This window comes from Dasypus novemcinctus, chromosome 18 (genome assembly GCF_030445035.2).
Source record: "Dasypus novemcinctus isolate mDasNov1 chromosome 18, mDasNov1.1.hap2, whole genome shotgun sequence".
Lineage (NCBI taxonomy): Eukaryota > Metazoa > Chordata > Mammalia > Cingulata > Dasypodidae > Dasypus > Dasypus novemcinctus.
In genome coordinates, this window is record NC_080690.1 from 82,243,088 (window position 1) to 82,315,176 (window position 72,089).

The 72,089-nt window shown below is 45.0% G+C and overlaps 1 protein-coding gene and 1 non-coding gene across 3 annotated transcripts; both read right to left on the bottom strand.

Moving 5' to 3' along the window:
* Positions 1-15,777: 15,777 nt before the first annotated feature.
* Positions 15,778-15,884, bottom strand: LOC111764404 (U6 spliceosomal RNA). The gene has a single exon (XR_002797024.1). It is a non-coding gene; the product is annotated as a U6 spliceosomal RNA (small nuclear RNA).
* A 21,537-nt stretch (positions 15,885-37,421) lies between these two features.
* Positions 37,422-51,174, bottom strand: LOC101443992 (sulfotransferase 2A1-like). Of its 2 annotated transcripts, XM_071209469.1 has the most exons (4): positions 50,939-51,174; positions 49,628-49,845; positions 43,632-43,758; positions 37,422-37,736 (listed from the first exon to the last, which is right to left on the bottom strand). In XM_071209469.1, the coding sequence occupies exons 1-4, from the start codon at positions 51,066-51,068 to the stop codon at positions 37,645-37,647; spliced, it is 567 nt and encodes a 188-aa protein (XP_071065570.1). In that variant the 5' UTR covers positions 51,069-51,174; the 3' UTR covers positions 37,422-37,644. The 2 variants fall into 2 exon arrangements, 1 of the variants encoding a protein (XP_071065570.1); XR_009181685.2 differs by lacking the exons at positions 37,422-37,736; positions 43,632-43,758; positions 50,939-51,174 and adding an exon at positions 45,421-49,084 and having other exon boundaries at positions 49,628-49,763.
* Between the last annotated feature and the right edge of the window lie 20,915 nt (positions 51,175-72,089).

The window sequence follows — 72,089 nt, forward strand, 5'->3', positions numbered from 1 at the left end:
CAGCTATCCCGGAGATAATGTAATGCTGGATGATATTCTGTTAAATAAAATGCTTTGCTAATGATTTCTATATATATGTATATAAATTGATACAATGACTTAATTAAAGCTAGCATAAGAAAGCAATACACAGACATATATTCATTTTTTAAACATCTGTTAGTAATTGAGAGAATATGAAATATGCAAAGGATCATCTATAAACAGGGGCCCGACTGCCATATCATAATCCTTCATGATATACATACACATATTTATAAGCTCAACACACCAGGGAATGCACCAACTTACCTGACCCATATCTGACCAGAGTCCCAACTGGATGCAATGCAAATACATACGTGTGTGTGTGTGTGTGTGTAGTTTAATAAGTGTATACTGACAATTAGACTGAGAAACAAGAATAAAAATAACCAGTCAAAAGATGAAATCAATATTGAACAGAGTCAGAAAATTACAGAAAAAAAGAATAGTCTTTCACACAAACTCGCCAAACCAGGAGGCACACCACCATCTAGCTCATGCCTGGGAAGTCCTGAATCAGCAGCTGATACCAGAGTTTTGATTGGAAACATCTGGACAGATCACCCTCTCCTGGAGTGGGATTTCACCTGCCCTCACCGGGACTGTCCCTTTTACTGAGCTCATAATCAGTGAGCTCCATACTACAGATGCCAATTTGTGGACACCACATCAATTCCCGAGGAAGTGGCCAGCCTCCTTGGGAAGGAACACAACACGCCGTGGCAGCACATTCCAGTATTTTTGCATCAGTCTCTGAGAAAGTGGCCACCTTAAAAAGGGAGGAACATAATACTCCTAGGATGCACCATGTCTGTTAGTATTTGTTACAAAACATCCCCAATATGCCCACTGCTCTCGTTCTCATCATTCCTCCTGAAATATGAAAAGTGCTGACCAGTAAGTCATTGCTGATTCTCGAAGTTTCCTGCATGGTGTTTCACTTTTAGCTTTGAACATTACTCACTAATTTTTTCCCCAATACAGATACCCAGTCCCATAACCAGTTGGGAGAAGGAGTCACTAACTCCCCCAAAACCTTAGTCTCATACTCACCAGGATGCTTCAGCAAAGGAGGTTCTTGGATTTTAAACATTGTTGCTGCATCCCTGTCTTCCATCAGGTTCTCTTCCTAGTTCTGCTCAGGTCTCAGGTTTTCCATCTCACCCTTCCCAGGAATGATGTCTGGCAGGAGAATGCCATGTCCCTGAAAATGGACAACCAAATGTAATTACTGACATGTCTAGATTGGGGCATGGGAAGTTCTGTCTCAACTTTTCCCCATGCTAACCATCTCCATGTGATACAACTTTCTAAATACCAGTTTTGTGAATGTGTCCAGACTGCTCACACCCGATAAACATAATCACCTGATTTCCAAGTCTGTCATTAATTTGTACCCACCACATCTCTACATCAGGTTCACATCTTTCCATTTTTACCTTTTTAATTGTCTAAGTCTATTTCTCGCAACCATCACTTCTCCTGGCCCCTGATTCTGAAAGGAAAATGGCTTTAGGTCAGGGTTTCTCAACTTCAGTACTACTGTCATTTGGGGATCATTTTCTGTTGCAGAAGGGCTGTTTTGTGCGTAGTAGGATGTTTAACAGCATTAATGTCAATAGAGTCCCCCAATTTGAGGCAAACAAAACTGTCTCCAGGCATTACTAAATGTGCCCTGTTGGAAAAAATCACCCCAGTTGAGAACCACTGCTCTAGTCCCATCCTATTCTAAAGTTCTCATTACTGGAGCAGCTACACTCATTCACTGCCTCCCCAGGCTCCCTAGAGATCAGGACATCACACACTCACCTGCCCTCTTGATATTTCACTGTTCTCTGGCAATTCCTGAAGCTCTCCAAATACTTCCTTGCTGTTCTCCAGCTGTGTCCCACTCATAGGGGAGTAGGAATTCCCAGATAAGGAACTCACATCATCCACATCACTGGACTGAGATTCGGCCATTTAAACACCTGAATTTTGCAGAAGAAATTCCTGACCTTGCAATGAGACTATGGACTATGAAAACAAACAAACAAGATCACACCCCATAAGAAGCTGGATGTAGTTCTCTCATACACCCTGTATACTTGCTACCAAAACTTGACTCTAATTACTTGTTTAAAGTTTGTCTTTCTTGGTACAGAATTAGCTCAATGGAAACAGCAGTTCTTTTCAAATTGTTTTCCTCTCTAATCTCCCGTGCCTGCATAGAACTTGGAATATTTGAGATGCTATATAAATCTGTAATTATTTGAATGGACTGACCTCCAAACCCTAGAGAAAAATGTAGGCATATTTTGGGTAAATACAAACCAGTTTGCTGACGGCATCTCATGTTGGGCTGGGATTTGAGGAACTTCCTGTCAGGAGCTCTTTTCTCTATATTTGCCATTGGATTTGGTTGGACCAACCACTTACCTTCCCCCAGTGAAGACTTTTAGAGCCACTTCCAACTCACTCTACTGCCTCTTTCCCACATTCAAACAGGCATGATATTTTACCAGTATTTTCCCTTGATGTTGGCCTCACACATGCTGATGATCTCTCAATTCTCTTTGTCCACCCATCTCCTAGAACAGTTTCCCACCTCCACACTACTGAAGTTCAGGGCTGCATGACTTTGTGGTGGGATCTCCTGTGCATGGCAGGGCATGCAGCAGCATCCCTGGCCCCCACCCGGCACATGGCAGGAGCAGCCCCCTCCCCAGACCAGACAACCTACTGTCTCCAGACATGAACCAGCAACCCTGGCAGGCTGGAGGGAGGACAAAACCACCCTGCTACCTGTTAAAGAGCTGCTATTCTAGATCAAGTTTAAATTAATCACCTTTGAATTATCATGGAAATGTCTCTGACTTGAGTCTGGCCACTCCATCTACTCTGCCTGAATGCCTCTTCATTTTTTCCTGCCTCCTGAGTGGTTGAGTACTCCTCCAAATTTGTAATTCTACTGTATGCTTTTTTTTCTACTCTGCCCTAAAGGTGTGAGATGTGGCTCAATGAAAATCCAACACCTTGCTAAAGTGATGCCTCAAATGTTTGCAATATCCTCCTTATTCAGCAGGGTTTTAGCAATTCCTTTTGATCTCAGATTAACTATGGTTTTTAGTTCCCCAAAGAAAGTTCTGCTTTTGGTGAAAGGCTGGTGGCAACAAGACATAAATTTTCTTTATATCCATTCTGTCATCTGTAAACAAATTTACATGCATCTGCCATCATTTCCTCTCCTCCTGCTGTTTCCAAATACGAGGTTTTTTATGTCAGTTTGGACCAAAGGCAGGCTTTGATCCCACGTGCTCATTCTCTTTAATCGTCAGAAGATAGTAACCCTATCTACTGGATCTGTAACCATTTCTCTTTGATTGGTTGTGCTGGGTTAATGACATACATTGAAAATTCTCAATAAATAGCTCTTGAGCAATCTACTGGTGAAATGCGTTATAGTTGATGACTCAAGGGTGACTTTTCCTAATATATAGACTTAGAACAGGGTCTGCATTCTTGGCACTCTTAATGTTTGGGACTGGATAATTCTTTATTGTGGGGGACTGTGCCAGACATTGGGGAATGTTTAGCAGTATCCTTGGCTCCTTCCCACCAGAGGCCAGAAGCACCCCTCCTCCTGTCATTATAACCTGAAATGACTGCAGACATTGTCCCAAAGGGGTGTGGGAAAATCTCCCCAATTGAGAACCGCTGACCTAGAATAAACCCATATTCTTTCTAGTCCAAATCTACCTTGTGGCCTCCATCACATCTATTTTTCCTACACAAATCATGAGGCTCCTACTTACCCACATCTTAGGTGCCCTCTTAGTACTCAGCATAGTCTCCAAGTCTTTGCAACTCTTTTTTTTTTAAGATTTTTTAAAATTTATTTCTCTCCCCCCTACCCCCCTCCCTTTGTCTGCTCTCTGTGTCCATTTGCTGTGTCTTCTTTGTCCGCTTCTGTTGTTGTCAGCAGCATGGGAATATGTGTCTCCTTTTTGGTTGTTGTTGCTGCATCATCTTGTTATGTCAGCTCTCCATGTGTGTGACATCACTTCTGGGAAGGCTGTACCTTCTTTTGCACTGGGCTGCTCTCCTTATGGGGTGAACTCCCCACACGTGGGGCTCCCCCACACAGGGGACACCCCTGCGTGGCACGGCACTCCCTGAGTGCATCAGCACTGCACATGGGCCAGCTCTGCACAGGTCAAGGAGGCCCGGGGTTTGAACCGTGGATTTCCCATGTGGTAGACAGATACCCTAACCACTGGGCCAAGTCCACCACCTGCAACTCTTTACACCATTCTCCTTGACAGAAACCTTGAGTTACAGGGGTGTGCAGAGACATGAACAGTTCCATTACCAGCTTATCCAGAATCTGCTCCTTGGTGTGGTGGTCTGGCCTGAGCCAGAGATGGCAGAGCTCAGAGAGTCTCCTGACACTCTCTGAGACATGTGATGGGGTCCAGCTCATCCAGGCAGGAAAATCCACTAAAGCTGATGTGCCGAGTCTCAGGGTCACAGTCTTGCATTTCAAGATCATTTCCTTGGGATGATACAAATTGCTGTGGCTCTGACCCAGGGTTCTCACTGGATTTTCCCTTAGATGATGAAACTGTCATGTCTGTATCCATACTGAGTGGAGAAATTTCCAGTATGACTATGTGCAATCTCTTCAAGATGATGATATCTAATTGAGACCTATCTAAAGAGGTCTGCCTGGAAGTAAAAAAAGGATGGATCTGATCAGTTTGACTTGTTATGCCTCTTCCTTCCCACCCCTCCAATCCCTCAGCCCAGAGATATCTCACCCATTGGTGTATTTTTTACTTTGGAAATTAATCCACACTGTTATTCTCCCAATGTCCACCTTTTACTACACATACTGGTTTAAGTGTCTGAATGGCCCCTAGACCCTGAGCTATGAATGTGCAGAAGTAGGATCAGCTTTCCCTTCTGTAAACTGGGGGTAATATTGCTCTTTAGGTAAATTAAACCTGATGATGTATGTGAAGCTCCTAAAATCTGTTTGAAAAAGAATGTCAGTTTTTATACCTATCCATCAAGTTAAGATACAAGGCAAAGCTTTATTAGTTATAATCATTCAGAAAAGCAAAGAAAAATATTTATCACCTGAAAACACCATGTGACATAGCAATATTGGGAAATATTATGATTTCTCACCCCCACCACCCACAAAAAAAAAAAAAAAAATCATTGCCTTGTTCATCCCAGGATATTCATGTGCTCCCCAGAAGGGAGGGCATGCAAAATCTTGGAAGAATTAAACTCCTGAATGGCTATTTGAAATCTCATCCCAGAAAACTGCACATAAAATCCAATGATCTTTTAAATGTTCAGGAAACAGGAAATTAGGAGAAAGGTTTTAGGAGGTCCAAACCTTACCTTTGAAAAGCAGGAACCAATGAAACTCCCCAAACATCAATCTTCTTCCACATATAGTGGATGAGAAAAATGCAACCCTGCTTTCCTTTTAGTCATGTGGTGGCAGTGAAACTGAAGGTCTGGAGAGAGGGAAAGAATTGAGAAAGGAGGCCTTGGGCAAAAGTCATTGGGGATAGGGGAGAACTGCCACCCTAGAAGAGGTGGGGGGTTTCAGAGATTCCTGTTTCTAGGTGGGAAAACACTTGCAAAGCATAGAGATATGAGAAAAAGCATTTGGGAACACAAAGTGGGTTCATATCACTGGAAATCTGGGAGAAGACAGTGATTAGATAGATGGTTTTCAATCAGTTTGAGTTTCTTTCACATTAAAGCAAACAGTAGAACTACAGGAAAAATAAGAGCAGGCACACATTTCAGTATCAGATTCCAGGGAGATCCAACACACCAGTGAAGGATGCAGGGCCCCCAGGCAAAGAAACAGGATCAGATTCTAACCCTACCCATAGGTTGAAGATTTTTAATTGAAAGTTTTATTTTTGCCCTATGGGTCTAAAATGCCAGGGATGCTTTTTGTGAAGCATCCAAAAAGGATCAAAAGGATCTTCTTTTGAAAGATCCTCAGGGAAACTAAATGCTATGCAGAATCATTCAAAGAGAACACATTAGCCTAAAATTTATAATGGTCAAATTGTTCATAGTTCAGATCATTTGGAGAAGCTCCTTTCTGTTCAAGGTTATTATAATTTCATGTTTTAGCTCTAATTAGCTGGAATTTCTTGAGCAAATAATTGAGCTCTGCCAACCCTCAACATCCTTCTCTATGAAATGGGGCCAATAAAACCTACTTCTCAAATTGTTTGAGAATAAAATAATAGGGGGCTGATAATATGACCGGTACATTCTTATTGGTTAATAAGTTTTAGTGATTTTTGTTTAAAGCAGTAGTTTACAACCAAGGGGCAATCGTGTCCTGCAGGCAAAACTGGTTTAAAGTAAAAACCACATCATGAGTGCTAACATTATTTCCATTTTACATGTGAGAAACTTGGAGGACGAGGGTGGTCCATTGCTTTCACAGGTCTTAGAGATAATGCTTGGTGAGTTGAAACCCAAATCCACAGTAATTACCAAGCCCCCTTAGATGACTCCACCTATAACTCACCTCCTTCCAGCCTTGATTTCAAAGTCCCAGCACTGGGGTCAAATCTCAGGTCTGCTTTGAGCAGCAATGCCTCTCTTTTTATAGTGCTGGAGAAACTGCCAGCCCCAACGTCCTGTGACCTCATCAGCCCATGATCCGTTTAAATGGAACCTACTTTGGATGATCAGTGTTGATTGAATTTCCCATTGAAATGCCACCAAGAGAAAAGTAACTCATTAAAAATTACTACTTTGGACACAATATTGGTTTTCCCAGTCTGATGTCTTATTTATCATAAGTTTGAAATGTTTGAAGGAGACAGATTTTCAAGTTTAAATGTTTAGGTCACTGACCCTTTTATGAAAACAAAAGAAACCAATAAAGAATATAGAAAGTCCTCTGCAACCCACTCCAGCGGTTTTACAAAACACTGAATTTCTTTGTGAGTTCTGAAAAATCTTAATGATAGGTCTGAACTTTATTATATGGGTCATTGAAGCAATATTGAATTTTAAGTTAACTGTTTGGCAAGATTAGATGATAATTTTAGAAGCTCAATGTCAATCAAATTATACCCAAGTCCACTTGAATAGTGATGTATTTGTTTTAAAATTCAGGGCAAGTGTTTTTGTTTAACATGTAAGATGAATTGGAGAGCTGTTGGTTTTAGACTGATTCTGGTTTAAACTCATGCTTTCACATTAGTTAGCTGGGGAATCTTAAGCAAGGCACTTGGCCCTATAAACCTCAAATGTCTTGTGAATAGAATGAGGAAATTATTACCCACCTTTTGTGCTGTTTTGAAGATTAAATAAGAGTATATCATATTTAAATTACAGTAAAGTGCTGCACACAAGGTTGTTTTATAAAAAAGTTGAGATAATTATTTTCTGATGATTTTCTGTACAACTGAGATTATTGCAAAGTGGCAGAGTAATGGTGAGGCACAGAATTAACTGGAATCTGCCTAAAATCCACCATTCACCACCAAACTCCCAGAAACTCTTCCCTCTTGAAATTCATGTCTTTCTTGTTTCCCGCCTTCATTGGTTTGGTGTTAGATCTGCTCTAAATTTTCACCGACTCTAAAAATGTCTAACTTACATAAGTCTAAGAAGCTCTGAGATCCAACCTTCTATTAGCCACATACATCATTGCTCATTCTTTTCTTTTTTTTTTTTTTTAATGGTGGTACTGGGGCACTCAAACAACTGAGCTACACTTGCTCCCCTGATATCCACTCTGTTTCAACATGACTCATTCCCCCACTCTGTGCCTAAAGGTTAAATTTGGAAGACACCCAATTGTATGACCTTAGCATTATTTTAATTATATGACTGCAACCCCACCCAGATAAAATGCCTTCTTTAAATGCCTTGATAGCAAGCATATCCCTGGAGATATTGATCTGTTTGTGTTTCTTTCCCACCCAGAACCCCTATGAGGATTTTTCTCTGGTTAAATGAGGCAAGGAAATAAGGTCTGCTGTTTAGTTAATAGTACTGTACCATTACCAGCCTCCTGAGTTTGGTCATTTTAAGAGGGTTATGGAAAATGTAATCTCTAGGGAAGTTGGCTGAAGGAGAAACAGAACGTTCTGCACTAGTTTGCAATGTCTATGTGAGTACATTATTTCAAAATTAAATTTTGAAAGAAAATTAGAGGGTATATCCACTTTTTCCTGAGAAGAGAATTTATTCTAAAAGAATGAAATCCACAGAAAAACATGAAATGTGCCTTGGTATTGGTGGGGTTTTCCAAAAATGGTTCTTGACGTTTAAAAGGGAGGGCTTGAAGAAAAAAGTCATGCTGAGCCATAAATAAGCCTGCTGTATGGAAATCTCACCTAGATGTAGTCCACAGCAAGGGATCCCTTTTTTAATTATCCCATGGTGTTAGGATAGACATAATTTTCTTCATGACTCATACCTGGCACCCAGGAAAGACTGTGCCCTCAAAGGCAGCAGATCTAGAGATAATTTGATGAAGCAGCCAGCCATGGGATTGGTATGCAGACACGTCCTGCCTTCGAACCTGACATCTTAAATCTAAAGGATGAATTTCTAGTAACAGATCCCTTCACCTATGATTCACAAACTTACCATGCCAGAGATCAAGGACAAACACTATTATTAGCAAACTGTGTATGAGAAGATTTTCAATACAAAGACGGCCTGCTAGAATTATCTTGGATCGAAGAGTAATTCTGCGAGGTGTATTTTGCTTTAAGAACTTCATACAGACATAGCATCCTGGAGCCGTCCAGCAGGCAGAATCAGCTTTTACATAAACCTTCCTACTATTATCCAAGCTTTCAAGTCTGCTGTGCTTCTGAGCTCCCTGGATAATGGACAACTAAGGATAATGGAGTTATGTTGAAGATACTTGAGAAGACTAAATCTTGGTACTCGAGAAAAATGGGTCCTAGTGAAACCCATGAGGGACCATGGATCAGAATCTTGAAATAGCAACATCACTCCCAAAGCATGATCCATGATGACTCTAGCTTCATTGAACCATAGCTTTCACACCTGTGCAGGTTCTCTTTTTGGAACAGTTTTTTCGTTTCCCTTTCCAGATCTCAAGCAAGGAGATGTTTCTCTACAGGTAGGTGTCTTCGTGCTGACCTGCCCACCATGGCTGAACTGGGACTGACAAGGTGTGGAGACGAGTCAATGGGGTGTAGGGTGCATTCCCAGAGGGTCGAGTTCTGATACTTGGGTTTGATTAAGGAACAGTATGGATCAGCTGTCCCATTCCATGGAATTGGGTCCTTCAGTGGTCATCAGAGACCCATCTTTTACTTCCATCAGCTCCCATCACCCCTGACCTCCCAGCTCACACTTCCGGGAGTATGTGCATCCTCCCTGACATCCACAGACATCCCTCACCTTCAAGACCTCCATCTTCCCTCACATCTACAGACTCCAGTTCCTTCTTCAATCCTCCTTTCCCCACTCCAATCTCCAGCTCGAAAGCTCATGGAATTTTGAAGATCCCCCCTCAGCAGCACCACATTTAAATGGGAAACTTTCTTATTGTTGCAGACTCCCCAGCAAGCTGGAGTTTGTCCTCCTTGAATTCCTTCACTTCTTCCAGAGAGTGTTTTCCCAACTAATTTTAAAGGACCTCCTATCAACACCTCATTTACCCTCTTCTTTTCTCCAGGAAAATTGCCTCATTCACAGAAGAATTTGGCATCTAACTCACAGAATTACTCTGCTTTCCCAGACTCTGAAAACCTCCTTGTGAATTCAACATCCAGGTAAAAGGCATGTCTTCTCACTGCTGCTGAGATCAGTATCTTCCACATCCCAGTTAATGTTTTGACCATTCTGTCTCCCTTGCTTTCCTTCAGTGTCATGTTTTAAAACTTTTCATTTTTGGAATTAGCATAACCATCAAAATCTGAGAGTCAAACACCCCATTCTGACCACACCCTCTTCCCTACTCACTGACTTGCTTCCAGAAACAGTTTTCCCCAGATCCCTTTGTTTCACTGAAGTCCAAATCCATGAAGCCTAGCACTTTCTAAACCAGGCAACTCCTTCCTTGTGGAAAATAAAAACTGGGAAACTTGGAAAGTCACTCACTCAACAAGAGGTAGTTAGAGAAATGTCCCTGCCCTATCCTACTCTAAGAGAAGAACATGACTTTCTCTGCATGAGTAGAAAAATAAAACTCTCCCTAGAATGCATAGGCACAATCTTTCTCTCACATGGGTTTGGGATTTATTTTATTTTAAAGATTTATTCATTTATTTTTCTCCTCTCCCTCCCACTCCCCACTCCCATTGTTTTTGCTGTCTATGTCCATTTGCTGTGTGAGCCTCTGTATCTATTTCTTTTTGTGTCTTCTCTTCTCATCTTTCTCCTTTAGGATTCATTGGGATTTGATTCAGGGACCTCTGATGTGGAGCAAGGTTCCCAGTCAGCAGCACCACTGCATTTTCTGGTTTCTGCTGCAGTTCACCTTGACTCTCCCCTTTGTCTCTTTTATTGAGTCATCATCTTGCTGTGTGACACACTTGCGTGAGCATTGGCTCAGTACATGGACATTTGACTTGCCACATGGGCTCTCAGCTCACCATGTGGGCACTGGCTCACCGTGCAGGCATTTGGCTTACTATGAAGGCACTGGCTCACTGCGTAGGCCCTCATGTGGGCACTCAACTGATCATGTGGGCACTCAACTCACTGTGCGGGTACTCAGCTTGCGATGCATGCATTCATGCAGACACTTGGCTCACCATGCTTGCATTGGCTTGCCATGCAGGCATGTTTCTCATCTTCTTTGTTCACAAGGAGGCCCCAGGAATTGAACCCAGATTCTCCCATATGGTAGGCAGAAGCCCTATCACTTGAGCCACTTCTGCTTCCCTGGAATTTCTTGGTCTTTCTACTTGGACATCTAACAAGCCTTGCAGTCTCTGCACATCCCAAACTGGCCCCATTTCCCCCCACCATAACATCTTCTTCTGAATGACCATATCACTTATGGCAGCCTCACCTTCCCAGGTGCTCAGGCAAAAAGAATGTTTGGGTGTCATCTTACTCTTCTTTTTTTCGCCACATGCCACATTCAGTCTGTCCATAAATACCTTGTCTATATTTTCTACATATATCCAGAATAAATTTTGAGATATATATAAACCTGTGAAGCCATCACCATAATCAAGAGCATGAACATATCTGTTACTGAGCAAGGGCTTGCAGCCACTACCTCCAGTCACGCATGTGGTTTCAAGAGAGCCTGTCATATTCTAGCTGTTCCCCCTGGACTTGCTTGGGCTGATTGACAAGTATTGGGCATAGGGGTCACACTGAGATGGAGCCTTCTAGCACCATCTGAGGAGTAGCACACATTCCTTACAACAGCCCAAAGCCATGTTAGTTGAGCTCGGGATCCACTGCCTGATTTTTTCCCACATGTTTCTCTGTCAAATTGCCATCTTCTGGTGAATTTTGGGTAGAGGGTGGACAGGGGTAAATTTACACCTTAATAGATGTTACTGTTCAATTGAAGGCATTCAGATCTCCAGGGCCCTGGGCGCTGTCCTCAAGTCAACTTCCAACCTCTCACTTTTTCAGGTCTTCAGAGAATTTTTCATCTCTAATCCAATGAAATTTATCTTCATTATTTCCTCAAATATTTCTTCCTCTTTATTTTCACTTTCCCATCATCTGGCATTTGGGCTTCCTTTTCTTTGTTTCTTTTCTTTCTTTTTTTTTAAACAAACAGTTTATTGCAAAGTGAAAGCAGTGAAAGTACACACTTGAGACATGCCTGTGTGTCCTTTTACTAGCAAAGTGGTACCCCTGGTGCCTTGGGGCCCAGGTTTAAGTAGAGATGAAATGGGAGTGTCTTCTTGCCTGGTGGCTTCAGTTGGTAGGGTCTGGGTGAGGGCCAGTGTGTTCTGTCTTCTCTGGTTGGGAAGAATATGATGTTATCCCTTATTATCTGAGTTTCGTATGCAATAGCTCAGGTCTGGATGCCCACAATAGCTCTGGTCTAGCTGCTCACAGTGCTTTCTGTTGTCCCTGGGATGAAGTGCTTACTGCGCTCCCTTTTTCCTTCTCCAGTTCCCCATTCTGACCCGCCTCCATGCATTTTTTCTCCTTTTTTCACTGCTAAATAAATTTATTGATTTTTGCATTAAAAAATAGAAGAAGTTCATTTATACCCCACTCCCCACACCCCCACTCCTCCCACATCAACCACTTTTTTCATTAGTGTGGTATATTCATTGCATTTGATGAATAATACATTTTGGAGCACTACCACACAGCATGGATTATAGTTTACGTTAGAGTGTACACTCTCCCCCAGTCCATTCAGTGGGTTATGGCAGGATATATAATGTCCAGCATCTGTCCCTGCAATATCATTAAGAACAAAACCAAGTCCCAAAAATGCCCCCATATCACACCTCTTTTTCCCTCTCCCTGCCTTCAGCAATGCCCATGGTCACTGTCTCCACAAAAATGATATCATTTCTCCCATTGCTAGAGTCACAATAATTCTATAGCAGAATACCAGTAAGTCCACTCTAACCCATATTTTATTCCCCCTATCCAAGGACCCTGGGATGGTGATGTCCACTCCAGCTCTAAATTGAGAGGGGGCTTAGATCCCACATGGCTGATACATAAGATTCTCCTGCTTGCAGTTGTAGACTTTCTCGGTTCCTTGGTGTGGTGGTTGATCATCCTCACCTCCTTGTTTGCTGACCTGGGTAAGTGCAATGAACTGAACAGTAGGTTTTGCAACTCTGCTGAGGCTTGGGGCCCAGCTAGCACATGGACTGTCCAGGATTCAAGTGTCCTGGGCATACACCAACCCCCACTCCAACCACAGGTTCAGTAATAGTGACAGAAGAGGCATGTGTAGAGAAGTTACATACTGTGTACTCTGTCACACTCAGGAGTAAAACTCCAAAATAGGGCCCATTGGCAAGGCTCTAAACTCCAGAACCATCTGCCGTGACCATAGGACCTGGGTATCACTCCACAAATGAGTGCTTTGGTGAAGTTCATAAAGGGCTTTCCACTGCACTGCTCCTGGCAGGTTGACTTGAGTATTTTTTTTTTTTTTGGTCTTTATTTCTTTTTTAATGTTACATTTAAAAAAATTGGGTCACATATATCCCCCACCCCCCTTACCCCACTCCTCCCTCCATAACAACAACCTCCTCCATTATCATGAGACATTCATTGCACTTGGTGAATACATTTCTGAGCACCATTTTACCTAATGGTTAATGGTCCACAGCGTAGCACACACTTTCCCACAGTCCATCCAGTGGGCCATGGGAGGACATACAATGTCTGGTAACTGTCCCTGCAGCACCACCCAGGACAACTCCAACCCCCGAAAATGCCCCCACATCACATCTCCTCCTCCCACTCCCTACCCCTAGCAGCCATCATGGTCACTTTCTCCACACCAATGCCACATTTTCTTTGATTACTAATCACAATAGTTCATGAATAGAATATCAGCAAGTTCACTCTATTTTTAACAAGTCACCCATCGGTTTCTCTGGTGAACTACAGGGTAGCTCCCCTGGTTGTTTCATACTGAGTATACTGTGGAACTCCAAGTACTGGGTACAGGTGGTGAAATAAGGGATAGGAGGAAACTTGGGTTTGTGCTGCCACTTTTGTAACTGGGTAAGCACGAGTATTTCTTTTTGCTATAGCAGCATTTGTTTTCTGATGCCTTGGATAATGCATAACTGCTATTTCCCAAGGTAACAGTATAGCTTTTAGTAAATCTAGGATTTCTTAGCTGTGTTTAATATGTGACCCACTGTTAGTAAGCAACCCTTGTTCTCATTAAACAGCAAAGAGAGTATGAAGGATAAGGAAAGCATACATAGAGTCTGTATAGATATTAGCCAGTATTCTAGCTGCTGGCTTTAAATATTGGCTAAGAGCAAATTGCTCTCCTTTCTGGGCTGAAGTTCCAGGGGGAAGAACTTGGGCTTTATGGTTTCAAATTTAGAAACCACTCTATAGCCTGCCTTTTTAATCTTTCTTAATAAATCTGTTTCCATCTGTGAACCATTTGATATTTGCATTTGCAATAGGCTTATCCTTTAAATCTGGTCTGCTTGAGTAGTTTTGGTTAAGAGTTTCAAGGCAGGAGTGGAGAAGGGATCCCTCAGGATCTGACTTTGGGCCACTACAGGAGGTAGTGTGGTTGTGCAGAGAGTTTGACATACCCCTCTCTGCACATTGGGGTCTTTAGTAATTGATACTGGCTGCCCGTAAGCCACTGGTGGCCCCTGACCTCAAGCACATGGTGTGGGATGAAGACTGTGAGAGGGCACACCCAAACTTATTTAGTGGCTTTTTTAATTAAGAGGGCTGTTGGCCCCACTGTTCTCAGGCAAGGTGGCCATTCCTTTACCTTATAGACATGTTCATTAACTACTCAGAAAATGAAGTTGATGATTACTTTGAACATGCTGAATATCTTTCTGCACATGATTTACTAGAGGTATTACCATAATCATCAAACATATATTTAGAATAGGATATAGGTATAGTATTAAATACTATAAATATTACTGTACTACTCAAAGCATTACTTTCTCATTGAGCTGCAATTAATAACTGTAAGTTTCAGGTTTGCAGTGCCATACATGTTATCTCTCCATGGGAGCAAGCTATAGTGCCAATTGTGTTTAAGTTTTACTCCCAGTATTCTAGTATTCATTGTTCCACTTGGTATGTTCTTTACAGAAGCTTCAGCACCACTGACCCAAAAGAGAAACTAAGAAAGGAGTTTCCAGTATTCCACTGGTCTGGTGCATAGTGCTCTTTGCCATTATGAAACAGTGCCAGTCTGGAGGTGATATCCATTGTGCATTTGGAAATATTGAGCTGTTACTGGCTGTTGTAGGGTTTTGAAACTGTAACATAGTTTTCATTGACTTCAGGAGCACAACCAGTGTTGTAGTAGATAACTTTTATTGTTTTATGGGTCAGTGACAAACTTAGCCAATAATTCATATGGAGAGGCAACCTGCAGTGTATTCAAGGCTGGGTTTGAATGCCCAAGAGAGTTTGACAATGCTGGAGTTTATCTCTTGATTTTTATATATCTTTCAAACACTTTTAATGGAATGTGTTACATATAAAATGAATTTTTAGCACCCAGCTTTTTACTTCTTCACTTTTACTATGAAGACATTAATTACATAAGTATTTTACTTAGGCAGTAGAGAAAAACCTATTTTCCCAATTTTAAAATGAAACTGAAGTTTCACTATGGAATCAAGGTAACTTTTCACTACCACCCATTGAATATGCACATTGAGGAGACTTCCAGACAGGTTTTTTGCTATGAAGTTACTTTTAGTCATTAACATTAATTTAGTTTTCCAGTTAATAATGGCTTCTTAGACCTAGCCATTTAAATGTTTCAGTTTAAAAGATGGACTTATCTATTTAAAAGAGGGTGGTTCTACATTTTCTTCTTTAGTTTAATTTCATTAAACATGAACTTACAACTTTTTTCTTTTTAAAGATTTAATACATAGAATGTTAATTTATTAATTTGGCATTTAATAAACCAAAGAGATAACACCCAACCTAAATAAATTGAATCTGTTACAGTTTATACAAAGAATTTTTTTAAAAATTTCACAGTGGCTTAACCCCTTTTTAATACAATCTGAATCTTTTTTTTTTCTTTTTTTTTTTTTTTTTTAAAATATGGAACGCTTCACGAATTTGCGTGTCATCCTTGCGCAGGGGCCATGCTAATCTTCTCTGTATCGTTCCAATTTTAGTATATGTGCTGCCGAAGCGAGCACACAATCTGAATCTTAAATCCTTTTTGTTAGAAGAGTTTTAATGTTTTACACCTAGCCACTCCCTCAGAGCTCTCACACAGATAAGGCCCCAGGGGTTGGGTAGGTGAAAATGCTCAGGAAAATCCTTTTTCCTTCTCCAATAGTTGCTATATTTAGATTTTTGACTTTTTGTTTTAGTGTAATTAGTGTAATTTGGATTCTAGGAATATTTATCACATATAACTGACTACTTAATTTTTTAAAATTTTGAATAGGGATTTTTAAAGCATTTTTTGTTAATTTAATATTCTTATCTTGATATATGAAGATATATATTGAACAAAAAGGCAGACATGAATAGTTTGACATGGAAACACAACTTATTAACTTCAAATTTTCACTCATTTACAAAGCAAGTTTAACTCTAAAACAACATTTGAGGGACACGGACTTGGTCCAATGGATAGGGCATCAGCCTACCATGTGGGAAGTCCACATTTGAAACCCTGGGCCTCCTTGACCCCTGTGGAGCTGGCCCATGCACAGTACTGATGTGCACAAGGAGTGCCTGCCACGCAGGAGTGTCCCCCACGTAGGGAATCCCCACACGCAAGGAGTGCACCCCATAAGGAGAGCCCCCCAGTGTGAAAGAAAGTGCAGTCTGCCCAAGAATGGCACCACACACATGGAGACCTGACACAAGATGATGTAACAAAAAGAAACACAGATTCCTCGTGCTGCTGATAAGGATAGAAGTGGTCACAGAAGAACACACAGCGAATGGACACAGAGAGCTGGCAACTGTTGGGGGAGGGGCGGAAGGGGAGAGAAATAAATAAAAATAATAAATCTTTAAAAAAAAAGAAAACATTTGGAAGATCTTCCAGAAGGCTTTTTCTAGTTTGAATTATGACCATGCAGTTTTGCCCAAGAATTTGTTTTTTAATTAATGGTTTAAAACCAAAATGTTCCCAGTGTTTAACATAATTTTCTTTGCTTTTCAAAACTTTATATTTTACCTTGATTTCAGCAGACTCTGGATGAGCAAAACCAATTACATATATATTCACTGAGGCTATGAAAGCCTCAGGGCAACTGGTTTTCCTCATGAATTGCTACCTTTAGGAAGCCTGACAGTCAAGGCAGGAGGTTTCCTTTACTTTCCAGTCCTCAGGGAGAACAGGACTTCAGTGGTCCCTGGACTGGATGAGTGCACATCTAACTTCGATGGTTAAGAATTCCACCAGGCTGTAATTTAATTTATACTTGGAGCCACAAGAGGAAGCAGGCTTATTAAAACCATTGGAAAAGGGGACAGGGATGTTTTAAATTTGTTTTTCCTGAGCCAGAGGGGCAGAAGTAGTCCAGAAATAACCACATGCAGAGGCAAGGCGTGGAACCAGACTTGCAGTAACCCTAAACAAATGCAAACTGTTTACAATTACCCTAAAACAGCTGAAGTTTAAGTGTTAGGTGAGGCTAGTTATAAAATAACCATAACTAAAGGTAAGTTTAAGTTATAGTTACCATTACTATAGTAAGCACAAGATAGACTTGAAGTAGCCATTAAAAAATTAAATTACTTCAAGATTACCATTATAATAGGTAAAAATATAGGCTGTACTTACACCATTGTAATAATTTCAGTTTTTATTTTTCTCCTGTTTTATACATAAAGGCATTTATACAATGATTTTAACTCTTAGTTTCTAGAAAGTTTTCACTTAAAATAAATTTGGACAAATTCATTTATTAACTTAGCAATTAAAACAATTTCATTCAGAACAACTTTGTGCAGTTTTTGGGTTTTTTTCCAGCAATTAAATAAATTTCACTTGTGTTTTATGCATTAAATTTGCTAGCAAAAAGAGTATTGATATTTAAATTTTTATTTTTTAGGTTACCTTTCATTGTTATTCAATGCTTCATATGTAAACTCCAAATCTGATTTCTTAGCCATAATCAAACTGACAAAGTTAAATGCAGTTGTTAAAGTTTAACATAGAGTTGACCACAGATTAAAACAGAAGAGAAAATTCTATACCTTTAACATTTCTAGGAACTTTTGATTTTAATGGATGGCATATGAGTTCCTTTTATTTTGACCACTCTTTACACATTTATTGGCACAACTGAGTTTACACTAATGGAAATTTGAAGTTTATTTTCTCATTTTTTTTAAGGAGACACGATATGAGGTTTCTATGCTGGTTTAGGCTGGTTTAACTGAAATTCAGGGTTTTATACAGAGGCTACTCTGTGGCCATGTGGACCAGCAGTAGGCAGAATTTCCTGAGAAGAGACTCTGATGGGGAGTTTGCTGGTATGCCAGAAGCTGTGCTTATTATTTAGAAATCATGGAGAGACACCTTTTCAGTCGACTGAACTGGTGTCCCAGAGTTTCAGCCTAACCAACGTTTACAATTTTACCTAAATTAATACTACCATCCAGAGATATGAAAATATATTCTGGTACTGAAGAAACTGACAAACACCAAAAAGTTATGGCACACAGACAGAAATATAAAGTTCATTAATTTGACTCATAACACTTTTTTTGGTATGGATGTTTCCAAGCTTTCCATCATCTTACATTTCTTACTTTTATTGCTTTTAAGATTTTCACTGGTGCTAAGGAGACTCACATAGTATTAATTCACAACCTTTGGGGAAGTGTGTTTTCAAACATGTAAGCTATGGGAGGGGCTTCTGAGGGGAATCTCTAACTGGACTCTGCCTACACTTGCTGTTTACAAACAAGCTCAATTGCAGTCTAGCATTAAAATTCAAAGGTTTATTTCTGGCCAAACTTTTCTGTTGCTCAATTCATATTCAGACCAAGCTTTATCACAAAAGCCAATCCAATTTTCTGTAACTAAGATCTTCTATTGGAGATTTGGACCCGAAGGATATCAGGAATGAAAGAAAGAGAAAAGGGAGAAGGAAACAAAGAGAAAAAGAAAGAGAGAGAGCTGGGCTCAGGGGGTCTGTGAGTAATCATTCCTCAGACAACTTTATTTTCTACATGTGGCATTATATATACTCAAACTATCGAGATAACAAGCAGTGTAACTACACATTAACAAGACTTGTAAATTAAAGAACTTATCTCAAAGTACAAAGATTTAGTATTCCTTTCAAACTACAAAGTGTGTTTGCTTGTATTTCTCCCTGTCCCGGACAGCTCTATCCTGTGGACTCAAAAGGCTTAATTGCTGCATTCCTATGTTAAAAGCATAGCCATGGAAACAGCACATCTTCCTTTGTAAGACCACCATGCCTCAGTTTCCAACAATCTTCCAAATTTAGACCAATTCTTCAGGAGGCATTCCAGTAGGAAACACAGGGATACCAATGAGGGAGTGGGACTTTAACCCATGAAACCACTCTCACTACCACCAAACCTTTAAGTTACAGTTGACCAAAACCAAACAGCAGGTCAGTATAAACCTCGGACTCAGATGAAGGCAGCCCAGAGGGTGGCTTCACTGCCCATGACCAGAAGAGGTCATGACAAAACTGTGGATAGGACTCCATTCTTGCTCTGCTGGAGTATGTCTCTGCATTTTACTCACAGAGTCACATGTACACAGCTGATTGTTTTTCCAGAGTCACACACACACAGCCACCCACTTTTCTTTTCAGACCTGGAGAAGAGAACTTCACCCAGAATATTTGGGAGTACTACAGTCCTCTTGTGTGTTGATCAGGTCCCCCTTCTAATGTTTAAAGTTAGGCTTTTCTCACACTATGCCCTTAGGGGACTTCCCCATCTGGCCTGCGCAGCTTTCCTGTTCTCGTCTCAGGGTCTCCCTTTAAAACATTTGGTGCATGCAGTTTACTCCAGGAGGGCTCTGGCAGAGCCTACAAACTATTTCTGGACTAAACAGATCCAGAAGTGCCCTGGCCTGGGGTTCACCTGTACCCTACCAGCTTCCACAGAGGTGTGCGAGAGGGGCAACCAAAGGCTGCCATCTCTGGCCTTTGCAGTGATCCCAGACGAGCCCCCAGAAATGCAGTGGCAGCAGAAAGAAGTTGGTGACCACAAACTGAAGGCTAGGACATGGGATTTTGATGAGAAGGAAGATTTATTATGTCCAGCCAGGCCCAAGGGTCTTCTTTCCAATAAACTGAGCACAGAGTAGGGGCTTTAGGTTAGTTTTATACAAGAGACACCCGGGGTGGGGCCAGGAGAATTTTTGGCACCAAAAAGATATTTTTTTTTTTGTCAGTTTCTTTAGGGTTTGGGGGTTTGTTTGGATACAAGGTAATCTTGAATTAACATACCACCCACATTCCATGTGGATGTAAGCCTGAATACACATTCAGTCTACAACCTTCCTGAACACATAAAGCCTATAGAGTTTATCACTTAATTGGCTCTCCGGAAACTAGGCAAACTTGGATTCAGAATAATGTTGACTACACATATATACATGCAAAGCCTATATATTAATATGATGAAGCCATTTTAATAAGACACAGATACTTTGTACTTTATATATACATCGATTATCTCAAAAAGACTTTTATATCCTTCCACTTAAACAGAACAGCCATTTAAGAAACTGAGTTACTTTAATAAAGAGAAAGTACATCAATCCCTAAACAAATCCTCATTAGCATAGATTATTACAGACTGAGGAGGCATTTGACAGGGTTCTCTGTTGTAAAGTTATTTTTTGTTATTAACATCAACTCCTAGATTTCTACTTAATGGATTCCTGGAATCAGTCATTTACATTGTAATCATTCCATTTGGAAAATGCTTTTACAAACTTCCTCTAACTATCCATAACCATATAGACTAGCTACTTCATTTCAAGATGAATTTCGCCTTTATAAAAGGTTATTGAATTAGAGGCAGTGACAAGTGAAGTTCATCTTCACTAACTCATCTACAACTTTCCATATATATTCAAGTCTTGTCCCACACATTTCCACCCTGATTTTATGAGAACCAGCCATCTTATCTTTAGACAAAACACTCTGCCTTAAACATGCTTTCAGAAACCATCTCCTTCTTTCCTAGCCCTTTCTAAAATACACATACTGTTTTTAAAAAGATACTTAGGTTACATAAATGTTACACTAATTTTTGAATACTTTTTAATATTTTTTAAAGATATTTAGACTACATAAATTGTACATGAATCATATCCCTTTAAGTCCTGTCTTATATCCCTCATTCTGTTCTGTGAGGAACTAGTCATTTAAATTTTGGCAAAACAATTTTTTTAGGAGGTCCTGGGGATTGAAACTTGGACCTTGTACTTGCAAAGCAGGTGCTCAACCCCTGACCTACACCCACTCTGCAAAACAATTTTTAAAAAATGTTTGTACCAAAAACTTACAATTTTTATCATCTTAAAGATTTAACATACAGATGCTACATTAATTTATTAGTATCCATATAAACCTAGGAGATTGCCCCCAAGTAGAATAAAATTAAAATAACAATAGATGACATAAGAAATATTTCCTTTCTTCTTTGCCTCCGTAGGTTAAAACTTCTTTGTTTTCATAATACCTTAAATTTCTGAACAACATCAATCTCAGGCTCTAGAGAATGTATTATACTTGTTTTGTTTTAATCATAATTAATAAAAAAACCTTTTCATAAATTTTAAGGGTTTTTTCCTTTACATGCTGAAATTTGGCCATTGGATTATTACTTTAATCTCAAAGATGTTTAAATTTAATTGGGGGCTTACAGGACAGACTATAGAAAATCTGGTTATTTGGTAACCTTTTTTTTGTCCCCACCACTCCTAATTTCCAGGCCTCCTAGAGAGAGTCTTAAGATAAAATTACTTTCTCTTGCCCTGGGCAGGGGGAGAGGAAGGGTAAGTCAAGGAGCTTAGGAAAAACCTTTTTTTTCTAAAAAGATATTCAGTTTAAAAGTTACTAAACTTTATCAACACTTATTTTATTAATGTGGTTATCCAGGCTTAATTAGATTTAACATGGACACAGAACAGAGAATATTAATGTTGTTAATTTTTTTACTATTATTCCTTGTTTTTTTCTATATAATATAGCAAAACTGTACAAATGAAACTATGAAAACACATTTTGTACTAGCAGATTCGTTGAAATACTTAAAACACTTTAGTTAATATATTTTGAAACAGTAATATGCAATATTTTAAACAAGGATTAATGGCACATGTAGGTATGACTTTATTTCCAAGAAAAATAATGTAGTGCATATAATTTAATTCTATATGAATTCTGAAACTTATGATGGTATTTTGTCTTTATAATTTTGTTAAGTGCTTTGGAATTATGTATATATAGAAATTGTACAAAGCTTGGAAAGTAGTCTTTTCCTTAAATGAATTACTTTTATTAAAGAGGATATAAATAATATGCATTTTTAAATAAGATTTATTTATTCTCTCTCCTCCACCCATCATTTCTTGCACTTGCTCTCTGTTCTCAGTGTCTTCTGTATCTGCTTGTCTTCTCTTTTGGTGTACCTGGGAATGGATCCTGGGACGTTCTGGAGTGGGAGAGAGGTGCTCAATCTTCTGCACCACCTCAGCTCGCTGGTCTGCTGCACCTCTTATTGTCTGTCTTCCATGTCTCTTTTTGTTGCATCATCTTGCTGTGCCAGCTCTCCATGTGGGCCAGCACTTCTGCACGGACCAGCATTCTGCTTAGGCCAGCACTCCACATGGACCAGCTCACTGCATGGGCCATCTCTCTACCTAGGCCAGTTCATGGCACAGGCCAGCTTGCCTTTCACCAGGAGGCCCCAAGAATCAAACCTCCTATATTGTAGACTGGAATCCAATGGCTTAAGCCACATCCATTTCCCAATATTATGCATTTACAATGTTTATTTTAGAGGAGCGGATGTGGCTCAAGCAGTTGGGCACCTGCCTCCCACATGGGAGGTCCTGGGTTCGGTTCCTGGTGCCTCCTATAGAAGATAAGCAGACAATGAGCATTCACAAGAAGCAGAAGACTGTGTTGTCAGACAAGGAGAGGCAAGGAGAGACTCATTTTGTCTACCCTTTATAGAACAGACACAATAAGCAAATAGAGTGAGTGATGAGCAGAAACAACAAGCAGAGAGATGAGGGAGCCACCTTGAAGGGGGAATGTTATTTTAGGTTATACTCTATTTTTATTATAAGATTCTTAGATTGCAGCATATTGAAAAGCATCTTTGCTTTGCTTTTCTAAATAGTTCTGTTTAACTAAATTTCTGCATGCTGTCCTGTAAATTAATTGGCACAGGTTTGAGTATACCTGCTTATAAATCTAAGTGGTAAGATTGAATTCTTTACAAGGACCTCTGAATCTTCATTAGGAGTTGGAAAATCTTATTATTATAGAAGGGGAGTTAAACTAAGTTAGATCCTAGAAATTGAAGACAAGAGCACCAGAGTTAAACTAAGTTAGATCCTGGAAGTTGAAGAGAGGAGCACCAGAAGCTCAGATTCTCCAATTTCTGGGAATATAAGAGTATTAATTTATCTGTAAGCTATTTGAATTCAGCTGTCTTAAGAATTTTTATTTGTTAATATAGTAGTACCATGCAGAGGTAGGAAAATATATGTTAAACAAACAGACACAAATCACAGAAACACAGAAGCACAGATATAAAAAAACTTTCTTTTGTCCATGACAGTAGAGAAACAGTAAAGGAACAGAAACATAGAGTGTATGTAATGCAAATGGTTGAGTACCTGATGCCTGGTACCTCCTAAAAACAAGCACACAAAGAAAAAACAACTCTTTTTGGGGAGTGGATGTAGCTCAGTAGTTGAGCCCCTGCTTCCCATGTATGAGGTCCTGTGTTCTATCCCTGGTACCTCCTGAAAAAAAAAAATCAGAAGAGAATTCTCTTACCTGACAGCTGAAAATAGAGGGGGTGACAGAGGGCCCAACCAGCCTTGAGCTCAACAGATGGATTTTGACCTCATTTGAAACATGGATGGAGTTCAAAGATCTGAGAGGGGCAAGCCAGGTGTAGCAGTCTAATACTATTGATGAATTCCAAAAAAATAAATATTGAATTATATTGGTAAACTGATCTCTTCCTCTGGGTATATTAGATTATATTGGATTTATAGGTTTACTTGATTAAGTAATTATGTAAACCTCTTGTGCCAATAGGGCCTGAGTCCCAACCCTTTGATGAGTTGGGCCTCACAGATAAAAGGCATGGCAAAGCTGAGAGTTAAGGGTTTTTGATGTTGGAGTTTGATGCTGAAGCCTTAAGCTGGAGCCCTGGGAAGTAAGCTCTTAAAGGAAAGAGAAGCAAGACCCTGGAACGGAGGAACCCAGGAAGCCTAAACCATCGCAGATATCAGCAGCCAACTTGCTCCAACACATGAAAATGGACTTTGGTGAAGGAAGTTACTTATACTTTATGGCCTGGTATCTAAAACCTCCTACCACAAATAAATACCCTTTATAAAAACCAACCAATTTCTGGTATTTTGCACCAGCATCTCTTTGCCTGACTAACACAGAATTTGGTACCAGGACTGGGGTACTGTATTTGCAAATACTGAAATGCTAGAATGGTTTCATAAATGGGTAGTGGTATTTTTTTTAAGGAACTGTGAGGTATTTGATGGAAAAGGCCTGGATGGCTTTGAAAAGCCTGTTGATAACAACATGGATGCTAAAGAGTCTTTTTATGATGCCTGAAAGGTAAATGATGAAACTATTATTGGAAACTGGAGGAAAGGCAATCCATATTATAAAGTGACAGAGAATTTAGCAAGATCAACTCCTGGTGTCTTATGGAAGGCAGAATTTGAAAATGGTGAGCCTGGGCATTTAGCTGAAAAAAAAATCCAAAGTAAATCTGGAGAATGTGACTTGGATTCTGCTTACACCTTATAGCAAAATGCTAGACAAGTTTAACAAACTGAGGACTGAATTGTTGAGCACAAAGAAACCAGAATCTGATTCTGGAAATTCCAAACCTCTACAAAACAAATTCCAGATGAAAGTGCCCCATTGGAAGCCTTAACTTAACTTGGAACTTTTAAATCAGGATGGAAAATGCAACTATGTTGTAAAGACCTGTGGAAAGTCTTACTGTCTGATAGCTTGGACACCTGCTTCCTGCATGCTAAACCAACAGACTTTTTGAGAGAGCTGTATGAATAAAACCACTGTCAGCCTGGAATAAAAGGGACATGGAAAGGAGAGATTGAAGGAGAAATGACTTCAAGAGGAATGCCATGGAAGCTGACATTTGGAATTAGGATATCACTTTGGGCCAAGAGAAGAACCCTACCCAAGTGTACAGAGAGGGTGAGTTTGCCCCAGCAGTTTAAGAGGGTGTATGTTCCTGCCCAATGTTCTCAGAGAGTTTTGCCACCACAGCGATAGAGAGGATCAGCACATTCCCCAAGGTTTGTGGTGGTTAAGGTCAATACCCCACAGGTGTGAGACTGGTTGAGCTGCCCCCATGGATTAGGAAAGGCCTGCTGGTCAACTCATTGCTCTGAGTGGTTTGAACCTGCATGCCATAGGTTAGGGAAGGCCATATGGTCAACTCGTTGCTCTGAATGGGTTGAGCCTGTTTGCCTAAGGTTAGGGGGAATGTTGTCTTCACATCAATATACTAGGGGGGTTAAGGCTCTAACCCAAAGATTGGGTAAGGTGTGGCAATGACCCCAACACTTCTGGAGGGTGAGGTCTGGGCTTGGTTTACACCCAGAAGCTTAATCAGGGTGGAACCAAGAAATTGGTGTTTTGGCAAATATGTGGAAAGGGTGAGTTCCCTTAAAGCACCGAGGAGAAGAAATCATCATTTTAAGAATGATTCTCAAAGAGAAATCAAATGGAGGATGCCCTGCAGGTTTACTGAAAAGTAGAGGGCCCATGACTCATGTTCCCTCCCAATTTCTCCTTATTGTAATGAAAATGTTTATCCTTTGTCCATGTGTGTATTGGAAGCAGATAAATTGTTTAGTAAGTGTCAGAAGTCTATAGCAGACAGGACAATACCCCAACATAAACTGTATTTTGTAAATTGATTGTGATATAATTTTGTACTTGCATTGTTACTGATTTAAGATGTTTAAATATTGTAATGTCTTTTTGGAATTCGGAGCATGGAGTATAGCAGTTTGATATGGTTATAAATTCCAAAAATAGATATTGGATTATGTTTCTAATCTGGTCTGTATCTGGGCATGATTAAGCTATGATTAGGGCTTTGATTGGATCACAACATTAGCGCATTGAGTCCCCACCACTTGGTGGGTGGAGACTCACAGATAAAAGACATGGGAAGGGACAGAGCTGAGGGTTTTGATGTTGAAATTTTGATGTTGGAGTTGGATACTGAAGCCTTAAGCTGGAGCCCTGAGAAGTAAGCTCACAGAGGAAAGAGAAGCCAACCCCAGGAAGAGAGGAATCCTGAGCTAAAGAAGAAGCAAGCCTTGGGAAGAGAGGAACCCTCAACCCTGAGAGAATGAAGACCTTGGAAGAGAGGAAGTCAGGAAGGCTGACCCCTCGCAGATGTCAGCAGCCATCTTTCTCCAACATGTGAAAATAGACTTTGGTGAGGGAAGTAACCTATACTTATGGCCTGGTATCTGTCAGATCCTACCCTAAGTAAATACCCTGTATAAAAAAAAAACAAATTTCTGGTATTTTGCATCAGCACCCTTTTGGCTGACTAATACAGGGTAGAAGTTTAAAGTCACAAGGTCATGAAGTAAAAGTTACTTCCCTCAGCAAAGTCTGTTGCCACATGTGGGAGGAAAATGAATGACAGTGTCTGTCTCCACCTCCTATGGCTCCATGGTCCCTGCTCCTTTGGTTCTCAGCTGTAGGCTAGCATAAGGCTTGTCTCTCTTCCTGGGCTTGGCTGCTCTGGTCTCTTCATGAGGACAGCTGTAGACTATCAGGCTCTTCTTTCTTCTCAGGGCTGCAGAATCCTCTTTAATGAGCTGTCTCTCCTTCTCCGTTCTCTTCTCCATGTTTACTTTTGTGTGAGTGTCAGGCTATCAAGGGGTCAGGGACTCAATGTCCTCCTGACATGGTGGAATCAAAGCCCTAGTCTTAATGAAATGAAGTAAAAGTGAAACCTCTGAATCTAATACAATCTAATATGACCAGAGAATGAGACCAGTTTACAAACAAAATCCAATATCTATTTTTGGAATTCATAAATAATATCAAAATACCACAGAGACTATTGTCTTCACAGCTTGACACTATGGTAGGAAGTGTGAGATGGTAGGTGGGTAAATTAAAATGCCACATCATTCTCTTACTAAATTAAGCAGCTTCATTCTTCCCTAAGTGTTCCCTGGTTGTTGTATGTTTTTTATTGTATTCCAGAGATCAGAAAAAGTTGATTCTGACAGTTTTTGCCAGCTTAACCATTGCTTTAGTGGAGGGACATTGTTTTGGAATTATTCTAGTCTGCCATTTGAGGTCTGCACCTGGAATTTAGCTTTGTCTGCTCTCTGACCTCCAGTAAGAATATTTCTTTAAATGCCACCAAGATTCTCTTTCACTCTTTGCTTTAGATTGCTGATTAACAGATCAGAGCCTGTTGTTTTCTCTGCTCTATGTTTTAGTAGCACTTTTCAACAGGCACCTAATTCCATGGTCCTTATATTTACTGCTTCCCCTGTGTCTTTGAAATGACAGAGAGATTACAAATGATAGTTCATGTCATTTGAACTGTTTCTCACCTGGTTTTATGTAGGTGCACACCTTAGCATTTACACTTCTACACTATGCCAGGGGCTATCTATCCTCCAATACTGTAATCAACGGCTCTCAGCATAACCACAAATTTGTGCATTCATCACCATAATCCATTTTAGGACATTTTTATCACTCCAAAAAGAAAACTACCATACCCCTTACTCCCCTGCTTTTATTGATGCATTAGGACATGGAAAAAGGGTAGTATTTGAACCCTGAAATCTGTATGTATCATTTAAAATCTAAAAATTTAATGAGAGATTAGGTGTGTGGGAAAGGGGTTGGAACAAAAGATTGTGTGTCTCGATGGAGTTGAACTGTTGAGGGAAATTGAATGTTAATATGAATGATGTAGAATGTAGAAGCTGAATCTGAGAGTGGACTATGGGGCACTGATGACTGAAGAGAACAGACCTTAGGAAAAAAGGGGCTTAGAGTGTGTAGCTGGAACTGAGTGGCTTACAGGGAGCATAGTTCACAAATTACCTCTCAAGGTTAGTCGCTCTAAGTAAAATGTTCCTTGGCTTCTGGGTGCCTTGGGGAAGGGATACCTTTCTGGAAAGATGCCTTCTGTTTGGTTAAAATTGTCCAGGAACTTTAGACTATAGGAGATCTGGTTTTGATACATGGACAAGGCACACCAAAGCATCTGCTACAGAAATACACACTTTGAATTCAGAGTAATTATTAATAGTGGACAAAAGACAGAAAGAAATGGGATTGGTGATGGTTACAGAAAACATGGTACTGGTGCATACAGGGTTACAAGGTTTTGTTTCTTACTCTAATAAACATGTCACAAATATTGCAAAGTATTTCCTTTTATTTTTTACCTGGGTAAAATGTACACATATTTTAAAATATAATTTTCTTTGTTTTTCTCTATGTATGAATTAGTACATAAGGTTTTGAAGCGAGTATGCCACACAATTAATGAGGCACTTGGTTGTTTTCAATTATCAGATGCATAATTGCATTATATGATTAAAGTATCCTGAAAGCATTGATTGAGGTTGTGCTTCAACTGACCTGCCTGTGCACAGGGCAAGAAGGATGTCAGTAGTTGCATCACATTCAGGAACATGAGCTCCACCATTCCATGGGAAAGCCTCTCTTGGAAGCCCTGCCAACTTCTCCGCATATACTTTATCAAAAGTTTCACTCTGTGCCACTGTGAAGTGATTTTTCCAGTCCCCAGTAATTCCTGTTAAATACAAAGAATGAGTCTCCATCACATGTATAAATAGGATCTCAAGACAACATTCGCTGCCTGTGTGTGTCCCCGCTTGCCTTCTCTCCTGAACCCTGACCTGGAAATTGTAGGCAGTACAGCACAGTGGCTAAGAAATTCCTGTCTGAAATCAGCCAGCCATCATTTCTAGCCCCAGACTTCTGGTTGCATAATCTATTTGAACCCCAACTTTGCCAAATATTAAATAGGATTTTCCCTAATACTTGCCTCCCAGCAATACTGTGAGGATTGAAAAGTGATAAGGCAACAATAAAAATAATATCTGACATGCGTTAAGTAATTCTTATATGCAAGGTACTGTTGTAGGATTTTACATGTACACCTGATTAATATTCACGTCTCTGTAAGACAGCAGATATTTTATTCTCCCAAACTACACTTAGGCCTGACCATCTAGGTAGAAAGGGTATTCTTGCTACTCACTTCTCATTCCAGGCCACTTTTCTTCACTCCGTTTTTTTTTAAGATTTATTTTTATCTATTTCTCACCCTCCCGCCCCATTTCCCCTGTTGTCTACTCTTTGTGTCCATTCACTGTGTGTTCTTCTGTGTCTGCTTGTCTTCTCATTAGGTGACTCTGGGAACCAATCCTGGGAGCTTCCAGAGTGTGAGAGAGGTGATTACTCTCATGAGCCACCTCAGCTCCCCTTCTTCTACTGTATCTTCTTATTTTCTCTCCTCTGTGTCTTTTCTTGTGTCATCTTGCTGTGCCAGCTTGTCAGCCGGCATTCCTGGAAGGTGGCTTTTCCCGTGTGAGGCAGCATTCCCACACAGGGCAGCTCTCCTGCACAGGGCCCAATTACTGCATGGGCCAGCTCAATGTGTGGGACAGCTCGCCCTCACCAGGAGGCCCTGGGCATCAAACCCTGGACCTCCTATATGGTAGATGGGAGCCCAATTGGTTGAGCCACTTGTTTCCCTCATGCTCACTTTTCAATCTCATAGCAACCAGCTACACTACCCAGAGAATCTCTCCAATCTAGCTTTGTACCACCATCAGATCAATCCCTCATTCCATGAAGATTCAAGCTCAAGCACACTGGATTTCTGTAAAAATTATCATAGAAACCTTGTTTATTTCAATTTCCATATAATGGTCCTTCTAACAGTCTGGTTTGCTGTTCTTTGAACTTATATCTTTGAATCATCATGTCTTTCTCCTTGTAAGCCACTCAGCTCAAGGCCACTTTATTCCTAAGGTCTGTTGCTGCTCAGTCATCTCAGTGCCCCATAGCCCACTGTAACATCCAGCTTCTACATTCCACATCATTCACATTAGCATTCGATTTCCCCCAATAGTTCAACTCCATTGAGATACACAATCTGTTGTTCCTACCAACTTTTTCCACACACCTGATCATTCCTTAAATTTTTAGATTTCAGATGCCTCATGCCAATTTTAGGATTCAAATACTACCCTTTTTCCATGTCCTAATGTGTCAAGAAAAGCAGGGGAGTAAGGGGTAAGGCCATTTTCTTTTTGGAGTGATGACAATGTCTTAAAATGTATTGTGGTGATGAAATCACAATTTTGTGATTATACCAAGAACCTTTGATTTTATACTTTGGAGGGATTGTATGGAGTATGAATAGAGCTCACTAAAACTGCTTTTAAAAAGCAGGGGAATTCATTTCACATTCATTTCCTGATTTGTAATAAAGAAAAATTTCTCACCTTTTCTCATCAATTTTGCTTTGCTGTGATCCATTTTGGTGTCTGGTAATTGAGAGAAATTGCTCATTTTGTTATCCTTCATGACTTGGAAGGATACGTTTTTTAGGACTGAGTTCAGTTCTTCTGGGGTTAGTTTGCAGCCCAAGAACTGGCTGATGAGTTCCACAGTGCCTCTTCTGTTCTAGATTAGGAAACACAAGAATCAGAAAGTGGAAATAAAATTTAAGAGGAAAAAAACTGAAAAAAGAAGCAGAGGCACAGGGGAAGGAATACCAGAAGGAGATAAAAATGAGAAGTGGGAAGAGAATGACTAGGTTGTGCACATCTAGAAAATAATCAAAATGGGATAAGGGTAAGTTGGAGTAAAAAGAAAACCAAAGACAGTTGGAGGTGATGGAGAGATGGAAAGGAGATAACCAATGTTAAAAGACATCCAAATTGATATTTATAATCCTGCATCAGGCCACAAGCACGTGTATGCTTCTCATCCTCTCATTCAATAAAACTCCAATTTTGCTTCTGCTTGGGTAGTTTCCTGGTTTTCAGAGGTCTCCTGAAGTGCACCAATTGAACAAAACTGTTAAGCTCCACTTGAGTCACCCTCTTGGATAAAAGCCACCTGTTCCTATGAATATACTTGAATATTTACATATTTGTACATGCTAGAATCACACTTACATTCTCTTAATCTGGGATTATCTAAATATTTCTTGTACCAATCTTGACCTTGCCAAGTCCCATCTTTCTTTCCTGACATTGCTCATTGTTTCAAGATTGCATCAGATCTTTGGCCACAGAAATGTTGATGACACTTTTCATCATGTGTACATCCCATCAAGTAATTCCTCACTGCATGTCTTAGATGTTTTAAGAATAAATGGATAAGAAAAGTAAAGAAAAAACATGTCCTACCTATGTAGGACAATGGAGACAAGGTAGACAATAACTCAACTTGATCTCCTCACTGGGATAATCTCTAACTGAAAGGACAGAACAGAAACATTAAAAATGGAGGTAAGTTAGATACTATGGAGTGGGAAAGGGAATGAAAGTTTAGGAAGAATGGTCACCTGATGCACCTCTGCGGGTGGAAATCTCCCGGCATGGAGGGTCCGCGGAGTGGTGGAGCAGGAGCTGAGGACGCACAGCAACGCGAAGGACGACCGCGGAGAGCAAGGCGGATGGTGCAAGTCCCATTTATTCAGGGTTACAAGAGCTTATATAGGCTAAGGTGATAGCTGGTACAGGGTTTTACCATATAAGGCAGTGAACGGGAGGAAGGTTGCTGATTGGTTATGGGGGACCAGGGGGAGGTCGGGGGTTGTGCGTGTGAGCTGAAGGGGGAGGGGGTCTGGTGCTGCGCGCGAGAGCGAGCCGTGGGAGGAGGGGAACCGAAACCTCTGTGGCCTTGCAGAACAGGGGAAGTGAGAAGGGAGGCAGCCGTGAGAGGCGGGAGCGACAGGGGGGCGAAAGACTACCCGCTCCATGTACTCACTCAGTGTGAGACGAGACATCTCAAAGCACAGAGTTTGCCAATTGTTTTAACCAAACGGCCGCGTGCCCTGCCTCATCTCCCTCTTGTTTTTTATTTAAGGCAAGGGTGGCAGTGGCCATGAGAGCTTGTTTGTGGTGCAGGTCGAATAATGAATGTGCCCGAGTGGTTGTTGTGGGCTGAATCTCGCAGGGGGTAAAAGTTGTCTTGCGGGGAGGGGGTGATTATGAGGGTATTTGGGAAGGAGGGTAAGCAGGGTAAGGCAAGTGAGCAGTTGGAGACGTACATGTGGGGATAGGTAGGGCTCTCAGGGGTGAGGTAGAGGAAGCCTGGGGGGTGGCGAATAGCCCCCCACACTTCGGCGGAGTGCGCGGTGGTGGCTAGGGTGAGCATGGCGAGGAGCATAGCAGTAGTAGATGGAAAAGCATTGGGATGGTCGCGTTTTGCGGAGCGGTATAGGCGTAGCAGGTTCTGTATTTCCTCAGGATTGTCCTCGGTCAGGGAGAGTTGGCTCATCTGATGCCGCAGGGCTCTCAAGCGGCGGCGCTCTCTCCGCGTCATCCTCGGTTGTCCCGGTGGCTGGCCTGATCTTCCGGCCTGGGATCCAGATGGGCCGGGGGGCATCATCTGGAAAGACACAAGCAAATCCTCTCCCTTGGGTTAAGAGGGGGGAGGGCCCCTTCCATTGATTGTTTTCAGGATCTTTCCAGTATACTAGGGGCGCAGGTGTGGGCCCTGGGGAAGGCCCCCAGTGTCTGTGAATGGGCGAGAGGCCGTCCTTGTCAAAGGCGAGGATGTTGAGATGAATGAGGCAGGAGGTGATGACATCACCAGGGGTGCTCGAGGGGCAGAGGGCCCGCTCCTTTTGCACCCAAACCTTTAGGCGGCGGTGCAGGCTCTCGACCATGCTTTGGCCCTGAGGATTATATGGGATGCCAAATAAAAGCGAAGAAATTGGCTGAAGGAGGCGCTGCGATAGGCCGGCCCGTTATCGGTTTTTAGGTCCCACAGGACCCCCATGAAGAGGATGGCCTGTCGCAGCGCCTTGATGCAATGCTTGGCGGTCTCTCCGGCGAGAGGGACAGCGTAGCAGAGACTGGAAAATGTGTCTGCAAAGACATGCACATACTTTAAACGACCAAAGGAAGAGATGTGCGTGATATCGGCCTGCCATCTGGAGTTGGGCTTGAGCCCGCGGGGGTTAACCCCCTGGGGTTGGAGCGGGCCCAGGGGCAGGAACTGCGTGCAAGTCTTACAGGCGCGTACTAGGTGCTTGCAGGTCTCAATGGGAAGATCAGGCAGCAGGTGCTTGAGCGAGGCTGCTGAGAAGTGAAACCTGGAATGGAGTGATTTGGCCTGATTAATAATGTCCCCCGAGATGGTTAAGGCATGAGCAGAGACTGCCTGATCGGCGCGAGCGTTGCCCATGGCAAGGGGCCCGGGCAGTGCCGTATGGCTGCGGATGTGTGTAATGTACCACGGGGCATCCCGGCCCTCCAGCAGTTTTTTGAGGGCACTTAGCGCCTGATCGAGGGGCATCTCCCGGGAGAAAAATGTGGCATGAGCTAGGACAGCGCATACCTGTAGGGTATAGTGGCTGTCAGTGAAGATGTTAATGGGCTCATCCGGGAAAGCTTGTATGGCAGTGTAGACTGCCAGGAGCTCCCCCGTCTGGACGGAGTATGGGTTGATGTGAGTGACTGTAAGAGGCTGCTTGCAACCTGGCTGGTAGGCTACATACGCGAACTTCCTCTTGGACGCATCCGTGAAGATGGTGGTGCAGTTAGGGAACGGGGTGGAGTTTGGGAAGGGGTGGTGCTGGCTGGCAAGGGGGAGCCGGATGAGGCCCTGAAGCAGTGCGTGGGAAGGATAGTGGTTATCAAAGGACCCGTGAACGCGTTCCAGGAGAACTTGCATGGAGTTCTCCTGTATGAGGAGGCTGGTGTCCTTGGCGGGGAGCGGCCAGACAATAACCTCGGGCGAGGTGTTGTATGTGTGCAGGCTCAGGGTGAGTAAATCTGAGGCCAGCTGGATCCATAAGTGTATGGCGGGGCAGATCTTTGGGAGCCTGCTTTTGGAGGGGTGTAGCCATTGGAGTGGCCCTCCTTGCCAGAGCACCCCGGTAGAAGTGCCTGGCATGGCCAGGACAAGAGCCTGGATGGGTTGAGCTGGGTCGTGGCGCTGCAGAGAACACTTTTTAAGATAGTCATTAACAGTTTTGATGGCAGCCTGCGCCTGAGGTGTAATAGTGACGGTGCTGGTGACTGCGGCGGCAGGGCCATCCGGCATTTGGAGCAAGGTAAAGAGTGGTTGGAGCTGTGCGGTGGTGATAGGGATGGCTGACCTTATCCAATTAATGTTGCCGCAGAGCTGTTGAAGCTCGGTGAGCGTGAGGCGCTTAGGAACCTGCAGCTGTGGGGTGATCGGATGTACATGGGATGTAATACGGAAGCCGAGGAAGGTAAAGGGGGGGACGTGTTGCACCTTTTCTGGTTTGGCGTGCAGCCCAATATGCAGCAAGTTTTGTTTAAGGAGGATGAATACATCCTCAAGTTTGCAGATATTCTCATGTGCTATGAGGATATCGTCCATGTAATGAATGATGAAGGCCAGGTGTCTAAGGGGTTGAATGGCAACATTAACATAGTTTTGGCAGAGGGTGGGGCTGTTCTTCATTCCCTGTGGGAGGACCTTCCACTGGTAGCGGGAGTTAGCCCTCTGGTGGTTCCCGAGGGGAACTGTAAAGGCAAACCGGTGGCGGTCCTTGGGGTGGAGGGGAATGGAGAAGAAACAATCCTTAACGTCCACGACAATAATGTGACGATGGCTAGGAATTGCCATGGGGTGTGGCAACCCTGGTTGGGCAGACCCCATGGGGAGGATGTGCTTATTGATTTCCCGGAGGTCATGAAGGAACCGGTAGGTGTTAGTGGCCTTCTTCTGGATAACAAATACAGGAGAGTTGTAAGGGCTGGTGGATGGCTCCATATGCCCTGCCTCAAGCTGCTCCTGGATGAGCGCTTGGAGGGCAGCAAGCTTGTGGGATGGCAGGGGCCACTCCTCCACCCAGATAGGCTCCTCGGTGTCCCATTGCAGAGGAGTGGGCGCGGGGGGTGTAATGCAAGCAGTGGCATAATCTATTGGGGGGGCCCGTAGTAATGGAGGCTCCACTCTGTGCAAGGATGTCTCGCACCCAAAGGATGGTGGTGAGGGACGGTATAAAGAGAGGCCAGAAGGAGCCCGAGCATCCGTCCTCATCTTGCCATGAAAGCGGGCGGCATGCCTGGTGCGAAGACGCCTCCCCGGTGGCCCCCTGGACAGGCGGCCCATTGCAGACTTCCCAGTTCTTTGCATAGCAAATGGGGAAGCAAGACAGCTCTGCCCCAGAGTCAACTATGTGACCGTCGACTCTTAGGGCGAGGGAGGGCTTACCTCAGGTTATGGGGAGGGACCACATCAAGGCTTTGGGTGGCCCCGGGTAGCTTCTTGGGCACGGGGCTGAGGCTTGCCCCTGGAGGAGTTTAAAGGCTTCCCGGTTTTGTCGGAGTGTGCGCAACAATCCCTGGCCCAATGATAGCCATGCCCACACCTGGGGCAAGGCGTGGCGGGTCTATCTGGTTTGCGACCTCCACTAGAGGGCGGAGGGTTCTGGGTGCAGTCATGGGCAAAATGTCCCGACTCGCCGCACTTAAAGCAGCCGCTGTTAAGGGCAAGGGCTTGCGCCAAAGAGGTGGCCAGGGCCTGGGCAGAGGGGTTTAAGTCCTTACAGGCTAGTATCCAATCATGGAGGTCTTTGTCTCGGATGGGCAGCAGGGCCTGTTTGCAGGCAGAGCTTGCCCCCTCGAGGATGAGCTCTCTTGCTAGGGTGCGATGGGCCTGGCTATCCTCGACCTTGCGCTCGCAAGCCTCTTGGACCCGCGCGACAAAGGAGGCGAAGTCCTCATCCCCCTTCTGAATAAGTTTGGCAAGGCTGTCGGCCTTGCTGGCGGAACAATTTTGGAAAGCTCGCAGGGCGACCGTGCGGATTTGGTCCCAGAATTGAGCAGGTGAGCGGATGTAAACCGCAGGGTTGGAAAAAGGGCCGGTGCCCAAGAAAGCCTCGAGGGGAAAGGGGATGTTGTTGCGCCAGTTGGCGGCTGCCTGCTGCTCGGCCTGATCTTGGAAATGGGCTCGCCAGTCAACAAATTGACCAGGGTTTAGGACAGCGTGAGCAACAGAAATCCAATCATAGGGCAGATTCAGATGGAGGGAGAGGTCATCCAGCAATTGCCGGGCATATGGACTATGGAGACCGTCCTCTTTAACGGCCCGTCTAAGGCGCTTAATATCACCATGGTCATGTGGGTACCAAGAGAGGGGGCGCTGTTGAGTACGTGTGAGATTGAGGGGGTAGAGCTGGGGGCCAGGCGGGGGGTCGTTAGCTGGCAGCTGGTGGCACAGCATTTGGAAACGTGTGGAGGGGAAGGAGGTGGGTGCAGAGGGGCCTGGCGGTTACCAGGGGTGGGGGCAGGCGGCAACGGAGGGGTCGGATAGGGCTGGGGTCCCTAGGCATGCGGCGGCTGCCTGAGCAAACGGGTCGCTAGGAGCAACTTTCGTTTTTGGGACTTTCCTATTCGCAGCGGAGGGGGCGGCGAACACTGCGTCATATTCGGGAAGTTCCGGGTATGCCGGCGGCTTCCCCTTTTCTGGCCGAGAAGAAGGCGGAAGCTCGCCATCTTGAGCCGCGGGTGGAGGCGGCGCGAAAGGCAGGTTAGGTGGGGCTCCTGGGGGCAGCGGGGCAGGGGTGCACTCCCTAACATGTAGACGAGGGAAATGTTATCGTCGGCGCCATGTGCGGGGCTACCTCCTTCGCAAGTGAAGGCGGTGGCGGGAGGAGTAGCGGCGGCGGGGGGCAGGGCCCATACTTGGGGGGTTTGCTTAAGGGAAAGGAAGGCCCCCATGACAGGAGCAAGGATTAGTAAGCGTTAGGGGAAAGGAGACGTGCTGCAGCCTAGCCTAGAAGGCAGACGCGGGGAGTCCGGTTTGTAAAATCGGACGGCGGGAGTCCGCACCTCAAAAAGAGGGGGACGGGAGTCCGGCCTGAGGGGGTCGGATGGCAAGAGTCCTGCCCTGAGCGGTTAGGAGCTCAAGGGATGGACGGGGGTCCTTACCTGTCCCACGTTGGGCGCCAGAAATGCGGGTGGAAATCTCCTGGCGCAGAGGGTCCGCGGAGTGGCGGAGCAGGAGCTGAGGATGCACGGCGACATGAAGGACGACCGTGGAGAGCAAGGCGGATGGCGCAAGTCCCATTTATTCAGGGTTACAAGAGCTTATATAGGCTAAGGTGATAGCTGGTACAGGGTTTTACCATATAAGGCAGTGAACAGGAGGAAGGTTGCTGATTGGTTATGGGGGACCAGGGGGAGGTCGGGGGTTGTGCGTGCGATCTGAAGGGGGAGGGGGTCTGGTGCTGCGCGCGAGTGCAAGCCGTGGGAGGAGGGGAACCGAAACCTCTGCGGCCTTGCAGAACAGGGGAAGTGAGAAGGGAGGCAGCCGTGGGAGGCGGGAGTGACAGGGGGGCGAAAGACTACCCGCTCCATGTACTCACTCAGTGTGAGACGAGACATCTCAAAGCACAGAGTTTGCCAATTGTTTTAACCAAACGGCCACGTGCCCTGCCTCACAACTCCTCATATGCCACTATCAGGAAATTATCTTTTCCCCTCATTGACAGCCAGCCACGAATATGGTCAAACCATGATCCATATGACACTGCAAGAGAAGTGGAGAGAAAAGGTGTCATTTGGGTCACCCTTGTGTGCCAGTTGCTCATAATATTCTGGCCAATTATAGACATGCCATATATATTTGAGGAGTAAATGACTGCAGTAGTGGACATTCTTTTCCATTTCCCCAATTTTAATGAGAAATAGTGTTTTGCATTTACCCCATTGATGGCAAAACACTAGTTGTTCTATAGGATAAAATATTTTAAAACCAATTTCACATAGAGAGAAATAAAATTCAGAATTTGAAGGAAATTGAGATAGCAAAGTAAGGAGTTCATGTGTTATGGACTCAATATAATATGGAGTGAAAGTTTTTGTTCTTTCCATTATGAATATAATTTATTTCCCCGATACCAAAAGAAAATGTGATTAAGTATAGCAGACACAGAACTTCCTGTTCTTCACCCACCCCATACCTTTGAAACAGCACATTTTATGAAAAGTTTTACTCACACATTTACTTTATTCAAAGGACTGTAGTTTAAGAAGTCATGCCCTAAGTTACCCCAGTACTTGAATATTGCTGATGTTTTCAGACTGGGGTTTATGACCCATGATGACCAGTGCCTCTACCCGGGACATGAAGAGAAAAAAGCTGACCCTTGCTGTCTCAACAACAAAATATAGGTCCCCAATTCCAGGAATGGTGAGCTCTTTTTCAGGTCACATTGACAGAAAACAATAGAAACCTATGCTGAGAACAAAAACAAACAAAATTCTCAAGCAGAGATGCAGGATGTTCTGGTTGACTCCAGGGTTCCAATTGTTCCTTAGTAAGGTCGAGGTGAATTCCTATATTGGAGTTCACTGATAAAGAATGGCATTTTCATAATTTACTTTTTGCTTGAGTAATTTGTGATATTTAATGTTGTTTGCAAGTAACAGTTTGGTCTAATTAAGTAGCACCTCTGGTTTTTTAGATGATGGCATCAGGGCTCACATGATGAGTTGAGTTTCTGGACATAGTGTAGATTATAAACTCCAAGCAAGACCTTGGAATCCAAAAATTCCAAAAATTAAAATGAAAGCTATTTCTTACCTTGCAATAAAGTCACCCAAATTTTTGAGTAGTGACAAGATCTAGGCACTCTATTAATACATCCCAAAGTCCTCTTTACCCAAGAAGCAAACTGGGTCTTAAAGAATTTATGCCATTTGTCCTCTGAGAAACACCTAGTAATAGGTTGAATAATCAAAATTTGATCACAGAGAGTAGAAACTCCTAGAAAAGAACATTGTATGTAGAAACAATGCAAGATCATAGTCAATTAGGGCATATTGTGCTGCTAAAAGAAAAAGGCTTGTAGTGGAGAATATGTTTACTCCATGGTTCTGCAAAGGAGTCTCCTAAAATGTGAGCACATTGAATAATGTGAAAGATATTTTAGGTATTACAACCCTTTAAAAGTATCTTTTATGGAAATCCATTTGCATAAACCCAGGGTACACTTCAGAAATAATTATTTTTAATAGAAATACAGATCGAAGTCCATACTCTTTAATACAATATCTACGGCAGTCCATGATCTTGATCAGGAAGGTATTATTAGCTTCATTTCTTGTTGAATCTCCATGGTCTTTCCAATACCTCCCACTCCAGGTGTGTGAAACCTCTTCTTGTGTGCTTTCCAGTGCTTGTCCACCAATCTTAGGCAAGTGCTTTCATACTCTATGCACTTTTCCCCACATCTTAATTGTTTTTACTTAATAATGGATTCTAGACCACTCTGTGGTAGGATAAAAGAAGTCATTTTTACATTAATTAGCATTCTGTTACATTGTTGGCAGATGATTTGTTCTGGTTGTTTATTTTTCCTATTATAAAGAAGGCTGATTTGAACAGCCCAGTATACCCCTCCTTTCTGCACTTTTTCTAATATATTCTTTCATATAAAAAAGTAAGAATCCTGCATCAAATGGAAAATGCACATCTAATTTTGTTAGATTTTGCAAAATAAGCCTTCCTAGGCTTGGACCATTTTCCTTTCCCACCAGGAACAAATGATCATGCCTGTCTACCAACAGTCTCATTACCAAGGCATTTCTAGGGTTTTGAACATTTACTGTCATAGACAGAAAGACATACACATTAAAATCCCTGGAAACTATGACTATGTTAATGCTAGTTTAAATTAAGGATCTTGAGAAGATCTTGATTATACTTGGGGCCAGTGTAATCAAAAAGGTTCTTCTAATAGGGAGGTAGGTGTCAGAGTCACAGAAGAAGATGTGATGATGAAAGCAGAGTTTGGAATGATGTGGCCATGAGCCAAGTAACACTGGTTACCTCTAGAAACTCAAAAAGCCAAGAAACAGATTGTCCCCCAGAGCCTCAAAAGAGGAATGCAGCTCTGCTGATAGACACCTTGAGTTTTGCCCCTTAAGTCTCATTTCAGACTTATGATCTCCCGAAGTATAAGATTAAAAAATTTGTTTTGTTTAAACCTCTAAGTCTGTGGTCACATGTTGAGCAGCAATGGGAAATTAGTACACTGGTCAACACAAGAGATGAGAAAAGGTAATATAGTTTAAATTCACACCTGTCTTATTTTGAGTGAGGTGTAGTACCTTTGCATATGTTTATCCCTTACTATTTCCATGGTGATAGCTTAATTTTGCTTGAAAATAGTACAGGGGAATAAGACGGGTGATAAGTAGGATGATTAATAGATGATAATTAATTGAAAAGCATTGAAGCTGGGCTGTGGGTACTTTAGCAGAGGGATCATTAACCCATTGTTTTTACAATTGACTATGTATTAGTCAAGGTTCTCTAGGAAAATAGAATCAACAAGAGATCTGTCAATAGTATATGATTTTATAAAAGTCTTTCACATGTCTGTGAGGATGAACAATTCCAGGTTCTGTAGGCAGGCTAAAACCAGGGCCTCCAATGAAAGTCCAATGAAATTTCTTGAGGAGTACTAGGAGCCAATGACCAAAGACAAGCTGGGAAATTCTCTCTCAATGCTAGAATCACTTGCCGTTTTAAGGCATTCAACTGATTGGGTTAAGCTTCACTCATTGCTGATGGAACTCTCTCTGATTGATGTAATTGTAATCAGTGATCTAAGATTTACCACTGCAGTAAAGTCAATGGTGACTAAAGTCTGTAGATGCCCTTGTATTACAGTTAGCCCAGTGCTTGCTTGACCAAACAATTTGGCACAATTACCTGGCCGAGTTGACACACTAGTTTAACCATCACAATTATCTTTTATGTTTTCCATTAAAAAGCTATACATTATCATCTGAAATGCTTGAAAAGATAAGAGAAAGCTAGCAATTGGTTCTACTGCAGGAACCCAGTCGACAGTAGTGACCTTTACACAAAGCATGGTGCATTTGTTTCTTGTTTATATCATCATAGTTTAGATTTTAAAAATATTTAAGCCTTTTATTTTGAGATAGATTCACAAACAGTTGTAAGAAAGACTAGAGAAGGAAGTGGATGTGGCTCAAGTGATAGGACTTCTGCCTACCATATGGGAGGGCCTGCACTCCATCCCTGGGGCCTCCTGGGGAAAAAGAAGAGAAAGTGTGCCTGTGCAGTGAGCCAGTGCCCACATGGTGAGCCAGCGCCCATGTGGCAAGCCAGTGCCTGCACAAATGGGTCATGCAGCAAAATGATGATGCAGTAAAAGAGAGAAAAAAGGGAGGGTCAAGGTGAAGCCCACTAGAAACCAGGAACTGAGGTGGTACAGCTGACAGGCAACCGCTCTCCACACCAGAGGTCCCCAGGATCAAATCCTGGTGAATCCAGAGGAGAAAAGGTGAAAAAGAGAAGACCAAAAGAAATGGATACAGAAGATCACACTACAAATGGACACAGACAGCAAAAAGGTAGGGGAGGGGGAAATGAGGAGGAAGGGGGAAAATAAATAAAATGAATCTTAAAAAAAAAAAAGACTAGAGAAAAATCTGGGTACCCTTTTCACAGCTTCCCCCGGTGTTAACATCTTGCAAAACTATAGTATATTATCACAGCTAAGAACGTGTATTGATACTGTCTACTGATATTATTCAGAGTCTCCCAGATTTACTCCTGTGTGTGTGTTTAGATTCAGGTAATTTTTTGAAATGTGCACATGCAGGTACCCACCATCACAGTTTACCTAGAGAACAGCCCCCTCAACACAGGGATCACTCAGGGTGCCCTTAAATGCCCACAGCCCCCTCCCTCCCTCCAGTCCTTAGCCACTGGCAGCTGTTCCTCTCTCCTGCTAAGTAGCTATCATCTGGGGTCCTCTATGAATGACATGCACAAGCTTTCAAAGGACTCAGACATATTCCTATGCTTTGTTTTCTCCAGCTGCTCATGCTGATGTGGGTAGATGTGTTCAAATGCTCCTTAAGCATGGGCAGCAGGCAGTCCTCATGTGGGTTAATCTAGATAAAATCAGTTTTCATTTATTTTGGCTGAAAGAGAGATGCCTGTGCACCTAAAGGAGATAGAAGAAAAAAGGTGGAGGTATTGGAATTCTAACTGGTTCTCACAGCAATGTCCTTTTGAGCAGGTGGACACTCCATGGCAGGAACTGGAACAAAATGCTCAAGAGGCAATTTATAGGATTTTTGGTAACAGTTGAGGTAAACCTCATGTCGAGGACAAAAGCAATATGGTGTTTCCGGTGCTTAGCACATGCAGCTTGAATCAAGTGTGAACAAAGAGAAACCTGCAGCAAGGCAGGAATGGAGATGAGAGGGATCAGTAGTTGTATCAGTTGAATAAAAGGAAAAGATTTTGCTTGAGCAGGAGGACAAACCATGAAAAAGAGATCATCTGGAATTTGAAAAGCTGCAGGGAAGCTCCACTGAGAATCACCTGGAGGGGTCCAAAGAGAGGAAGAGGAAGGACAGTCTTCTGCATAAAGCAGGTGAGAGCTGGCTTAGTGCCACGCTTCCCACAAAAATGTGTTCTTAACCATAATCCATTCCTGTAGGTGAGAACCCACCTTAAATAGGACACTTTAATGAGATTACTTCAGGTAAGGTGTGGCCAATGGATCAGGAAAAGCCTTAATCCTATTCCTGGATTCCTTTATAAGCAGAATGAAATTCAGACACATAGAGAGAAAGTCACCTGAAAAAGCCAGAAGTCGATGGCAAGTGGAGAAGCCAGGAGAGGCTGCCACGTAACAGAAAAGCCAAGGACAAGCATTGCCGGTCACCAGGCCAAGAACTCAGTCTTCCATGAGAAAGCATCACCTTGATGATGATGCCTTGGTTTTGGACATCTGGCCTCAAAAGTCTGAGCCAATAAATTCCCACTGTTTAAGCCAACCAGCACATGGTATTTGTTTTAGTAGCCAGGAAACAAAAATGAAGTCATAGATCACGGGATTTAACCCTAACATGATATAGATGACATGTCCATTATGTTGCATATATTCTTGCAGGTAGAAGGCACAGAGTCATGAAAACCCACAGTCTCTAGATGGGTTCAGAAAAAGCCATTCTAGAAGAGAGAGACAAAGAGGACATTTCTCCTCTTAATAAAGGTAATTAATAAAAATATTTGGATTTATCATAACGATAGAGGAATGAGGAAGGTGAAAGATGAAAGAACAAACACTGAAGTCTAGCAATCAAGGGCAGAGGAGGCATGAAGAGGAAATCCAAGGATTAGCTGATATTCAGAATAAGGAGATCTACAAAGAGGGTGGAGTGGGGGAACATGAGTATCCATGTGTCTAAAAAGAATAATTGGAAAACCTGTGAAGGGGCAAAGTGTGTAGACTAAGGTGGGAAGTACTAGAGGCTTACTGACATCAAGGTTGGAGGGCAATGTCAGTATTTACCCTGAGACAGTGTTACTTGGATTAGAGGTGCAGGAATCCACCATTCCATAGAGAACCATATTTTGAGACAAACTCACTATTTCCCTGGAGGAACCATTGAAAGAACTGTTCAAATGACTCTGGAGGTTTTGCAGTCCTCATTCCTCTCCAAAAGAAATAACCAGAAGTAATGATATCTCTGGGATTTCTGATTATGTAAATAGCCTAAGTGCAAAAGAAAAAAAAGTGAGAAATAAATGGATCTCATTCCCTTGCTCCTAGATTTTAGAAAATGGCAAAAGAGCTATTCCCCATTAAAATGTGGCTACATGTCAATCTTCTTCCATTCATTCCTTTAGTAATGTTTGCTGAGGACCTACTGTGTGCCAGGAATTTATTTAGCTACTCTAGATAGAACAGTGAAAAAGACATGGGTTGTTTCTGCCCTCAAGGACATTTCAATACAAGCCAAGGGAAAGTCCTGCAGTACTTCGAAGGGAAAATGGTGTTATGCTATATTGGTGCCACTGTGTAAGCTGACCTGGGGTGTGAATCAGGAAACCTGAGTTTTGCTGGGACTCTGTCCCTGACTCCCTCCCTAATCAGTGCTCTTCCAGACATTTCATGCTCCAGGTCCCAGCTTCTTTACCTATAAGTGTTCACTAAATCAGCATTTCCCAGTCACAAATCAGACAGATATTAATGGCTAACGGTGTACACATGTTCTATTTATTATAAAATTCAAAATGGTGGGATGAACAACTTTGTTATGCTGCTGTCAATTCAGAAATCTCAGAGAAAAATGGTATCAATAAACCTGAAAACACTCTAGGATGTGCTGGATCCAGTTCTGACCACCTGCCTACCCCAGGGCTGTACCTGGACATGCCCGGAGTCCTGAGTCTTTGGTTATGTGACTTGCCCAAGTGAGATCCCTTCTCTGAGTCTCAGTTTCCTCTTTTATAATATGGTGAGAACAATGTGGTAATAGTAATAATCAGGACAATATAAATAGTTACAATAACTAATAACACTTACTGTGAATGTGCCATGTGTCAGCAACCAACCATTGCAGCACTTTATCTGCAGTATAATAGTAATTTTATGAGGACAAGCAAGACAGCATAATATTTTATGTTAAGAAATTTGCTAGAAATCAGTACATTAGCAAACGGAAGAGGTGTGATTTTACCATGGGAGGATGTACCTTACATGACAGCATTTCCCTTATGATCATATTTTAGTGAAGTATAAAAAACATACAAAAGAAAACTTTAGTGTTTGGTAAAATGACAAACATGTCAACCTGAGCAGGAGAACATTCATGGCATCATTCTTCCTGCGTGCCTCATGCTTTCCCCATATCTTTGGCACCCCCATGTGTGACCACACTCAGAAATGTTTTATTTTTAAATTTCTTCTAAACATGTAAGTTGTTTTATAATATAAATATATCAATAAATTATATCTACTATATGTAAATACATATTTATATAGTATATATACCATATTGACATATACAGTGTTTTTCTGTTTATAGTACATGAAAAGTATATGAATTATGCACACTATAAAAATATTAGTACTCATACTATTCTACATGCAAAATATATGCATGTGTCAATAGATACATAATTATATAATTTTATATAGTATATATGTATATAATATATAGTGTAGTATATGTTTAATTTGAACTACAGTACACATTACATGTGTATGTAAATATACGTGTCAAGTAAAACACAATATTGCGTACATATATTACTATATGTCTTTATATTTTATGTATGTAAAATATATGAAATTCCATTTATTTATAATGCACATATTTACACATATGTAATAAACATATATGTATTCATATAAATTTTTAATATAGCACAAATAATTTTATATGTGGTTCTTATATTTATATATACACATAACTATTTTATGTAATGTTACAAATAATACATAAGATATATGTTCTTTAAGTACATATTTATAAAGTATAAATAACCATATATTATATAATACATATATTCATACCCATGTTACAAAGCATTTATTAGCTATTTTCATGAACATACCTATATATTGTTAAAATTCCTGCAGCCTTTCTATATCTGAGTAACTGTAACCATGAAATGTGGCTAGTCCCCAGGGGCTTGCAGAGGGCATTGCAACCAGACAGCCAGCAGCCCTGAGTGGTTGTTGCTGAAGGATTGAAAGAGGGAAGGGGGGGGGGTTCTCTCAGGCTTTCTTCTCTGCTGAAGTTTTCTCTCCCTCTCTCCCCATTTCCCTCTCCCCCTCCCCTCTCTCTTTCTCCCTCTCATGTTTTCAGGAGAGAACCACATTGACATAGAGAGGACCTGGCCTACGACTAGGTTTTTTACCTTGAGCAGTTGAGAAAAGTTTCCTCTCAGCAAGGCTGATGGAAAGCCAAATTTGGGAGACTCAAGGTCCACTAGGATTTTTGTCATAATTGAGGGGAGGAGAGATTTTGCCTATTTTTGTGAAAGCATAAAGAGAGTCATTTGCATTTAAGCTTCTACATTAGAAGTTTCTCAAGGAATATTGTTTCCTAAATATTCCTTCTTCTTCAACTTTATTATTTTGTGATAATACTGAGGCCCTGAAATCTATGCAAAAAATCAGTTTACCTCTCAGTCATCTCCTACCTCAATCCTGTCTCTTCTTCCCCTTGGAGAAATAGCAATGAAATAGAATTTCTTCTTCTGACATGACAGAGGAGCAGGTACTAAACTAATGCTGCTGCCATAGAAAACTATAAAAGTAATTACAATATTTCAGACAACAGTTTTGAGGGAGTTACTGAGAGGCTGAGCAAGACTTGGATTCACAGGCACAGGGAACTAAGGAATTGAGGGCCATGATCTCCCCATTCTCTGTTGGGGACAATTTCTCAAATGAAATGGAGGGAGCTACAAGGTGAGCTCAGTCATGCTGAGGCACGGGGGCAGAAGTCATGACTTGGGGATGCTGGGGTGACTGAAATGGAGAGAATGAGACCCCAGAAAGGAGGCCGGTCTAGAGAGATGGAGCCCGGAACGGCTGCCAGCACACCCCATAAACTGAGGCACACAGCTGGGCTCCAGGCATGGCACAAGGTCGCTGGAGACTCACCAAGATGGCAGCTGCCCTTAGCTCATCAACACCCCTGCACCCAGGGAGGCACCCAGGCAGCCAGAGAAACATGCTAACGTTTTGTACAGTGTGAAAAAGGTGAGAATTCCTCCTGGCTCCTCATCGGAAAATATATAGACCCAAAGAAAGTGGAAAGCTGGCTTTAAAGTGCTGGAAGGAAAACACATCCATGCATGCACACACAACCATTAGCCCTGAATCCTTTATCCATGAAAGCTGAGAATCTATTACCAGCAGCTCTACCCTACCATAAAACCTGCTTGGGGAGTGGGGCCCATGGGAACCTCCTATATTTTTTAAGTTAACATTTTGTGAGACCTATGTATCTTTTAAAAATAAATTAAAAATGTAATTTTAAAAAATGCTAAAACAAGTCTCTCAGTATGAGAGAAAATGGTAATGCATCTGTAGGAAAGTATAAAAAGCCTCAGAAACAGTAAGTAAGTGGGCAAATATTAAAGATAATATTTTTCCTCCTGTAATTCACTTAAAAGGCAGACAACTTTTTACAGCAAATTGACAGCACAGTAAAGCCATTTTTACATTTATCATCTCAGGTGCCCATGGCACAGTTGCTCTGCTCCACCTTGTTCTGTCTCCAGGTTGTCCCCATCTAGCGGATCAAAAGCTTCAGTCACACAGTTCAACACCCCAGCTTTCCCTTGCTCAGACCCTAAATGAAGGACCAAAGCTTCCATCCATACTCCACCTGCAAACCCCTGCCCTCCTGGGAGGCCCAATACCCTCCTTACATTTCTCTCCCTGCTTCACTCTCTTAATATAATTATGATGTTTTTAAAAATAGGTCTCCTGTGTGCAGCTGGCCCATGCACAGTGCTGATGTGCCCAAAGAATGCCCTGCCATGCAGGGGTGTCCCCCATGTAGGGGAGCCTCATACATGGGGAGTGTGCCCCAGAAGGAGAGCTACCCAGTACAGAGGAAGGTGCAGCCTGCCCCGGAATGGCACCACACACACGGAGAGCTGACACAGCAAGATGACGCAATGAAAAGAAACACAGATTCCCATGCCACTGGCCACAACAGAAGCGGACAAGGAGGATGCAGCGGATGGACACAGAGAACAGACAACTGGGGTCAGGGGGAGGGGAGAGAAATAAATAAACAAATAAATCTTTTAAAAAAATAGGTCTTATTTCTTGAGCATGCCATGGGTCAGATACAATGGCAGGCAATCACTAAGCAGTATTATTGCTATGGAAGTAGCTAATTATAGGTCTACTCATTGTCTTTTTTCACTTAATCCTTTAGGAGCTGACTTGAGTTGACCTCAGTCAGCACATTTTTTTTTCTTTTATGGAGCCTAACACATACTAGATATATAATATCTAAAAATATATGAAGAAAAAAATGCAGGAATGCATGCATAAAAGAATAAATGAATTCAGGAATGAATACCACCTATTTGAGCTGCAAAGGCATTGCACTATTGCTCTTAAAAGCTGGAAAGCCAAGATTCAAACCAGAATTTTCTGAAACAAAACCCAAATAGTTTTCCAGACCTTGGTTTTGGGTCATTTTTGTTTTGTTTTTATTCATTCTTTATCTAATATTTTCTAAAGTCTCTATATTGTACCAAACATTATGCCAGGTTAGTGTAAAATGGTAAAAATAAATAAATAAAAAGTAACAAAATAAGCATAACCTCCATGCCCCTGGAGAAATCAGTGAAACAAATGAACCTGACAATAAACAAGTAGAGGGAGAGAAATACAACACAACATTAACATAATCTAGCACACTGTGGTTTTAGAATCCTTTGATAATACTTCTACTACCATATCACATAAGATGGTTTAATGAGGGAGTTTCATGTAAGTTACTGTAAGAAATGAAGATTAGTTTAGTTTTCACATAAAGGAAGACAATATTGATTAATATAACCTGGCAGCCTACTGCCTCAGTCTCCCACTCCCGGGTTAAACAGCAACAAAGGAAACCAGCTTAAGCCAGTCCTACAGGCAATAAAATGATTCCCAAGAAAGAGGTAAGTCAATACCAATTCAGCACTAAATTCCATTCCTTATTTGACAAAGGGGAGCAGGTAAAAACTAAAACGGTTGGAATGTGATGGGGGAAGTTGTTAATTACAAACTTTTGCACGGGAAGGTTAAATCTTCTCGGATAGGCTGTAACTTCTGAAGTATCCCATCTATGGAGAAACAGAGGAAGGGCTTGTGTGCTAGGCTTAGGTGTATAAATTGTGTCACTTTTCTTTATTCAGGGTGCCAGCCACATTTTCTGGTTGTGCGCTCCTTCTTGCAAGATTGAAAATAAATTCTTTTCTTCTCCACAATCGGGTGAGCCTTATTTTCTTCCAGAAGAAGATTTCTTTCCAACAGTTACTCAACATCTTTGGTGTCACATGATTTCAACAATAATCTAAGGAGAATACACATTCACATTTATTGCCCCAGGGTCACTCAGTGTTAGAGCCATACTTAAGAACTTCTGGAATTATCCATGAGGCATGTGGAGCTTTTCTAACGGGTGGGGGGAAGAACCAGGGATTGAATCCAGGACCTCATATGTGGGAGGCAGGCACTCAACCACTGAGCTATACCTGCTCCCCAGGTGGTGTTCTGATTGGGAAAGCCATGCCATGAAAAGATGATATCATGATTAGAGAAACACAGCTGGGTTCCAGATGTGAGCAGCAAGCCATATTTCCTCTGAAATATAGGTTCTGATTTATAACCTATAAATGGGCAACTCAATGTTGGGGTGGGAGAGTGGTCAACTTACTAATAAAGGCAGTACTTTTGGGCACCACATCACAGAGATTACTTAGTATAAGATACTATAGCTTGGAACAAGGTTGTCTAATATGCTCACGTAAATGAACCTCATATTAAATTGGTCCCTAAAACATGGGCATTCTGGATGCCTGAGAAGGTCAGAGGGTCGTTGCCCTTGTTCGCTCACCTTGGCTTTGGAACTGAAGAATGACTTGGGGAAGAACTGAATGGGGAGGTGGGAGGAGTAAAAGCATGGGCCTTTTTTGGGTGTACGCTGCCTTATTTCTTCATATCCATTCACACTTTCTATCCACGGTGAGCGATCCCAGGTGGCCACAGACTGGACCCAGCTGGGATCTCCTCTGGAATGGATCAGGCTGATGATCTCCAACAACCAGTTGGTTCCTAGATAAAGAAAGAAAAAAGTGATGCCTACAACAGCCTGACCTTTGGCCCTGCCTCCACATCTTGAAGGCACTTTTCTCTTTCAGAGATGATGCCCACACCCATAAACCCAATTATGTTGATGTTCTTCATTTTCCTTCCTCAGCAGCATTTGGTCAGTTCTTAGTACTCAAAACATTTTTCTGGGCATCCCCTGCTCCTGCTGCTCCCTCTTCTTTGCTCCCTCCTTGTCAGACACACAATACTCACCCCTAACCAGTTTATCTTATTCCATATCCAGAGCTGGAATGAGTTTGAACCTGAGGATTTCAGAGGTGACCAAGAAAAACAATTGACCACTAGATGGAAGAATCATAAAAGCAAGGGGCAAGCTCCTGCAGCCAGAAACTCCCAGAGGCCAGCCCCACCACAGAGAGGATGTGAGCCAGGGGAAACCCCTACCCTCCTAGAGGAGAACATAAAAGAAGGGGCCTGCTGATGTGCCAGAGGGAGCCCTGTGGGGAGCAGCTGGCAGGAAGCTCTTGGCATTAGAGGTGCCAGTTTTACCTTATCAATGGTAAACAGATGTTGGGCAGGTGAACTCCAAGGCTCAAAGTTCCTTGTTTGGGCTGTTTTTAAAAGAATATAAATTTGCACCAGTGGCCTTTTGAAAACTGCTGATCCCTTAGGTGGTTAGGGCTGCTGGTTATCACAGTGAACACATCCAGCCTCACCCCGTTGCTCTCCTGCCCATCCTACATGGGACAAAATGTCCCTAGCTTTGCAATTCCTTGAATATGTATCTTTTTACTGTAGGCTTTTTATACACACACCTTCCCCCCTTCACCTAATTAACATTCATTCTTGAAATCTCAGGGTAGAAATACTTCACCAACTCTCCCCCCAAATACCCCTTGTGATCACAAGCATCAGCTTTAGGATTCTCTCCAGCAAGGCCCTGTATGATGTCAGGTCCTTTGGATTATGAGGACTCTCTCTGCCATTGGCATCAACAGGATGCTGCTCTGATCACCAACAGCCAAAGGGCAGTAGAGAGCAGACACTGGTGACATTGGCCCCCAGCCTTCCTCAGTTTCAGATCCTGCTTCCTTACCTGACTTTGGGTAAGAAAGTGTGAAGACATCTTCATCCTTCACCACAAATTCATCACGCAGAAGCTCCAGGTTTTCAAAAATGTGTATAGGGAAAGGAATCCCGTCTACCCATACAAAATCAGCAGCCATCCCAAATGCTTCCTGTGGAGCCTTCTAGCAGCTGAGGTGTCAGCAGTCGTGGAAGCAGCTACTGGCCTATCCCAGGTGCTGAGGAAGCTGAGCTTTTATGAAAGCAGGAGCTTTGCACAATCTGCAGCTTGCTGGGTTTGCCTTGCTGGACCACAGCCATGAAAATGCCAAGGGTGACAGGAAATGGCTCTCTAATGAGACCCTGAGTAATCATTAGCTAACAAAGTAGTTTCAGAGGATGCATTTGTTGTGTTGAAAATAAAGCAAAGTAAAAAAAAAAGGGAGGGGTGCAGAACAAGTTTATTGAGGTAAAGTTGCATTCACACAGGTGCAGCAGCTACAGAGCTTTCTGCTCGAAGGGGTGAGCTGGGGAGCAGCTTATATGAATCCTTGAAACAAAGGAAATGGGGAGAGCAAAAGGGGGCATCGTTTATGTTAACTTTGGGGGCCATAGGCACTGTTTGAGCAGAGTGTCCTTGATCGTTTATTAGCAAGCAGGATGTTGATGTAAGATGGTGGCCATTTGGTGAGGACTTTGCTCATGAAGGCTTGAAGTCTTTTCTTTTAAAGATTTATTTTCTTTCTGTCTGCCCTCCTCCCTTGTATGTGCTCACTGTCTACTCTGTCTGTTTGTTATGTGTTCATCTTCTTGTTTTAAGTAGTCCCCAACAACCAAAGCTGTGAACTTCCATGTGGGAGGGACACACCTAATCACTCTAGCCACCTCTGCTCCCTGCTTGTTGTGTCTCTCATTGTGTTTTCTCCTTACGTCTCTTCAGTGTGTCACCTTATTGTGCCAGCTCGCTGACTTGCTCAACTTCTTTAGGAGGCAGTGGGAACCAAACCCTGGACCTCCCAAGTGGTAGGAGGTCACCCAACTGCTTGAGCCAAGGCCTCCCCACTGGTCCCCTAAGAGCTAATGGGTGGGGCAAGCAAGGGGACAGCAGGCCACTGGGACCCCTTCCCACAGCAGGGCAGGGGAGGAGAGGGGAAGGGCTTTACTAAGGGCAGCTCCTGACCCCAAGTGCCCCTCTTCCTGGAGCAGCCCGCATCAGCATCTGGGTGAGCACTTTCCTCTAGTTTCTCAATAAACCCCTCACTGGCCTAACTAAACTGGCATGCTCTGAAACTCTTCTAGGTGCCCTAGCAAGAGCCCAGGGGCCTCCTGTACCTTCTGCCCTGTTTTGCTTTTTAGGAAAGTTTCCTGTGGGTCTCAACTTGTCCAGGGATGTTGACCCAGGTTCAGCAGGGTGTGCTGGCAACAGCACAGATGCCTCCCTCTTCTGCCAGCAGTATGCCTCCAGCTAACCAGGTATCCCTAGTCAGGGTTGCGAGGCAACCAAGAAGGCTAGTTAATCCTGAAGGGCTGCCCGTTTCTTGAGTGGTGGCTTCCAGGGTGGCCCTGAGGATATGGATGATGGTTCTTGGTACCTGAGACATACCCAGGGGCTGAAAGCCCAAGTCTGAGCCCTCCTCCATCACGAATTACACATGGCAGTGCTGTGATAGATACCACAGCTACAGTACAAACCAGACAAGCAATTACAGGAGCTCATGGGCACTGGCGCTGCAGCCCAGAGGGTGGCTCTTATCTGAAAGATGAGGGAAGGACATTTCAGGGGAGACCAGAGATGCTGGTGCCTGCACAAGTCTGCACCTCTAACAGCCTGACTGAGCGTGGCTGTTGCCACAGTGGCAGCCAGTCAAGGAAGAAGTTAGAAGAGGTCTATGAGTCTGGAAGAGAAGCCTAAGGGCACAAGCACAGGTGCTCAGCAGGTGCTGGAGGGAGAGGGGCAGGCTTCCTCAGGTGAGTGCTGTGACAGTGGAGCTTCCTCCACAGGCCAAGGACACTTGCTTGGAGGGCACTGACTTATAGCACCACACATGGGGACCCTCCAGAGGAGTGGGTCATAACACCAATTGTGTTTTACCATCCCGTGCCAGTTCCTCCAGGCCAGACTTTCTGTGTAGCCATAAGGCTGCTTCTTCCTCACTTTTAGGGCTGAGAAGTCGGTCCAGTACTTAAAATATCTAGGGAGCTAATAAGTTACACACAAAGCATATAGCATCTTAGGGTTTAGAAATAAAAAATAGAGATCAGAGAGCAGGCATAAACGACTGCCGCAAGAGCTTTAGAGTCTAAGCCCTAATTTCCTTAAATGAAGCTATTTCTAGAGATTATTAACTATAACTTTTAGTAGAGTTTTCTTTCATTTTACTTTTATTTTTTAAATAAGGTTATGTTAATCAACAGGCAAGATATAATAAACTTATGCCTTGTTTTTCCTTTAAAGTCCCTTTTTATTTACAATAGGGTGACTGCATGTTCTTTAAGAGAAGCAACAGAGCAAAACAGTGTAACTGATAAGAGATTTTGGTTGGTTGTGTAACATCAGATTTTTCTAAATAATTAAAACTGTACCTTTTCCCCTTTTGTGGCTATCACTGAAGCAGCAGGGGCCAAAAGGAAGTTCAATCCGTTTGTCACTTCTGATCGGAATAAGAACCGTAAAAGGTATTTGTAGCAGTTTGATATTATTCATGAATTCCAAAAAGAAATATTGGATTATGTTTGTAAACTGGTCGTTTCCTCTCAGCATATGTGATGTTAGGCTATTGTGTCAACTCGTCAGGTAATTGTGCCCAGTTGTTTGGTCAAGCAAGCACTGGGCTAATGGTAATACCAGGGCATTTATGGACTTTAGTCACCATTGACTGTACTGCAGTGATAAATACCAAAGTAAATGATTGTGTACCCTATTTAGGCCAACTTTTAATTGGTGTGCTTCAATGTTCCTTATTCATGCAAATATAAAATAATCCCTAAGCTTAAACCTCAGAGAAGTTTTAGAGGGATGACTTAAAAATTTCTGGAGTTAATTATTTATTATTTTTTTATTCTTTATTTTCTTTTAAATGTTACATTTAAAAAATATGAGGTCCCCATATACACCACCCACCCCACCCCTTCCATGTCGAAACCTCTTGCATCCTTGCAGAACATCTGCTGCACCTGGCAAATACATTCTGGAGCTGGAGATAATTATTAAGCAAATAAAGGTTAAATACCTTTGATGTAAAGTGATTACATAAAACTGGGCACAACCAGCCTGGCAGTGTATGGACTTGTATGAACTTGGTTGACCCACTTGAACTTCAGGAGCCAGTAACCCCTTCTTGGAAGGGGAAAAATTGTGCAAATTAGTGAGATTCACATTAAAAGGATGTTTAAAATATTACCAGTTCATCAACATGTGAACATTATGTTGTTGAGGTTGTGGGTTAATATGGCTTACAAATTTTTTCCAGACCAAATATGCAAATCTAAACTAATTTTATTAGTAGAGTTACAGTTTGGCATGAGTTTTATTGTATAATTGGGTAGGACTGTTTCACAACTCAGTGAACTATAAGTTGTGTGATCTTGGTAAAAGTTGCCAGAGACTGGGGTTGGTTATAGGGAAAGGAGTAAGAGAATCAAGTTGATCTTAATAATTTCTAAATCCCTTAATTCTAAAAGTACATCTACATTTCTTTGAAGTTCTGCTTGCTTGTTGACTTCTTTGGGTTTCTCCATCCCATGCAATTAAGTCCACGTAATCTTACCTGCATAAGCTGCTGTTGACTAGAGAGCCATTCCTTGTCCCCTCCCCATTTTTATAGCAATGACCCAGAAAGCACCCTCACCTGTGGACTTTTCTCCCACAATCTCTCTGCCCTTTGTGCCCAGATCTGGTTCTTGTAAAAGTTTGTCTCCCTTGGCCCAAGGAAACAGAGCCAACTGTCTCAAAGACTGCTGCCCCTGGAGCCCCCAGATCAGCATGGCAGGCTGTTTTTCTGGATGGATGTTGATTATGTGTGGCTTGAGGAGTTCTTTTCCCCAACATTGTACACAGTATTGAAAACCTGAGACCTCTGAGGGATGAGTTTGTAGTGAGGAATAGAGAAGCCACTGCACGTGCTCATTCAAAGTCAGAAAAGGCTGAAGGCTGAGAAACAATGTCACTGATCACATGCCTGGAGGCTCTGTGTTGGTGGTGTGAGTGAGGTCCCATTGAAGCCAGTGGTCAGAGAGGCAGGAGGGTGGTCAGTTACAATTCCAAGGGAAGCAGCAAGTGGGCACAGCAGGGATGCAGAGGTCCTTAGAGGACAGACCACTGATGAAGATTCTGGTGATTATGTGGGGCACGGTTAGAGGGGCCAGGGTGAGAGTGATTTCTATACAGAAAGAAGTATCTGTCTGAGGAGTTCAGAGTGAATGTGAACTCATTCAGTGTAAAAGCCCTCGGGAAATGGATGTGGCTCAACCAGTTGGGCTCCCATATACCATAGGGAGGTTCAGGGATCGATGCCCAGGACCTCCTGCTAAGGTCAAGATGGACCATGTGGAGTGCCAGCCCACGCAGGAATGCAGCTCCATGCAGGAGTGTCCCCCTGTGTAGGAATGCTGCCCAGCATGGGAAAGCAACCCCGTGCAGGTGTGCCAGCCAAAGCTGAGAGCTGGCACAGCAAGATGGTGCAACAAGAGACACAGAGGAGAGAAAATTGAAGACTCAGCAGAACAGGGAGCTGATGTGGTGCAAGAGAGTAATCACCTCTCTCCCACTTCAGAATTTCCCAGGATCAGTTTCTGGAGCAGCCTAATGAGAACTTAACAGACACAGAAGAGCACACAGTGAATGGACACAGAGAGCAGACAACACAGGGAATGGGGAGTGGGGTGGGGAGAAATAAACCTTTAAAAAAAATAAAGTAAAAGACCCTGAGGTATGTTTGAGAACCTGGAGAGACAGGCATATGGCCTGTGTCATGAGGTGAGGCTGGGCATGCTTCTGAAGGAATGCACACATTAATCAGGCAAATTAGTGTGGATCTTGCAACTCCAGAATTAGGGAAGTATCTGAAAGGCAATGGAAGCCCACAGAAGTGATATGAGTGTGTATTTTAAGGTCCCTGGAACCACACTATGCAGAACAAATTAGAAGGTTGAGGTTAAAAGAAGAAAAGATGGCTATCTAAGCAGATAGGGCAAGCACCAACTGTGATTAGAACTTGGACTGTGAGAGAGAAGGTAGGTTCAAAGTGCTTTGCTCACTGGATGGGGTAAGGCAGGGTTTCTCAACCTCAGCAGTATTGGCATTTGCGCACGATTTTCCTTTGTTTTGTGGAGCTGTCCTGCACACGGTGGAGTGTTTGCAACATCCCCCGCCTCTACCCACCCTCAACCCCAGTCACGATCATCTAAAATGACTCCAAACATGGCCAAATGTCTTCTGGAATCACCTGATTAGGGATTGAGGGTGAGGGAAGCTCATGTACATTTCTGAGTTTGCAGACAAGGAAAGTGGGGTGAATGTTGGTGTGGGCCTTGAGGCTAGGAGACCGGAGAGAAGTGTAACTGGAGAGGCTGGCAGGAGGAGCAAGTAACTCCATGGCTTAGATGTCCCAGAAGCCACGTGAGTGATGGGGAGATGTGAGTGGGTTTAAGCTGGCAGCCACAGCAGAGAACACCACGACAGCACACTTGCACTGTGCACCAAGGGGATGTGTGGTGTATTTGCTTAAGAAAATTATGGGCCAGGCATGTTTGGTTCTGCTGCCTGATTAGGACTAGTGTAACTGAACCAAGTGCAGACAGTTCTGGTAGCAAACACTGGGCTAATTACATCATAAACAAAGACTAAAATACCCAGGGATGGGCTCCAGAAGTTCCATGATGCAGTGCAGTAGATTTGCAGGCACCTCTGCCTGTACAGCTTCCTCCAGAAGGCTGCAAATGGCTGCAGCACTTGTGTGCAGTAAGTCTCTTCACAGCTCATTCAAAGTCAAGAAGCAGATGGCTGTGTGTGACAGGGCATTGCCCTCTGGTTGACTTTTTAAAAATGAGAGCAGGATTGGTCTTTCCTTTCTGAAGCCTCCCAGGACACTTTCTCTTACAGATCATTTCCAGGGATCAAGTCACATGGTCAACCCTAGCTTTGATAGCAAGAAAAAGAATACTTGGCTCTTGTAAAGTCAGAAATAACATTTAATTCACTGAGAGTCTGTGATACCACTTTCCTTCCCTGTTCTCTCTATAGGCAGTGCTTCAATAAGGAACCCCAGCATGGAAGATGGTAGAGCTCATTCTGATGGAACTTTGAAGATATAGCAAATTTCTGCCTTGAAGATTCTCCCTCTACTTTGCCATCTAATTAAGTAAGAGAGTTGTGCCATATGAAGGAATAAGACAAATTAGTTAGGAACTTCTATGAAAAGGAGGGAGCCAGCAGTTGAACAATAATAGCTAGAGAAGGAGAACAAACCAGGTGAGTGTTGCCTTATGGAAGCCAAAGAACAGCATGGTTCCAGAGTGAAGAGTTAATCAAACACCGCTAATGAAAGAGGTAAGATAGTGAACATAAGCAGCCATTGGATTGGTGGACATACACATCACCAGTAAACAACATAATGTCTATGATGTGGCTGCAAAGGCAAAAGTCAGTTTGAAGTAGGTGTCACTCTTTTGTCCTTCCTTTTGTAGGAACCAGTTGGATGTTGGAGATCATCAGTCTGATCCTCTCCAAAGGAGATTCCCAGATGGGATCATTCACCATGGCTGGAAAATATATATGTTGAAAATCAGAAAGGCCTTACAGGCTAAATTCCAAGTTTTTCATATGTCCTAATAATGTCCTTTTGAGCCCTTTCTCCTAAGTTATTAGATCCAGTCCATTATCATGTATTGTATTTAATTGTCATTATCTCTTTAGTTGCTCTTGCTCTTTTTTTTTTAAACCATATTGAGGAAACATATTACAGCATAAACTTTCCCATCTCAACCACCCAAGCACACCATTCATGGGGTTAAATCACATTCACAGTATTGTGCTACCCTCACCACCATCAATTACCAGAACTTTCTATCACTTCAAACAGAAACTCTACACCCATTATGCATCAACACCCCCAATGTTTAGAAAATAGATATATGATAGATAGATAGATAGATAGATAGATAGATAGATAGATAGATAGATAGATAGACAGACAGACAGACAGACAGACAGACAGATAGATGATAGGTAGTGTGGCAAAATTTTTAAAATTGGGGGATCTGGGGGTGGAGAGTGTTGGAGTTCACAGGATGGGTTTTGTATTATTTTTGTAATTGTCCTGAAAGTTTGAAATTATTTCAAAATAAACAGTTTAAAAGAAATCAGAAAAGCCCATACCTCTACACCACCCACATCCCCATTCTACTCTTCCCTGACTCAATCCTCAATGCCAAGGCCAAGGTGAGCCAGTCAGTAATGGCAACTATAGTACTGACCATTCCCCTGAACTCCTGTGCTTTAGGCACAGATATAAAATGAAGTTTTGTCAAAGTGATCATATTAGACAGCCTTGTTCTAAACTACAGAATCATTTACTAGATGGTCTCCTTGATGTTGCTTCAGAGAACATTGTCTTCTTTACTTAGTTAAATCCCTGCTGCATGCCGGCCTGAAGTTCCTGACATTGGATTGTCCATGTGGGAAGCAGCAGAATTACAAATAAGCACCAACAAACAGAAGAAATATGGGTTTGGTGCTCCAGTTTGAAGCCCATTTGGGTTTCTCTAACATGATATCATCTGTGGATAGCCTGTTCTCAGTGAATAGCTCTATAGTCCTCGGATGCATAATTCCAAGAGCTCTAAAGAAAGAATGGAGCCTGGAGTATTCCTGAGGTTATTTAGCTTAGATTATTCTTATGGCACAGTATACACTATATCATATATCATATCATATCATATCATATCATATCATATCATATCATATCATATCATATCATATCTTGTATTGTCATGCTATATTTATCTCTACTTGTTTATTGTCAGGTTCATTAATTTGACAGTGATCTCCATGGTTACAGAGTCCTTGTACAACACTCATACAAATAATACTTTGTTACTATTTTTAACATTTTATACCAACTTGGCATAATGATTGGCACATAAAAGAAAATTATGAAAATACTGGATAAATAAAATAATAAATGAAATAACAAACAGAAAATAGCCAGAGGCCAGGCTCTGGAAAATAACTGATTATGTTCAAGTTCTGGTTTGGATCTTGACTCTGTAGGTTTTATTTATTGACAAATAGTGTAGTATCATTGCAGCCTGGGTACTGTGCTTAAATGGGCAGTATTCTTTCACTCCTTGTATCACTTATTCATTTATGCATGCATTCACACATTTTCCTTCATACATTTAGGAATTATGCACCTAGTATGTGCCAGGCTTTCTATACAAGAACTGGGAAGAATGTGATGACTATGATCAACTCAAGGTACTTTCTGAAGGAATGTATGGATTAATTGGGTAAACAAATAATAAACAGATGATTAATTTCCATGTTGATACTATTGTTTACATACTGTGGCAGTTTGAGATTATTTATGAATTCCAAAAAGAGAGATTATGTTTGTAAACTGGTCTGTTTCCCTGGGCAAAAGAATTTGAAAAATTCAAAAGAATTTGAAAACACGTCTTCTAACTACCATCACTAGAGCAGGAAATAACTGCCAAGGAGCACAGGAGACAGACCCATCACCCAGGGAGAAAGTGGCTGGGAAAGATGCTGGGAGGAATGAGGGTTTTGAAAAGGTCCTACAGAATAAAATAAATAAACATCCAAAAATAAATTAAAATAATGAAAGGCTCTAACACATCCTGAGGGTTCTTAAGGCCACATACCTGGCCAGGCAGGCCAAAGGTTCAGAGGCCTGTGAAGACACTTAGCATTCACCACTTGCTGAACTTTAGGCCCCACAAAGCAGGAGGTGAAGTTAAGTCAGAGCTGTAAGTGACTGGCTAAGTGTGGAAGGGGAGTGTATTAGAATTCTCTAGGGAAACAGAATCAACAAGAGGTATCTGTCAGTAGTATGTGATTTTATAAGAGTTTTTCACATGACTGTGGGGATGCACAAGTCCTGGTTCCGCAGGCAGGCTTCAGGCAGTGGCCCAAGGAAAGTCCAATGAAGGTTCTTGATGAGTTCTGGAAGATGCTGGCTGTCCAAAGAAGAGCTGGGAAACTCTCTCTCAATGTTGGAATCACTTCCCCTTTTAAGGCATTCAACTGATTGGGTTCATTGCTGATGGCAGTCTCCCTGATTGATGTAATTATAACCAGCTCTCTATGATTGTTCATTTATTGTGGATGACTTATGGCTACCGCCATCTTGCTGCATGGGATCACACAACTGGTCGCTGCGGATAAGGTGGACTGTGAGTGACCATGTGTACTGCCCGTTGCTAGAGTGGACAGTGTAAGGGACAGTCAACAGAAGCCCAAATCCAGTTGATTACATCAAGGGGATGTTGCCTCTAAAGGCATCTTCCAACCATGAAAGATGTTTCCGAGCAATGCTGTTAAGTCTACGGAAGCCTGGGGAGGCCCTACTCACCATTTTGGGCAAGCAAATACGTTGGACCTCAGTCCAGCTGCACAGGACTTGAACAACTAGGGGACTCCTGAAGCACCTCGGGGGAAATTCTCCAGCTTGTTGAAAAAACACCAAGTGGAAATAAAACCTACATGGCAGGATGCTCACATTCACCCACCCAATTCCACAGTTCAGATCATTGCATGTATGTATGGTTCAAGTCATGAAAGGAAACGGAGGCTCAGAATGGTTAGTTGCTGGCCTGTTCCTGCCCAGGGATGAACGGGGACATGTCGTGTAGGGATCCACGTTCCTCCACAGATGGATGTGCTGCTCCAGGTGAAAGAAGCCTGTTATGTGCCTCCAGTCACACAAGACACCAGGAAAAGTCCGAGAGACCGCCAGCACAGTAGTGGTTGCCAGTCCTGGGGACAAGGAGAGCAGGGAGGAATGGCAAGCAGCACGGCGTTTTCATTCTGGTGCAAGCAAATTTTTCTGATGTTGATTGTGGTGGTGGCTGCACAATTGTGAATATACGAGAAACCCCTGGACTGTTCCCCTCAAAAGACTGACTCACAGTATGTTAACTGTATTTCTATAAAGTTTCAAAAATCCTCTAAGAACTTGAATTGACAGGTTTTCCAGAATATGATAACTGAAAAAGTTTGCCAAAACTTACCTCACTAATAACCTCCTTTGTAAGCAGAAAGTACCTGAAAACTGTGTATCAAAAAATAAAATCTTATTTCTGAGAGAAGGGATTGCCAGTGATATTTTCCTGTGAGGGGTGCACTCCTTGTGCACAGCAGCACTCCATGTGGCCCAGCTCACCTGGGCATCACACCCTGGACCTCCTATAGGGGAGATGGATGCTTTGTCCATCAAACCATATCCACTTCCCCTGGGAACTCTCTTTTGGAGAGAAATGAGTCACAGCCTTCTCTAAAGTTAAAATGCTTATCAGGTCATATAATAATTATTCCAATACTCTGTCTACCTGAGTGGAGGTGTAAGAAGCATTGAGTGCTGTGTTTGTGAGGACGGGGTCCTGCTCTTTCCCTGCTTTGTGTTCCAGGCTTCATCTCGCATGCCTGATGCTTCTGTCCACCCTTCTGGGAAATTCTCCTCAGTGGAGAACTAGCAAAGCTGACTGCCTAGGGCTGAGTGTGCGCTGGGCCACAGCTCACAAGCAGGCAAGTTCCTGTGGCAGCCCAGGATGTGCATCTGTGAAGACGCTCTCCCCACTGCCATGCTCTTAGAAGGAGCTGTCCTCACTAGTGGGACCTGGGCCTAATGACATTCGACCTTCACATGTCAGGCAACTGCGTGGCTGGTTCCCGCCTGTCCAGGTCCTGGGCCTCTCCCCAAAGCAGGAGCTGCTCAGGGCTGCACACACTCGGTGCCAGGTGCCTGCTGGTGCAGAAGGTGGAAAAGAATGAAGGCCACCGCATGGACCAGAGGAGGCCATGGAGACAGGGCCCGGAGTGGCGAGGAGTCTCAGGGTAAGCACGGGCCCAGCATCTCTGGCCTCTGTCCCAGCTCTGGTACCACAGGGTATCTCGTCTGCCTGCAGCAGCGGCACGTGGAGCTGCATTGTCCGGAAACTTCCTTATGAAGAGGGCTGGGAGGACGTGAACCCACCTGCACCAAACTGCCAGCACGGCGCAGTGCAGCCCGACCAGGGATCCCGCGGGGAAGCTCCTCCACTTCTATTCAGGGTCTTCTCTCCCCACAGGCAGCACAGACCCCACAAGGCAGGTTCCTGGGGGCGGCCGTGGTCTGGATGGCTCTGAAACCCCCAAACAGCCACAGACCGTTTCCCAGGAAAGGCCCCGGTTTCTAGGATTCCTTCCAGGGGCAAAGAGCATGGACCAGCTGAGACAGAGGACGGTTTAAGTGAACATTTACCCCGAGCTCGACTCAGGGACGGGACAATCAACCAGCGGGGTCAGCGGGACCCCAGGCTCTGCCCGCAGGGTCTGCGCAGAGCTGCCTTTTAGGATTGAGCGTGTTAAGTTCTCCCTGACGCTTACACCCGCGTCCTACCCCAGACGGTCCTCCTTGGAGCCGTTCACTTACTCAGCAGTCGATGAAGATTTCTGAACCCCGGCTACGCTTTCTGTTCAATGTTTCCTTGGGCACCAAACTCAGGTCCAAACTCCAGGAACCATCCACAGTGCGTGTCTCGGCACTGGTGCTTGGCAAGCATGCAGCTTATCGGGTCTAGACCTTGTTTTTATCCTGAGTATAAAAACAATAAAGTCAAGGTATCCTTGTCTAAGGCCTCCCCACCTAAATACTTGCCTCCTCCACCCTTGACCCTGGCCCTTTGCTGTGTCTGACGTCCTGTGCCCAGGCTCGGGACAGGCTCCCACACCAGCAGATGCCCAGAGCCTCACAGGACCACCAGCCACACTCATGCCCTCACGGACAGGCCAGGGGCGCTGAGGCCGTGGTGGGAGGCTGGAGCAACCCCAGGCCCCAGCCCCCACCCTCCTCTGGCCCGGGGGAAATGCACAGAAATACAGACTCTCAGAAAGCAGGGTTACGTGTGACTGGACAAAGGGATTGAAAGCATCAGTCGCTACAGTGATGGGAAATAGGTTTTTCAATTATTTACTGTGATCACTTCCATTTTCCAATTTATTTTCATCAATAAAATGTTACTGTTTTATGTCCAAAGGCAAAACAATGTTCTCTGAAGGCTAAAGAAAGGGGAAGCTACACATATTCACTTACCAAAATTGCTATTTTAAAATGAGTATCCTCTGGATGCTTCCTAAAGAAAACGAGAGGGCAGGGGATGTACCTGCAGGAGGCTTTTCTGCACTTCAGCACCTTTGCTCCCCCAGGGCTCCCAGCCCCGAGACCCTAATGTGCAGGTGGGTGAAGGTGGGAGCCCTGCTGCCCACCTCTCACCACGAAGGACAGATTGAGCTTTACTCTGACAGTTCTGCCCAAGTCAGGAGTCTTAGGACACAAGAGACCCTGGGTACCCCTGCCTGTCCCGCCCACACATGCCTCCCCTGAGAGTGCATTTCCCTAAGTAGCCTGAGTGCACAGACCCCCAAGAAGGGCTTGGAGGAAATGGACAGCTGCCCCCTGAAAGGGCGCCCCTGCTCAGCTACATGTCCTGGTCATCTTCATTTCCCTGCTCTCCACCCTCTGCTCCTCAAACTTGAGAGTGCACCAGAGTTACCTGGAGGGCGAGGTCCACTCCCAGGGGCCCACCCCGGAGCTCCGGGTCAGTGGGCCTGGAGTAGGGCCTGGGGAGCTGTATCTCTGACTCTTCCAGGAGGTGCAGGGGGCAGAGGGCATGGGAGTGGGGCCATGATTTGCAAATGACCCACCACCCTGAGGAGTTATTATTCTAAATTTGCCTGAGGGTCATGAGCTCTGACTGCAAAGATGCCCTGTCCCTGGAGCTCCAGAGTCAGCCCTGTGGGAGACTCCCACCCCATGGGAAGGTCATCCTTCTGCAGGGAAGAGGCCCTGGCAGGACAGCAGTGGGGCCCACGTGGCTGCCAGGCCACCCCCAGGCTTGGAGGGTGCCTTCCACCCTCACCCTGGCTGAGGGACTGTCATGGTCTTAAATGTAAGAAATGAAGAATAGTTTACTTTTCACATAAAGAAAGAAAATATTGATTAATATAACCTGGCAGCCTACTGCCTCAGTCTCCCACTTCCAGGTTAAACAAAGGAAACCAGCTTAAGCACCTCCTATAGGCAGTAAAAAAGATGCCCAATGTTGGCCTCCGCTGCGGCACTGCAGGCAGGTTGCTGCAGGCGAGTCGCTGCCGGGGATCGGGCCTACGCCACGGCCGGACCGGGGCGGCAGCGGGCGGCTCAAGGCTTGGGGGACGCGCGGTTCGATGGAGGAAAAACCACGGAGACGAGGTCTATGCACAGGTCTGATTTTATTCGGGAAGTACATGGGGTTTTATAGTGTCATGGAGGCGGGGAGGTTGTGGGAGGGGCATGTCCGCGGGGCAGCTGAGGATTGGCTGCAGAGGCAAGGGCGGACCTGCGGTTTATGACGTAAGCCATTGATGGCAGAGGGGGTTGTTTCCGAGGTTGTGCCGGGGCGGATACGGGATGAGGGCGGTTGAAATGAGGCGGGGAGAACAGCGATCGGCTGGGAGGGGGAAGATAACAGTGGCTGGGAGGAGGGGCAGAGGGAGGCAGCAGCACAAACTGCTGCTGAGAAGGGCCATAATACAGGGAGGTTACGAGGAACAGGCGGGCAAAGTGTAAAGAAGCGAAAGGCAGGGTGGGAGCAGGGGACAATTGCTCCCTCTTTCGAAAATAAGAACCATTGGCGGCTTTGAAGAAAGCGCAGATTTTGCAGGATTGACATTTTGTAGGGAGGAAAGATGAGGGGGGGTGAGAGGAGGGGAAATAGGAGAGAAAGGAACGAGGAGGGGCTACCGGCAGGGGGCGTGGGGGCACGAGGGGGGCGTGAGCAGAGGGGAGGGCGGCTGAAATGCCCGATTTCCCATGCGGAGGGCAGAGAACCCGTACCCGCAGCTCGAGGTGGCCACGATGGGCCCTATCGATGGCCGCCTCCTTCCACCTCCGTGAGCCACACCTGGGCGTGCCGGGCCTCCTCGGGAAGGGGATGGCTTTGGGAGAGGACTAGGACAGCTGTGGCCAAGAGCCTTTGCCGCTCTCGGTGCTGGCGAACGGACTTGCGGATACAGCAGGCGAGGCCTAGGAGGAGGAGGAGAAGGAGGAAAAGGAAGGCGTAGAGGAGGAGGCTGGAGGGTTGGAAAAGGGAGAGGAATTTTTGGAGCACGTCTCTAAGGAGGGAAGCTGAGAGGGTTGGGGGCTTGATGGATTCGAGGGTGAGGATGTGTTGCTGGAGGGAGTGGGTGTAGTTGAGGAAGGAGGTGTTGTAAGAGGAAAACATCCATTGGCGTAGTGCAAGGCGGGCGGTCACCGACGAGTTGACGGGGTGGGGGGTTAAGCAGAAGCTAGAGAGGGGCCAACGGGCATCACAGGTGGTGGTGGCTATGTCGTAGAGGGCGGCAACGTCAGCGGCGAGCAGGTCGATTTGCTGCTGTAGGTTGAATAAGGCTTGGTGGTGAAGGTAGTTGATGTTGCTTTGGTCGCCGAGGGCAAGGGCTGCTGCTGTGGATGCGTTGATGACGGCGGAGGCGGCGCCAGAAGAGACGGCAAGGGCCGCCGCCGCCGCGGTGGTGGCGGCTGCGAGGGATGCGAGGATGGCAGCAGTAATGGCGGCTGTGATGCCAAAATCTCGGGGGTGGCGAGAAAGGGGGAGATCTACCAGCTGGGGGGCAACCCAGTCGGGGGAGTCAACGGGGAGCCACACAACGCGGGGCTGCATCACCAGAAAGGCGGAAGGGAAGGAAGAGTTCCAGTGGTTTGCGAGGCTGCAGTTGGTGAGGGTGGATTCGGAAGGAGGGGGGCATAAAAGGAAATAGTAAGGGTGTCGAACGAACGGGGTGGAGGTGAAGGTGACGTTGGGGGGAGGGGTTGTAGGCGAGGAGACAGGAAGGGCGAGGGGGTCGCAGCTTTCTGGGAGGAAGTCGCAGTTGGGGGAGTACATGGTGGGGAAGGTGGGGGAGTGAGGGGAGAGAAAGAGGAAACCAGGCAGTTGAAGAAGGGCGGCCCAAAGGGGCATGGCCTGGGCTGAGGAGGCTAAGGAGAGCATAATGATGAGAAGGTGTAGGGGGGGGTGGTAGGAGGGCGCGGGGCAGGGGAGGCGCGAGCACGACGGAGAAGCTGGAGAATTTGCTGCTCGATGGAGGCATCTTCGAGGGAGAGACGGCTCAAGCGGCGGACAAGAAGACGACGTCGACGTCGCTCGCGGCGGGAGAGAGCTGGCGTGGTCCCTGCGGGTGATGGCGCAGGAGGGGCAGACTCAGGCGGGCTCGACTGGGCGACTGGAGGCGTCATCTGCAATGACAAGAGGAGAAAAACCTCACGGGGGGGTGAGGTGCGGAGAGGGGCCATCATTATGGCAGGGGGGAATCATCAGGGGGAAGGGGGTCGGGAGGTGGAAGGTCGGCAGGGCCGTGTGGAGTGAAGGGCTTAACAAGACGAGCAGGGATCCAGACAGGCTGGGGTGCAGATTCCGGGAAGACGCAGGCAAATCCTCGCCCTTGGGTGAGAAGGGGCGCTGGTCCGGTCCACTTGCTAGTGAGCGGGTCGCGCCAGAGGACGAGAGGGGCCGGAGTGGGCCGGTAAGAGGGCCCCCAGTGCTTGTGGACGGGCGAAAGCCCCTCAGAGTCAAAGGTCATCAGGTTGTGCTGGATGAGCACTTGCGTGACTGTTTCACGTGGGGTGAGGCGGGGTTGAGTCTCTCTAGTCTTCTGGACGAGGATCTTGAGGGTTTGGTGAATTCTTTCAACAAGTCCTTGGCCTTGCGGGTTGTATGCGATGCCGAAGTGGTGGGTGATGTTGTAGAGCTTCACAAACTCGGCAAAGGCGGCGCTGCGGTAGGCGGGGCCATTATCTGTCTTTATGTCCCAAGGGACTCCCATGAAGAGGATGGCTTCCCGGAGCTCTTGAGTGGCATACTTGGCAGACTCTCCTGGGAGGGCGACGGCGTAGCAGAGGTGCGAAAACGTATCGATGGCAACATGAAGGAACTTCCATCGGCCAAAGGAAGCGACATGTGTGACATCTAATTGCCATCTAGAGTTGGGCCGCAATCCGCGCGGGTTGACACCCTGGGGCTGGAGTGGCCCCAGGGGCAGCAAAGGTGCGCAGGAGCGGCACGCACGCACCAGATGTTTGCATGTCTCGATGGGAAGTTCTGGGAGGAGTCGATGGAGGGCGGGCGCACCAAGATGGAAGCGCGCATGCAAGGTCTTTGCCTGGTTGATAATGTCTCCTACGGCAGCTGCAGGGCTGAGGGCATTGATGGAAGCACCTTGGGCGGCCTGGTCAGCGAGATGGTTGCCGTGAGCCAAGGGGCCTGGGAGGCCTGAGTGGCTCCTAACATGGGCAATGAACCAGGGTTGTCGCCGCCTCTCTAAGAGGAGTTGAAGGTCAGCTAAGGCCAGGTTGATGTCCCGGTTGCCGATGCTAGCAGGCGGCAGGAAGGCCGCAAAGGCAAGGATACGAGAGACCTGCAGGCAGTAGAGACTGTCCGTGAAGATATTTACTGGCTGGTCCTGGAGGTATTGGAGAGCCAGAGTGACGGCTTTCAATTCGGCCACTTGGACAGAGCTGCTATGTCGGCGGGTGTGGCAGAGGGGTTGTGTGGAGTTTGGCTTGTAGAGGACTATAGCAAGGCAGTGCTTGGAGGCGTCAGTGAAGGCGATGGCGGCGTTGGGGAGTGGCTTGGAGGACGGGAACGGGAAATGGTCAGGAGCTGCGACGGGGAGCGTGCTGAGGCCTTGTATGAGGCGGTGCTGGGGGAAGTGATTATCGAATGGGCCGGAGAATAGGAGGAACAGTGCCTGCATATCTATGGAGTCCTTTAGCAAGTGAGTGACCTGCTGAGTTGTAAGGGGCCAAATGATGACATCTGGATGACGCCCGTAATGGTGGGTGGAGCGCTCAACAAGGGCGATGGCGAGCTGCGCAAACAGGACGGATTGGGGGGTGATTTTGCGAAGCTTGCTTTTGGCTAAATGGACCCACAGGAGTGGACCGTCCTGCCAGATGAGGCCAGTGGGGGTCCCACGGGTGGGAAGGACAAGTCCTGCAAATGGCTTGTCTGGGTCTATTCGCTGGAGCAAGCAGTCCATTAGGGCAGAGTTGACACAGCTCAGGGCGCACTCTGCTTCATACGACAGGGTGACCCTCTTTGTGGGTGCCTGTGATGGTGGGCCAGTGGTCTGAAGGAGCTGGGACAGAGGCTGCAGCTGATGTGTGGTGACTGGCAGCGACGGGCGCAGCCAGTTGAGCTGGCCACAAAGCTGTTGGAGATCATGGAGCATCATGGTTTTGGGGACGTTTATAAGCGGCGCCATGGGCGTGACCGTTTCCGAGATTTCAAAGCCCAAGAATTGAAATGGTGGGTGGAAAACGGCTTTCTCTATGTTGATCTGAAGACCGATATCTTTCAGATTGGAGAGAAGACTGGCAACTATAGCTTGTAGTTTTGGCTCGCTCGGATGGGCTACAAGGATGTCATCCATGTAATGCACGATAGTGGCCTCGGAGGTTAAGGGCTCAATAGCAGTAGCCACAAACAGCTGGCAGATGGCAGGGCTGTTCTTCATGCCCTGGGGGAGGACTTTCCACTGATACCGTTTGGCAGGCCGGTGGTGGTTGGGCTGGGGAACAGTAAAGGCGAACCGTGGGCGGTCATCCGGATGCAGGGGGATAGAGAAGAAGCAGTCCTTGATGTCGAGGACTGCCACATACCAATCTCGCGGGAAGGCTGACGGGTGAGGCATGCCGGGCTGAGGAGAGCCCATGGGTTTGATGTGCTTGTTAACCTCTCGCAGGTCGTGGAGGAGGCGTGGCTTGCAAAAAAATGGGAGTATTGTATGGACTGGTGGAGGGCTCAACATGGCCAGCACGGAGCTGCTCTTCCACGAGGTCCTGAAGAATAGATAGTTTCGGGGCAGTCATAGGCCATTGCTCCACCCAAATGGGTTCCTCTGTGTCCCATTGCAGAGGAACGGGTGCTGGAGGTCGAACACGAGCAACGGCCAAAACTATTGGGGGGGCAGCGATGGCTGCGAAGTAAAAAGAACGGCGCCTGACTGGTGAAGAATGTCGCGCCCCCAAAGGACTTGCTTGATATCCCTGAGAACCAGGGGACGGAAGAACCCTGACCGTCCATCGGTGTCATGCCAGGCAAGATCTTCAGCCGCCTGTTGCGAGGAGGACTGGCCTGTGGCGCCTACGATGACGGGTCCGGCTGTGAGTGGGAAGTCACGAGCTTGGGAGAGTGGGATGCAGGAGATTTCGGCGCCGGTGTCAAGAAGGCCGTCCATCCACTTTCCATTGACCTTGATGGTGAGGCGCGGCTGCGAAGCGGGCGACATGGGAACGGACCAGTGGATGCCTACGGGCGGGGCTGGCGCGGGGCGATTGGAGCCTCTTGGTGGCGGGGCTGAGGCTTGCCCCGCTGCCCGTTTAAAGGCTGTCTCGGAACACGGCAATCGCGAGCCCAATGATACCCTTTTCCACAGCGCGGGCAGGGGGTGGAGGGCGGCCGGGCGGCAGGAACAGGGCGCGGTGGTGGCACCATAGGCTGCACTACGGGTTGCGGCGGAGCCGGAAGGTTGGGGCACTCCCGAGCGAAGTGGCCCAATTCGCCGCAGCGGAAGCAGGTGTTGGTTGTTTGGACTGCCGCGACAATAGCCGCTGCAAGCGCAGATGCTTGCCCAGAAACTCCGGAGCATGCGAGGACCCAGTCTTGGAGCGGCTTGTCACAAAGGGGACGAATGATGGCTTTGCAAGCTGGGTTAGCCCCCTCCTGCAGGATGTCCTTAACGAAGGACTCGCGGGCTGCATTGCCGACAACTCGCCTCTCTGCAGCGGCCTGCACACGAGCTACGAACTCATTAAACGGCTCCTCGGGTTTTTGGAAAAGCTTCACGAGGGGCTCTGGGGCGGCCGCGGTGCACGAACGGAAGGCTCGAAAAACACAGTCACGGAGCTGGATGAAAAACCTAGGTGGGGTGGCAGTGTAGGCGCTGGGATCGCCGTAAGGGCCGAACCCGAGAAATGCGTTTGCAGGGTAATGCACACCCTGACGAGCATTGTCGGCAATCTGATTGTCGATCAGGACACCGAGATGGGCTCGCCAGTCAATGAATTGCCCGGGGGAGAGAACCGCTCGGGCTAGAGAGATCCAATCGTAAGGGATGCAGCAAGGGATGGCCATACGCTCGAGAAGGTCTTGGGCATGAGGGCTGGCAAGGCCATCCTCTTTTATCGCGTTGCGGAGCATTTGGATGTCTTTGGGAGAGAAGGGGACCCACGCTTGTGGGCTCTGCGGAGTGCAAGCGGGATTGAGGGGGAACATCTGAGCCAGAGGCGGAGTGGGGGAGGTGAGAAAGGCGGTGTCGTACGCTGGTGGAGGAGGATTCCCGATGCTCCCGCTATTGCTGGGGCAGGCGGGAGGTGAAGCGGGCCATGGAGGTGAGGCATGGGCGGTGCCACCGGGCGCCGGCCAGGAGGGCGCGGCGGCAACGGTGTTCCTGATTGGCCAAGATGGCGGCACGGTGACGTCACGCCTGACATCACTTCTGGCCTCGGGCCAAGATGGAGGAGTGGCCACGTCATTTCCAGGTACAGGCCAAGATGGCACCGGAGGCTCTGCCGGTTTAGCCGAAAATGGCGATCGGCAGGCATCCGGGACGGGACCGGATGGCGACGAGACAGGAAGAGGTGGGTAAAGGCGGGAAGAGGGCGCCGAGGAAGAAGAAGGAGGAGGTGCGCCATGTTGGCATTGTTTGCAGGACGCGGTGGGGGGGGGAGAAGGCGGGGGGTCGCCATGTTGGTTGGGGTCCGGATCGGAGGCTGTGGGGGGATCCAGTTCCAGCGCGGCCTCTAGCTGGGCGGACAGAGAACGAGCATCGTCGTCTCCATCAGGATCGCAGGTGAGAGGGTGGCTAGGCTCACAGGCGAGAGCGGAGGCAGGGGAGGGCACACCTTGGAGACAGGCGCGGATAGCGACGAGGGTCGGGATAAGGCCGGGGGGAAACTGCTTGCGATCGTGCTCCATAGCGGATGTCACCCGCTGAATTAAACGTTCGTAGGTCTCTGGGCTCCAGAGAGCACAGGTGATGAGCCAAGGGTTAAAGGGTAGGAGAAGGTCCCAATACCGCTGTAGCTGACGGAGAGAGACCTTCACGTGGTGAGTCTCTAAGAGGGCAGCGAGCAGGCGGACTTGAGGAACCTGACGGGATGAGAGGGAGGCCCCCATCGCGGCAGAGGGCTCAGGAGGGGGGTGAAGGGAGCAACGCCGGAGAGTCCCTACCTTGAGCGGCGGCACGGGAGGACGGCGATGGGTCCGGTGCGAGGGGTCAGCAGCGGGCTGGCCAGACAAGGGGCCGTAGCTGGGGTCCCTGTTTGGGCGCCACCTGTTGGCCTCCGCTGCGGCACTGCAGGCAGGTTGCTGCAGGCGAGTCGCTGCCGGGGATCGGGCCTACGCCACGGCCGGACCGGGGCGGCAGCGGGCGGCTCAAGGCTTGGGGGACACGCGGTTCGATGGAGGAAAAACCACGGAGACGAGGTCTATGCGCAGGTCTGATTTTATTCGGGAAGTACATGGGGTTTTATAGTGTCATGGAGGCGGGGAGGTTGTGGGAGGGGCATGTCCGCGGGGCAGCTGAGGATTGGCTGCAGAGGCAAGGGCGGACCTGCGGTTTATGACGTAAGCCATTGATGGCAGAGGGGGTTGTTTCCGAGGTTGTGCCGGGGCGGATACGGGATGAGGGCGGTTGAAATGAGGCGGGGAGAACAGCGATCGGCTGGGAGGGGGAAGATAACAGTGGCTGGGAGGAGGGGCAGAGGGAGGCAGCAGCACAAACTGCTGCTGAGAAGGGCCATAATACAGGGAGGTTACGAGGAACAGGCGGGCAAAGTGTAAGGAAGCGAAAGGCAGGGTGGGAGCAGGGGACAGCCCAAGAAAGAGCTAAGTCAATACCAATTCAGCACTAAATTCCATTCCTT

Excerpts from the sequence above, each read along its gene's own strand:
- LOC101443992 (XM_071209469.1), bottom strand. The coding sequence starts at position 51,068 with ATGGCTGCTGATTTTGTATGGGTAGACGGGATTCCTTTCCCTATACAC. Across the intron at positions 49,846-50,938 it reads ACTTTCTTACCCAAAGTCAG|GAACCAACTGGTTGTTGGAG; the intron begins GTAAGGAAGCAG and ends TTCTTTATCTAG. Across the intron at positions 43,759-49,627 it reads TCTTCAGTTCCAAAGCCAAG|GCTATTTACATAATCAGAAA; the intron begins GTGAGCGAACAA and ends TTTTGCACTTAG.